Source organism: Helianthus annuus, chromosome 13 (assembly GCF_002127325.2).
Source record: "Helianthus annuus cultivar XRQ/B chromosome 13, HanXRQr2.0-SUNRISE, whole genome shotgun sequence".
Classification (NCBI taxonomy): Eukaryota; Viridiplantae; Streptophyta; class Magnoliopsida; order Asterales; family Asteraceae; genus Helianthus; species Helianthus annuus.
The window spans coordinates 92,564,910-92,636,998 of record NC_035445.2 but is presented as its reverse complement, the minus strand read 5'-3'; the positions used below and the strand labels follow the sequence as shown (position 1 = coordinate 92,636,998).

The 72,089-nt window shown below is 36.7% G+C and overlaps 3 protein-coding genes and 2 long non-coding RNA genes across 5 annotated transcripts; 2 read left to right on the top strand and 3 right to left on the bottom strand.

Moving 5' to 3' along the window:
* Window positions 1-3,671: 3,671 nt before the first annotated feature.
* LOC110926789 (transcription factor MYB46) lies at window positions 3,672-6,902 on the bottom strand. Its single transcript, XM_022170481.2, has 2 exons — window positions 6,466-6,902; window positions 3,672-4,567 (listed from the first exon to the last, which is right to left on the bottom strand). The coding sequence occupies exons 1-2, from the start codon at window positions 6,771-6,773 to the stop codon at window positions 3,892-3,894; spliced, it is 984 nt and encodes a 327-aa protein (XP_022026173.1). The 5' UTR covers window positions 6,774-6,902; the 3' UTR covers window positions 3,672-3,891.
* Window positions 6,903-29,647: 22,745 nt separating this feature from the next.
* LOC110867240 (uncharacterized mitochondrial protein AtMg00810-like) lies at window positions 29,648-36,876 on the top strand. Its single transcript, XM_035982286.1, has 3 exons — window positions 29,648-30,022; window positions 30,094-30,501; window positions 36,652-36,876. The coding sequence occupies exons 1-3, from the start codon at window positions 29,648-29,650 to the stop codon at window positions 36,874-36,876; spliced, it is 1,008 nt and encodes a 335-aa protein (XP_035838179.1).
* Window positions 36,877-39,320: 2,444 nt separating this feature from the next.
* LOC118485688 lies at window positions 39,321-40,048 on the top strand. The gene is made up of 2 exons (XR_004877525.1): window positions 39,321-39,661; window positions 39,818-40,048. It is a non-coding gene; the product is annotated as an uncharacterized LOC118485688 (long non-coding RNA).
* Window positions 40,049-45,303: 5,255 nt separating this feature from the next.
* LOC110867504 (solute carrier family 40 member 2, chloroplastic-like) lies at window positions 45,304-46,536 on the bottom strand. Its single transcript, XM_035982067.1, has 3 exons — window positions 46,444-46,536; window positions 46,034-46,146; window positions 45,304-45,579 (listed from the first exon to the last, which is right to left on the bottom strand). The coding sequence occupies exons 1-3, from the start codon at window positions 46,511-46,513 to the stop codon at window positions 45,334-45,336; spliced, it is 429 nt and encodes a 142-aa protein (XP_035837960.1). The 5' UTR covers window positions 46,514-46,536; the 3' UTR covers window positions 45,304-45,333.
* A 1,029-nt stretch (window positions 46,537-47,565) lies between these two features.
* Window positions 47,566-49,495, bottom strand: LOC118485687. The gene is made up of 4 exons (XR_004877524.1): window positions 49,442-49,495; window positions 49,169-49,264; window positions 47,824-48,548; window positions 47,566-47,699 (listed from the first exon to the last, which is right to left on the bottom strand). It is a non-coding gene; the product is annotated as an uncharacterized LOC118485687 (long non-coding RNA).
* Between the last annotated feature and the right edge of the window lie 22,594 nt (window positions 49,496-72,089).

Genomic DNA, 72,089 nt, shown 5'->3' with positions numbered 1-72,089 from the left:
ACACAGAAATCAGAGAGCAGTTAAATGATTCAGCACAATCATCAAGCACTTTAATTATCATTAATAAATTGTACGGATACATGGAATTTTGAGGGTTGTCACATTCTCCCCCTGTTAAGAAAATTTCGTCCCGAAATTTAGCATGTGGTTACTGAGGAAGCTAGTTATGTTGCGTTGGTTTCCTGGTTTTCCTGGGGTGTCACAATAAATGTTGCAGAAGTCTACACAAAATATGATGTATTGATTTGCAGCGTAGAGAGTAGTGTGAATTTTTGGGTTATGGATTGGGGTGCATCGTTTAATGCCACCCACAACATGGAGACGATGAAGAATCTCGTGTGTAGAAAAGGGTTAACTTTAAAAAGGGGACACCCAAAGCAAAAGTGAAGATTCAATATGAATGTATAACATGAAAAGGTTCAATAAAACAATAAAATTGTGGGGGATTTCTCAAGAGTGAAAGCTTTCAACTGTATTTCCGGTTCAACGGTGGGTTACGAGAACCAGTATTGTCACACCCTGCTCGTAGCGGAAGCGCATTCGTGTGACTTTGAAAGGTAATCATTACATTTGACAAGTAAACAGTAATATATCAACGATGCCATTTATAGATAGTTTAGAAACATAATACAAAGTGTTTAGAACAAGTTCACGACGTTTTCCCAAAATAACTTTACTAAAGCAATTGTGAGAATAGTAAACCATGTGATGTGTTCTAGATCATCTATGTGTTATGTATAATGATAATTGAGTTGCAAGGATGTGAAACAAAGTGACTATCAACCTATATCTTATGTATGTGGTAATTGATCTATGAAAGTCAAGTTATATATGAATAAAAAGAAATGAACGATTGTATAAATGGACGTGTGTACTAACTATAATGCGAATGTGAAAACTTGAAAGGATAGGAGTCATGTCGAGATGGACTCAAACACGGAAGGTCAACGAGTCATGAGAAGCAAGGAAGCACACACGAATACGGACGCTCAAGGTAAGTGATTTCCGCACTCACTTCGTATTTAGTTAAATGAAGATATATATGTTTGAATAATTGAAATCAAGGTGGAACTCACAAGTAATTGGAAATGCTAAGGTAAGATTTGTTGTAATAGTTGGCTTGATGTCAACCGATAAAACCTCAACATAGGGGTAAACGGGTCATAACTTTTTGGTAAAAAGATTTTAAGACGAAGAGTATGGGGATTGGGTATGGGAAAGTTTATAGATGAAATTGGGAGTTGTATAGTGTTATTTCACATCTCGGAACTCCCGGGATACGCGACTGAGAAGATGAAAGAGACAAAAACAAAGACTCAGCATCTGCGTTACAGTCTACAGAAGCCGCGTCGCCGACGGGGCATCTCTGCGTCGCCGACCCGATGCCCAGTCACGACGGTTTAAATCGTTGCCGACGACATTTTATCTCCGATGTGGAAATCCCGGCTGCGTCGCCGCCAAGGGTTTAGCCCATTGACGACGCGATGTCTGATGCTGGCTTCTAGTTTCTTCGTTTCGCATGTCTGGTTGATTCCAAATCCGTCCTAGTACTTAGTAAGGTGCTCACAAGGCTCTTTAAACTTTGTTAGACTTGTAAAAACTCAAGTCCATATAAAAATATAAGCCTTAAATACGGATAATGATTTCAGGCTCGTACGTGTTATATATATGTGTGTGTATACATATAAGTATGTGATTAAAACTTTGATATTCAAATATGTTAAAACGTGTTATACGTGCGAATGGTCGGAACTTGTTTATAAGTATGTCTATTGTTGGATAATCATACGCATGACGGGTATGGTATGTCTAATGCGTTTAATTGAACGAGATTATATGTATGTATGTTTGGGATCATAGTAGGTATAAGTAGTATGAACTAGTATGTGTGATGTATGTAGGAGACATGTATGTATGTACATGAATATGTGAAAGGGTACACTTGTGTTATAGTTCAATGAATGCATACCAATGGTCGGTGGTTTTTGTGGAGATGTTGTGTTCGAATATGTTGAGGTTACGACTTACGGGTTTGCTAACCATGTTATTATTGAGTATGTTTGGAAGTGCAGGTATATGAACGTCAGTCTTTTGAAGAGTCAATACCAAATTGAAATTAATTAAGAGTTGGAAGGATAATCGATTGAAGTAATTTACGCAGTTAGAATGTGTTATGGTCATTTTAGAATATACATTACTTTATGTTTGATTGTCACCATTTACTAACGGGTTGGTTGTATATGGTGATTACAGGTTACACAATCATCATTTTCATCATATAGGACACACGGGTGAAGGTTGAGTTCGAAGACATGGATTGTACGGAGAGGTGGTCACAAAGTTTGTGTTTGTACGTTTTAATTGATAAGTGTTTAAGAACAAATTGTGTAAGCCCTTAATATGAGTTGTTTAAAACGTGTAACTTGAATAATGGAATTAATGTAAAGAAATAAATTTTATGGTTCATATTTTTAGCTGCGTCTTTCCGGTTAAAACGTGTTAGGATGTTACAACAATGCATTTAACATGTTAAAAATCAATTTAAAAAAAAAATTGAATCTTTTGTATTTAAATACATGTAGAAGTATTTTTAATAATAAAAATTAAAAACTATTTAAAAAACTTGAAAACAGTAAAAAAAGGGTAAAATTGTTTTTTTAAAAAATAATTTTTATATTGTAATAGCTTCTACACATCTTTATATATAAAAGCTCCGAAATTATTTTTTGAAAAAAAAAAATTTTTGAAAGGGTGTTTATGGATATGTAAGGAATACATGGCCAGTTAACCGAAAATACACAAATTTTTTTTAAATAAATGAAATGCAAAATATGGTTAAATCGTAGGACCATTAATTAAATGATACATCATCCCTCTTCTTAATTGATGATGGTTCCTATGGATTAAACCACGATTACCACGACCCTCCCATTTGATAATTTTAAGACAAAAATAAATTAAAAAAATAAAGGGGATAGTGGTTTGTGTCATGACCACGTACACCCTTAGGGTAGTGGTTTTGAATGGTGGATTAAAAAAAAGGGCGGCGGCGCAACTTGTTACGCGACTACCTACCATTGCTTTGTAATTGCCCTTTTTCGTGTGGAATGATATTGATTGTTGAAAAAAAAAATTAAAGATAGATGACATGGTGTCTATGTGAAGGGTAATGGTGGTCATGAGACTAGAAGGTATGGGGGCCGGCTGAGGCCCGGCTAGGACCGGCGCCGGTCCCCCACACCGCCCCCCTCCCTCCTGTCCCGTCCTCACCAGCAGCCCACAGCCGAACTCGCTGGGCCTCCTTCTCGTTCCTTCTCTCACATATACCTATACATACATACATATATATACACAAAGGGGTTCATCCCCCAACCCTCTAGGTCCATCCACTCCAAGCCACTCCTACGTGATGGTGACGTGACGGCCCATCCTTGGAGGACTTGCCTCCTTCATACTTTCCAGTCTGAGAGTCATGACCACACCCTATAGCCTAACATATAGCCTAACAGAGAGAACAATAACGAGACGAGACATATCAGGGATCTTTTCCATCTGTCAAGCATTTCAATGACAATATATAATCCACTAACATAAGCATTATAATTAAAAGAGTTAATAACATATATATTACCACTATTCACATATAGTTATTGGGTTACTGTAAAAAAGTATTTCTTGCATGATGAGGTATTGAGGTACATGTACACTTTGATATCTATACAATAGAGTTTGTACAATGGCCCCATTACACGTACCTATATCCGATGCCATTTTATTCTACAATCTTGAACATATAGCTATAAAATATGAAAATTAAAAGATGTCCACTTTCCGTAAATGGCAAAAGAAATTTGAGGAAAATTTATAAAAAAAAACTACTTTCTGTAAGATTTAATCAAACGAAGGGAACATGGAAGATTCTCTCATGAGTTCTTCAAAGTCCCATTCTTCAACTTTTAGTTCATCTTCACCCTCCCAACAGTTTTCGAACCCTTCTGTTATAGCTTGTACCTTGTTGTAACATTGGTTCATGTTGTTGGTTATGATCATTGAGTTGTTTGTGTCATCAAGATTTTCCCTTTTTATACCTTGAGTACTATTATTATTTGTCATGTTTTCTAATGGTGGGATGTTAAACATCTCATCCTCTAACCCTAAATTCCCCCCAAAGATTTGATAACATCCTTGGTAACTAATTTCATTATCATCCATACCAACTTGTGGTGTACCATAGCATGATGCATTCAAGATGGGCATGTTGGGGCCATGGTCTCCGGTATGTGGAAATCGTTCCATCGTTTGATTCATGTATATGGCTTGCAAGGACGACGAAGTAGATGACCGTTGTGATGAATCCATGTACATAGCCGCGAAGGTGCTAGAATCTTGCATTGACATGAGTCCCCCCATGATGTCCTTGTGGTCAGAAGATGATGAATCAAGACTTGTGTTAGGTGACGACGAGTTTGATGATGATTTTTTAAGTCTCTTTTTCACTGTTGAGTTCCAGAAATTCTTGATTTCGTTATCGGTACGACCAGGCAATCTTGTTGCAATTTGGGACCACCTACAAAATAATTGAATAGGCAAAATAAATTTAATTAGTACAAATTTGATTATAGTATACGTAAAATACTGTATGAATGCATGAAATGCATGGAGGATGGCTTCATTTGTAAACAAACTACTGAAATAGATAGTGGAGTGTCTTCAACTCAAAGGTTATATGTGGACACACACACCCCTCAATCATCGCTTTCACTTTTAGCCTTCTACCAAATACATAATAAAATTAAAACACTAACATATAAAAGAAGTTAATACGAATATTGCTTGTGTATCCCATTAACAAACCTTACCTCGTAATGTTGTATTATGTATTATTTTATTGTCATATTATATATTATGACATATGCATGTGTATTTAGTTGTTATTCCACTAGCAAGTCATACTAAAAATGAAGGTTTTAGTAATTGTGTGGTGTTGATTAAATTGTACAAGTGTATGATACATGATATCTGTGATAATTATGTCAAGTTACTCTTTCTTTGGTCCAATTATGAAATATAATTACTGTTATCTCCAATTCTCCATTAATGATTTGTGAACCGGTTGAAGTCAAAAGCACAAAGATTAAATTTGAATCATAAGTTGCATATATAATCATGTGACCATGACTTAGACATTTTACTTGCTAAATTATATATGTTAACAAGGGTATTATAGTCCATGCATCTACGTATATAAATTTTTTTACAGAAATGAAAGCCTGAGGTACAAGTTAGTTATACAAGCCGTACTAATTCATTACTTCTATTATGTTTCATCTCAAAACGAATATATAATTAAATAAGTCAATTTTGAATTATAGGTGTCACTAGGTTGAGAGATGTCTTGCCTTTTATTTTACATTCACTGTTGGATAATATTTTATGATATAATATTACACGTTACATATATATGTTATTATAATACAAATATTCAGTGCAAGATATAAAGAAACATGGCACAAAGTATATCAAAACTAATTTGCAAGGTTTCTTAATTAGTTAGACTAGTGTTTGATCACATGCTAGCTTCTAGATCATCTTGCTTATTTATCAATCCTTTGTTGATATATAAAATATTTAATACAAATATATCATGTCTTGATTGACATCATGCAAGAAATTTTAACTTAGCTTCAACATGAAAATTAACTCAATGATTAAATTGTGATTTGTAATTAAGATATATGTATAAAAGCTCACATTTTCTGTTAATACATAATTACATACACACACCTATATTTATTTGTTAGTTTCGTCCATTGAAATTATTAGAAGGTATGCCGTAAATTTAACAAAGAAATCCTACTTTTTGAACAAATTTATACATCAAAATTCTCAATTTCTCTATTCACTTAATTAGGGTTTAAAATATCTTTTTTATATTATATTTACCCGGATATAATTTGAATTATGGTAAACAATTAAACAACCCCTAATTTCTTAACCCAATGTTGTTTATAGTGGAGAATAGATAGACGTATAATTAAGTTGTTGAATTTGTTATTAAGATGAATAACACAAAAACATAATAAATTCAACTTTTGAAAATTAACCTATAACACAAAATGAATACTGTAACTTATAACAAAATTGGAAATAGTTAAATGTACTTACATAAAGTCACAAACCTGGATTAAACTAATATTAAACCAAAATCACAATACAAAATATTAAGATTAATGTCTTAAATACTATACAACTTCTAATTAGTCTTGTTTGTACGTAGTATATTGATAATCATACTTTTGATTAGTCTTGTTCAATTAAGGTTGGAAGTGCATCGCTGGTAGAAGGGACGAGTAAACCAATTAAGTGCACGTACACCTTAAGGTGTACTGGCCGACCCAACCCAAAATCCAACCGACACATACAAAAAAAGTTAAAAAAAAATTGGGGAATGAAAATTAATCATGCCTGTTGCCAAGAAGGGAATGAAGATGAACGATGAGTTCTTCTTCTTGAGGCGAGAAGGCGCCACGTTTAACGTCCGGCCTCAGGTAATTGATCCACCTGAGCCGGCAGCTTTTACCGCATCTTTGCAAACCGGCATTACGAGCTATGTCACTCCAGCAGCCTTGGCCGTTGGTAATCATGTAGTTCATCAACTTCTCATCTTCTTCTGGTGACCACAACCCTTTTCTCATCTTCATCGTCGCTGTCGTAACATTCGCATTCGACATCATGCTATTCAGCTCGTTTGCACCTCCTATAGGTTTCCTCATTTCCTTTATATATATACACACACACAATGTGTATGTATGTGTAATGTGTGTGAGGGCTAGAGAGAGATGAAAGAGGGTTCTCTCTCTCTCTCACTGAATCTTACAAGCTTCGAAAGTAGTTCTGATTTGGAGAAGTTGATTACTTTATAAACAGCCAAATGTACTGTGTTTGTTTGTTTATCAAAGAGAGAGAGAGAGAGAGAGAGAGAGAGAGATGGGGATCATTGAATGGGATTGTTGATGATGATGATGACGGCAGTGGGGTTTTGCTTAGAAATGGGGTCATGAAATATAGAAAACTAGAGAGAGAGGATTAGGGTTTATGAAGAAAAAAAAAACAAAGTGGAAAAAGAAATGCTTAAACTTTTGATCAATATTTTAAAATCCGGTTTTTATACCATATCGGATTTGACTTAAAAACAGTTTAATCAGATGTATCGGGTAGTTTTACCAGATGTACTGACGATTTAACCGGTTTTATCAAATGATTTAACCGGTACAAGCGACCAGTTTAAACCGGTATTAAAACATTGTTTTTGGTAGAATATTCATGAATAAGTTTATTTAATTAGTGGCATACATACATGGTATCATAATTAAGCCAATAAAATATCGACAGGCTGGTTCGTTTCTTTCTAATGAATATATGTAATAAAGATTCATTGCTTTAATTTTGACTTTAGCTATTTAATTATAAGCTTAAATGAAATATTAGTTTTTCATACATACATCGGGTGGTTACAAGTGATGGAATTTCATCACTCACAAACATCCAATCATGTTTCGCAATGTCAGCAACCACTATTCTATCACTCACAAGCATTTTTTAGTGGCGGTGGTCATCACTAGTGATGGAATTCCAACGTACAAGTATTAATACACAACGTACAAGTCATACATATATAATCAATTTTGACAACGCGTGAAGATTTCCACACGTTATAAGTTTCACGCGTGGAAGTAATAGGTGGCGGCGGTGTTCTAAGGTTCATCACTGTTGGTGCACTTGTGTCTGTACTTTGTCTGTATTCGGTCTGTATGTAAACGATGTCCTTGGTAGTCTGTAAGTTGACCAAGTCAACCATCCTCCGGATTGACTTGGCCAACAGTTAGAATATGTTTGTTGTTTGTCTGTCTCGAAGGATGAGTGATCGAAGGATAATGTAGATCCTTCGATCACCTCGAAAGATATGCTTCGATTGATGGACCTCGAAAGACCATCCTTCGAGGTCCTTGCTGATCCTTCGAAAGCATTGTATTCGAAAGATGATCCTTCGGACCATCTATCGGATCCTTCGGACATGACAACCTGGGCTGGGTATATATATACCCATGCAGTGTATGTGAGAAGATAGATGCACACAGATAGAAAGATAGAGTTCTTGAGAGCATTCTGTCCGAAACACACACACACATAGTGAGAGTTTGCAAGATAGATTTGTAAACATTGTGCTTGTAACCGAAACTTTCATACGTATTAATACATTGGTGTTAATAGGTGAACCTTGTGTGTTGTGTTTATACTTGCTCCATCCCGGTTTGCTTGCTAGCTTGGATTCCGCACTCGCTAGTAGGTTTGTATAACAAGGTTTAGGTTTGTCATCCTTCGGAAAGGGACCTACAAGTGGTATCAGAGTCAAGGCTCTTTACCTTGTTTAAAACCGGGTTGTTCGAGTTCTTGGTGTGTTTGGACACTTGGCTTAGCACCCGTTTTGGTGGTTTTTCTTGCATCTCTAAACTGAAAAACGGTTTCTAAACCTTCGGGAGTGTTCAAGGTTGGGTTGGGTAACTTGAAAACTTGTTTTTAAGTAATTTGGTATTTTCCGGCGAAAATTCCGGTCATATCTCCGGTAACTGGATCTGGATAAGATCTTTCCTTTTTGGGCATATTTTTTGAAAAGTCAACAAGTTTGGTGAAAAGTTGGTGCCTGCACATCCCTTCTGCCGAAAGTTGTGCACCAACCCATCACCTTTCCCACCTACCTGTCAACTTTTTGTCAGTGTGTCAGAGCATTCGAAAGACATCCTTCGACATCGAAAGATAATCTTTCGATCAAGGAGGCTCGACAGATACCCATCCTTCGAATATCCTTCGAAGCCTGTGTTCTATCTTTCGAGCCAAGGAATCTGTCGTAGGATACATCTTTCGAGGTACTGTTACTCTACGAAAGATAAGGATCCTTCGTATTGGTGAATCTTTCGAGATCAGTATTCGAGAGATAAAGATCTTTCGAATTGTGAATCTTTCGTGATAATTGCTCGAAAGATAAGGATCTTTCATTGTGAATCTTTCGAAAACTTTGCTCGAAACTCAACAGTAATCTTTCGATCACTGTTGATCCTTCGAACAAGTCTCGATCTTTCGAACAAGTCAGTATCTTTCAATTCTTGTCTGTTTAAACTTAACAGTTTGTGCTTGTGAAGGTTCTCAATTATTATTTCATCAAAATGAGTTGTACAAGTCCTTGGGATTGGAGTTTGAACTCACAATCTAATCAAGAACTAACTTCTGCTGATGCTTGGGCAAAAAGTATGTTTCCTCCGCCATCAATTAGTCCAAGTCAATGGGCTTTGGTATCCAATCAAAGTCAAAGCATTCAAAACCTTTTGATTAGTGAAAGTGAAACGGGCAGCAACAATCGTCCACCGAAGTTGAACCATATGAACGATTTTCCATCATGGAAAAACCGTTTTCACACGTATGTTCAAGGGCAAAGCACCGATCTTTGGACGTGTTTCATCAATGCGTTCAATACTAATCTTGAAACTGCTGCGTCCACTTCAGAAGGTTATGCCAACATGCTGGAAAATGACAAGAAGGCTTATGAATTGGAGAAAAAGGCCTTTGCTACACTTACACAAGCACTCAACAAAGATATCTATCATCAGTTCTCCTACTGCAAGACCACGAAAACGTTGTGGGATGCCTTAGTAGCTAGAGGAGAAGGCAATGCAGCTGCTCGAAAGTCTCGTCATGATTTGTTGAAGAAAGAGTTTGAATCGTTTCAGTTTTTGGAAAACGAAACTCTAAATGATATGACAACCCGTTTCTATCATCTGATCAGTGAAATGTGTGCTTATGGGGTTGTTTCTACTCAACAAGACATGGTGAATAGGTTTGCTGACGCTTTGCCTCCAAAATGGAGTTCATTTATTGAGTTGTTGAAGCACACTGGAACTCTAGACACGGTTAACATCTACGAGTTCATTCAGAAGCTGGAACATAAAAATGATGAAGAAATCAGGAAAGCAAGGCGTGCTCCCGCTCCTCAGAATATAGAAATGTACCTTCCAGGCTTCGATGCTTTGGCAAGATCAGCTGCAGCTCAGCAACAGCAACCTAAACTGCAGACTGCTTTTGTGTCCAACACAAGTTCCTTTCCGTTTCCTCAGTCAACGGCTGCTCCACCACAACCTCAATTCGATCCGAGGTCGTACATTCCTGTCCCAACACAGCCACAAGTCCAACCTCCACAACAACAACAGCAGGCTCATTATACAAACAATCCTCAACCTCAAAATCCTCACACAATCCGAGTCGATAATTCAAACCTTTCACACCTCAGCATTGAAGTTGCTAAGGAGCACATGGAAATTATTAATACAATGGTCAGTGCTTACTGTGGATTGGTAGCAGGTCAGCTTGGAAACATCAACATGACCAATGAAGATTATCAGCAGATCGACAAGGAAGAAATGGAGTTGATGGATATTAAGTGGGCTTTTGCAAGTGCGGTTAGAAGGGCCAAAGACTTTATGGCTCGTACTGGTAGAACTTCGTTGGAAGGAAAGAAAGATACGAAGTATGGGTTTGATGTCAACGCCGTGACATGCTTCAACTGTGGTAACAAAGGGCACTTCAAACGTGAGTGCACTCTACCAACAAAACATGGCAATCACAACCCTTTCAGAAACCAGACGAGTAATACAAATGTGAATGCCCAGCAAGAGAACCGTGAGAGGAGGATGGTGGCAGTTAATAACAATCAGGGCCAGCCTGGAACTTCAAATCCCAATCGGGCTCTGGCTGTTCAAGCAGATGAGGGATGTGACTGGTCAGTTCAGTTTGGTGATGATGATCAGAGAAGTGGAACAGCTTGTTATGCAAAGATCATCGAGCATGTTCATAAAGAAGAGTCTTCTAGAAGTGACGACAGTTCTGGTTATTCTGGAAGTTCTGATGAAGAAGGCTCTGTTTCTGGGGATAATCACTCAGAGCCTGATGAGAAGGAGGAAGGAGATGATGATATTCAGGACCTTCTGAATGAAGCTGATGAGCTTAAGTGTCAGAAATCAATTCTGATTAGGAAGGCTGCTACTGCATCAAAGGAAATGGAGAAGCTATTTTCTGAAGATGGAGCTTTTTCTTCTCAAACTGCCTTTATGGCAAATGGTTCAGCCTCTTCTAGTCAGGTATATTCTGAACCTCCTGCTCCTAGTGTTTGTAAATCATGTGCTGATATGAAGCTTGAATCAGAAAAGCTTCATAGTCATAATCAGAATTTGGTTATTGAACTGTCGAAATGCAAAGAGGCGAACATGGCTTTAACTCGGAATGAAAAAGAATTTAAATCTGTAATAGAAACATTAAAGAAGAATGTGTCCGAGGTTAACAAAGTAGTTTACCACAAGCAAGTGAGTATAAATGAATATATTAACATTGTGGAAGAAACTAAAAAGCAATTAGCCATTGCCCAATGCGAGCATGATGCGATCAAACAGAAATTGGATAGTTATTCTAACTCCCAATTTGTGCTTGATCACATCATCGAGGTTCAACAACCGAAAGGAAATCAGAAAGGCATAGGGTATAAGAAATGTTCGCCCCCTTTGATGAACAATTATACCAAGATGCCTGATGAGGAGGAAATGCCACGGTATGAACCCAGTGTGCCTCTAGATGTTGAGGAATTTGCTGTTGGCCTAGGGTTCAAACCGGACAATTCTTCAAACACGTCTTCTGAGCAACCGGAAACTTCATCATCCGTGAAGCAAAGTCCTCCAATTATCGAGGACTATGAGACATCGGATGATGAGTCAGAAGTGGATGTAGGTGAACAGAACAAATCACTTAACAAGATGAAAGGAGTAGTTATTCCACGAGAGAATCACATCCTTTGTGATCCTGATACTCCTGATGTTCCATCTGTTAAGAAGCAAGTGATTGATTCTGTTAAAGTTGATGAGACATGTGTGTCTACTGTTAAAAGCAGTAATGTGTTGTATACACTGGTTGGAGATAATAAAATCTACTCAGATCAAGTTTTTCCAATTAAAAATGTAAATCAATCTTTGATTAATAAAGTCTTTGAAGACAACACAAACAAGTTTTTGGGAAAAACACTTCCGGGAATTGTTGTAACACAATGTGATCCAATTCCTAAGGCTGAGATTAGAAAACAGTTTGGTAATCAAAAATCTCCAACCACTCAACAACCTACTGCTTCTAAGGGTAAACAACAACAACGAGCTCCAAAGACAAAGGCTAAGGTTGAATCAAAAGGAGCTCGTTACAAGAAGAAAGCAAAAGATGTTAAATTTGTAGCATCAAAAGGTACAGATAAAATTGAGACTTTTGAAAACAAATCAAACACTGATTTTGTACAACAAGTCAAGATTTTGAAACGTAACAGTGATAACAATTACACCCAACACACAAACAGGTGTGATGAAAGAGCAAGTACCTCAGGTTCTACAGGTTCAACATCTGCTAGTCGATCAAGTTCTCCTAAGTCTGTTGAAAGGAGAACTTGTTTCAAATGTGGAGAAATTGGGCACATCATCAGAAACTGCCCAAATGCTCCAAAGAAGAAATTTGTTGAGAAAGCTCCACCTGAAACAGTTCACCCTCAACGTCGGTCAGTTTCACTTAAACATGATAAACGAACTGTAAAAGAACAAGAAACTAAACAACGACGTAAGAACATGAAAACTGTTGAAAAAGCTTTAAAATCTGAAGTTAAAACAGTTCAAAAGGAACCAAGTGTGTCACAACCTGTAAAACCAGAATCTTCAAAAACTGGTAGGCAAAAACGAACTTGGTTACCTAAGTCGGGTGACAATTCAGGGGGAGCAGTTGTTCTTGAAAACCATCAAGAGATCGAGCTCACGTTTCGTGATGCTAAGGGACGACCCAAGACCACTAAGGCTTGGGTCCCCATTCTCAACTGATGTTTTTATGACATGTGCAGGATGTTCTAGGAGGAACTATTAATAGTCATTGGATTGTTGATAGTGGAGCATCCAGGCACATGACTGGCGAGTTACGGCTCCTATACGACGTGAGAAATATTAGAGGAGGGTATGTTGCTTTTGCGGGTGACAAAGGCGGATTTATCACAGGAGAGGGAAGTATCTCCAATGGCATCGTGTGTTTTGATAAGATCAATTATGTTAAGCAAATTGATCACAATCTTCTCAATGTGTCGCAAATCTGCGATAAAAAATTCACCGTGCATTTTGATGATGCCGGCTGCTATGTGCTGAAACCTGGATTCAAAATTCCACAAGAATGGATTCTCTTATCGGCTCCGAGAGTTAATGATCTTTATATTCTCGACATGAGCCAGGCGATTACAACATCTGCACAAGTCACTTGCTTTGTCTCAAGAGCCACAGAAAAGGAGTCTATATCTTGGCACAGAAGAATGGGACACATTCACTTGAGGAAGATGAACCATTTGGTGAAAAATAATCTTGTGAATGGTGTGCCTGTGAGAAGTTTTCATTTGCAAGATATCTGTGTCTCGTGCCAAAAAGGGAAGCAAACAAAGAAGTCTCACCCTTTGAAGAAAATCAACACTGTCAGCATGCCTCTCGAACGTCTTCATATGGACCTGTTTGGACCTATGAAGCACAAGACAACGTTCGGTGATGCTTATTGTCTAGTTGTTACTGATGACTATTCTAGATTTTCTTGGGTATCCTTCATGGCACACAAAAGTGCAACTCCTGGCATCCTCAAGGATCTTCTTACAATGTTGGAGAATCTCTATTCGTTGAAAGTGAAGAGGATCCGAAGCGACAATGGAACCGAATTCAAGAATCAAGTTATGGATGAGTTTTGTACTACTAAAGGCATTCTTCATGAGTACAGTTCTCGTTATACCCCACAACAAAATGGTGTCGCGGAGAGGAAGAATCGAACGATTATAGAAACTGCAAGAACAATGTTAGTAGAGTCGGGACTCCCTATTCAATTCTGGGGGGGGCTGTATCGGCTGCATGCTACACGTTGAACAGAGTTCTTACAGTAAAGAGACATGGCAAGACTTGCTTCGAACTCCTTCAGAAAAGGAAACCGGATCTTTCTTACCTAGAACCGTTTGGTGCTCCATGTACTATGATTGAGCCGGATGGAAAGTTTGGAGCAAGAGCTATCGAGGGTTTCTTCCTTGGATATGCTACTCCGAATTTTCGCGTTTGGAATCTAGCTACCAAAAAGATTGAGCTTTGGAGTGAAGTCAGGGTTCAAAGGTACACGAGTCCTGTTAGGGCTCCGGGTGATCCGTGGATGTTCGATTATGATGGGCTATTTGACTCCTTCAATCTGCCAACCTTTGACGAAGAATCAGCAGCGGCTAGGATGTTGTTGGAAAGTGACAACGCTGCTGTCTCGCCTTTGGTTAGACCTATTGTTGTTGACCCTCAAGCTTCTTCGTCTGTCAACAATATGGTTCAAAATGAGGTTTATGAAGATGCTGCTGATTATAATGACTCTTCTGAAGATGATGAATATCATGATGCAGCTGAAGGATCTTCGGCTCCAGCTGCTCCTGTTCAAGGTGCCTCTGGTGATACACCTCATATGCAGAATGTAGACACTGCTGAAGGGAATGCATCCACCTCTACCCACATTCCTGGTGTGGAGTTGGTTGTTGATCTTAATCTTACCAATTTGGGTATTAATGCTCGTGTGCCAGATAATCCTGAAATGAGGATTCATGATACCCATCCCCAGCAGAACATAATAGGAGATGTCCATCGCGGTGTGCAGACGCGTAATCAGCTGAGAAACAACCGGAATGCTGGTTTGTATTCAGCTATAAGAGAATCTGGTCAACAAAATGACTGGTCCTTCGCGTGTTACGTATCACAAGAAGAACCAAAGTCGTGGAAAGAAGCATTGAAAGACAGTGCTTGGGTTGAAGCCATGCAGGAAGAATTGCAGCAATTTCACAAGCTTGGTGTTTGGAAGCTTGTTGAAAGACCTGAGAACTACAAGAAGATTGGCACTCGATGGGTCTTCAAATGCAAGAAAGACGACCGTGGAGTGGTTATTCGGAACAAAGCTCGTTTAGTCGTTCAAGGTTTTCGTCAGATAGAAGGGATCGACTACAACGAAGTCTATGCACCAGTTGCACGTCTGGAAGCTATTCGGATCTTTCTGGCTTATGCCTCATTCAAAGGATTCAAGGTTTACCAGATGGACGTCAAAAGTGCATTTCTACATGGTGTGGTTGAAGAAGAGGTATATGTCGAACAGCCTCCAGGTTTTGAAGATCCTGTCCATCCCGATCGGGTTTGGTTGCTCAACAAAGCTCTCTATGGTCTTCATCAAGCGCCACGAGCTTGGTATGCAACCTTATCTACCTATCTGCTGGAGAATGGTTTTCGAAGAGGTCTTATCGATTGTACTCTCTTCATCAAAGAACAAGATGGAGATCTTCTTCTGGTTCAGGTATACGTTGATGATATTATTTTTGGTTCTACTAATGATGTTTTGTGTAGGAATTTCGAGCGTATTATGCAGGATAAATTCGAGATGAGTGCTATGGGGGAAATGAATTTCTTCTTGGGCCTACAAGTGCAACAAATGGAGTCTGGGATATTCATCCATCAGACTAAATATGTTGGTGACATCTTGAGCCGGTTCCAGATGTCCGATGCAACGCCCATTGGTACCCCATTGCCAACTAATCACGGAATAACTCCTGACTTGAAGGGTGAACCTGTTAGCCCTTCATACTATCGCGCGATGATCGGATCCCTTATGTACCTCACAGCATCAAGGCCAGACATAATGTACCCAACGTGCCTGCTTGCCAGATATCAAGTTAATCCGAAGGCCTCACATCTTGCAGCTGTAAAAAGGATTTTTCGTTATTTGAAGGCTTACCCCGACACCGGTCTGTGGTATCCTAGGGATAATAACTTTGACTTGGTCGCATTCAGTGATTCTGATTTTGGCGGATGCAAAATCGACGGCAAATCCACAACGGCTGGATGTCAGTTTTTAGGAAATCGCCTAGTCACATGGCAGTGCAAGAAGCAGACGTGCGTAGCTACATCAACATGCGAAGCTGAATACATTGCTGCCTCAAGTTGTTGCTCCCAAGTTCTTTGGATCCAACAACAATTGCGGGACTACGGTTTTGAATTCCTAACTACTCCTATTTACGTTGATAATTCTGCTGCTTTAGATATCACTAAAAATCCTGTGCAGCATTCAAAGACCAAACACATCGAAATCAAATATCACTTCATACGTGATTGCTTTGAGAAAAGGCTAATCGATGTTGTTAATGTCCACACCGATGACCAACGCGCCGACTTATTTACCAAAGCTTTTGACAAATCTAGATTTGACTTCTTATTATTGGTAAACGGCATTAAGGTCAAGCAAGAGTAAAACCAACATCGGAAAATCATTTTTGTAAATATCTTTGTGTTTTTTTTTTTTTTTTTAATTTGTCTCAGTTTATTGATTTTAGGGGGAGTAAATCTGAAAATCTGAAAATCCAAAAACATCGAAAAATTTCAAAAACACAAAAACAATAGAAAATCAAAAATGAGTTTCCTGGCGCGCAAAAGAGAAAATGATAGTACATCAGTGGTCTATCCAAACCTCTTTAAACCTTAAATGTAAAACGATAAGCAGCTCTATATAAGATGTATCGGTAGGCTCACAATCATTTTAAAGTGTGCAGGGTGAAATAAATCTTAATCGACTGAAGACCAGGTGGGAACCACTCATTGGCATATGGTCTTAGTACCGAAATTTCGTTTGATAGATTGCCGAGGTTCTGAGATATTCGGTCTTTATGCTGCTTATCATCTGGGTATCATGGTTGTATCTTTTACCGAAAAATAACGAGGACGCAAGTCTAGATCTTCCATGATACTATACATACGTGTACATATTACATACTGCATTCGACCTCAATAAGTGATAAACAATCACATGTCCAAACAAATAAGTGATAAAATATCACATTTTTCCGGGTGTCAAGTTCGTCTCTCTGCTGTACGGAAGTACTGACCTGTTCACGGACTTGCACCTGTGCCCTCATGCATAAGAAAATCAAGTTCCTCATCAATAAGTGATTATATCACACAGGGCTTGTTTTCAAATCAAAATAAGTGAGTATCTCACATCATATACGGTCAAACAGATGATAATCAGTATACTCACCGGTAAGATGAACTCTCGTGCATACCTTGATATGGGAATGTGTCGTGATGTGGATGAACACCGGTCGGTAAGTATAAATCATACCTTAACGTATCCCCTCGCCATGATTACATCTGATAAGTTGAGCTTAAGTGGACAACCATACCGATAATTGTTATAGGATGCTTATCTTAATGTTAACTAACTGAACAACAAGAGTGTTTTGGCATGACCGTACACTGATATGATTCTCTTACCCTCGAAACTCGCAAAAAGAATGTTTGTATATATTTATCTATTTACTGCTTAACTTTTATTGTTTTCTTTTAAACAGTTTCGTCGTTTGGTGCATATCAGCACGACATTAGCGGTGATGTCGTTTGATAACACTCAAAGGATTTTAAATTGTTGTCTTTTAAATTCAAAAATACCAAAAAGATTTTAGGCGTGTTTTAATATAAACTTTATAAAAGCCAAAAAGATTTTATTTCTACTTTATTTTCGATCGTACGATGTTGGAGCTCTAGTCTTCGTTACCTGAAACCTGAACGAAAACCGAATTGACTAAATCTTCATAAACGGTCGAAATTTGCATGTTTTGAAAGTTAAGTTTAAAATTGACAAATTTATTAAACTTTCAAACTGTCGGACGGTGTTTGATTGTGACATGGTCATCCGTGTGTCATTTGTTTATGTTAACTATTCCAAGCAGTTATTCTCATTACGCGTTTAGATTTCTTGCATGTGCAGATTCTAAAGGCTAGGAGAACATGGTCGATGACAAGCTTTGGAATGAAGACACGACGTGAAGGCACTCAAACGATGAAGATGATCGAGTTGCCGCTGGCCATCATCAACACCATAAGGATCTCACTTTATAAAGATCAAGTTTTTTTACGAGCATAACTCAAGGGGGAGCTTATGTTAAGGGGGAGTTTGTCAACACACTTCCTACATGATAACGGGTAGTTTGTTGATACACTCTCTGCTTTCAAGACGTGAAGACTTTGAAGATTCTCCGACATTGAAGACTTGAAAGGACATCAGAGTTTTGAGAACTCGAAGACCAAAGACCATCGAAGTTCGAGACGAGTCTACAACTATAGAAGATAAAGACAAAGCTACAGCCAAGGGGGAGTTTGTTGGTGCACTTGTATCTGTACTTTGTCTGTATTCGGTCTGTATGTAAACGATGTCCTTGGTAGTCTGTAAGTTGACCAAGTCAACCATCCTCCGGATTGACTTGGCCAACAGTTAGAATATGTTTGTTGTTTGTCTGTCTCGAAGGATGAGTGATCGAAGGATAATGTAGATCCTTCGATCACCTCGAAAGATATGCTTCGATTGATGGACCTCGAAAGACCATCCTTCGAGGTCCTTGCTGATCCTTCGAAAGCATTGTATTCGAAAGATGATCCTTCGGACCATCTATCGGATCCTTCGGACATGACAACCTGGGCTGGGTATATATATACCCATGCAGTGTATGTGAGAAGATAGATGCACACAGATAGAAAGATAGAGTTCTTGAGAGCATTCTGTCCGAAACACACACACACATAGTGAGAGTTTGCAAGATAGATTTGTAAACATTGTGCTTGTAACCGAAACTTTCATACGTATTAATACATTGGTGTTAATCGGTGAACCTTGTGTGTTGTGTTTATACTTGCTCCATCCCGGTTTGCTTGCTAGCTTGGATTCCGCACTCGCTAGTAGGTTTGTATAACAAGGTTTAGGTTTGTCATCCTTCGGAAAGGGACCTACAATCACTCGTGATATATGGTCCATCACGGACCACCCCGCCTTCCCTTATGATATTGTCTCAAAACGAATAGCTCGTAAAGTGGTGTATTCGATAATTAAGTGGTTGTGGGTTCGAATCCTGTAAAAAGCGAGTGTGTTGATATTTTAGCCGTTCAAAAAAAATTACTTATGATATTTGAAATTAGATAAAATTAAGCTAATGCTACTGAGTATTTTGTTGACAAAAAATAATTATCAGTTTTTAGCATTTCCTTCAAACATTTAAATATCAAAACATATAGATTAAATACTTAAATATCAACATTTTATTAAGTTTGTCATTTAAACTGATCGATACTTAATAAAGAGTTCTAGAAAAGTTTTCAAAAAATAAACTAGTATTTAATGCAATTTACTTTTTATGCTCTTTAGTTTAAAATTAAAATAAAATCTAATTCCTTATATTAGTCAATGAAAGTAGTAAATCTAATCATTTTGGCATCTACATTCTATTTACTATACATAGTTAACCTCGGTATACATCTAAGAAGATTCAAAATTCTGAAATTTTAATCGTATCAAATTGGTAAAACCATTAGAGATAAGGTGTTACTTCTCTTGAAGTGAAGGGTTTGAATCCTCTCAGACAGATTTGATTTAATTGAAGCCATTAAAAAACTCAAACTAAAAATTAGTATTACTAAACAATTTACATTTTTACTCATTTATTATTTTATTATATTATTATTTTCTTCACATATATAGATGTACATAGAGATGTATATATAGGAGAAGGTTCATTTGAGAAGAAAATTTAATTGAGAAGAAAAAAAACAAATGGTACAATTGTAAAACATTAAATACTTTTTCACTTATCTCATTTATTATCATCTTTGAGTAATTAATTAGTCATAAAAACTATAATCTTTCACACTAATGTTTTTTTGACTACACACATCAAAAATTACCCTACACCTTTCGAAATTTACCCTACATATGTTGAAATTTATCCTACACAACCCGTAATTTATCATATACACATTGTAATTTATCCTACCCTCTAAATTATTTTATTTTAATTTTTTGAAAAAAATATATATTTTGAAGATAAGTTACAAATTTTAATGTAGTTAGCTATTAAAAAGAAATATAACTAATTAATGATCTTTGTAGGTTTATCATATTACCTTTATATTAACATTAAATACTTATATTAAATAAAGTAAAATAAAACATTCTTATTGGTTAAAATTTTTTTTTTTCTTCTTACAAAAAGTTTCTTCTCATTTGAACTCCCCATTGTATATATGTATGCATATACACGTATAAACAAAAGGGTGACGTGAGAAAATAGGCTTGGAGTAAGAGGCGGTGGTCGTTAGATAAACATATATAAAGAAACGGTCGGGAGAAAGAGGGGTTGTTGTTTTGTCTTTTGACTCCATACGTTGTGTTTTCCCTTTTACATCATTCCTTCACTATTAATCAATATATGTATTTGTTTTAATTTGAAATATGTGATAAAATAAATCAGATAGAGCCTGTAAACTTATTGTCATGGCCAACCAGCACATCAACTGATAGCCTTATCTCAAAATGCGATGTATAAAAAAACACTAAAGCTTTGAATTTTAATATCTGTTTATTTCATATATTTATATTCTCAGGTTGATGATTTACATCCTCATGTAAAATTTTATATTTCTTAAGGTTACGTATAGCCATAAAGCCCATTTGAATGCATTATGCGATAAGTGCACGCTACGTCATAGAGGGGTTTTATAGGACGTTATATCACTAGAGTGTGTAGTCATAAAACCCCTACCCATCGTTATCTAATCATTAATTTTAATTTTTATTAATTATTTAAAAAACACTTTTCTATCTTTTTTCATTTAATCTCTAAATTATATAAAAAAAACACTTTTATTAAATTTAAAAAAAATGCACCGATTATCAAAATTCCTAAATAAAGTCAGAACATTGACTTTAAATGTCAAAATTGCCACAATACCCATATGAATTAAAGCAATTAGAATTAGGTTTTACCCTGTTGTTTTTACCATAGAAGCTTTGGTGGACCGATCTTCTCCGATAACCACCGGTGTTCACCTCAGTTACTTTCTTCACCGTTAACCACCTCCGATAACCACCGCTACGCCGGTCATCATCTTCATCATCTTTTAATCACCACAACAGCCCCTCGTCTCCTCCAACCACCCTCCTCATCTCCGGCAGACCAGTCATAATCACCATCTCCGGTCACCAAATCACCATCTCCGTTCACCATATCACTAAATCACCCAACTCCAGCTGCCCTCACCGTCAATCGTCAACCCTCACAGAATGAAAATGGGAGCTCCGATTTGTGGGGTAAAACCTTCTTCCTCGCGCCGCTATGCTCATCACGGGATCTCCAAGTTTCTCCCCCATAGCGCCCCCTGTATTGGTGTTGGGCGGCGCTATGGGGCGCCATAGCCCATTTCCCCGTGATATACCGCCCCATTACACATGCTCTAATAGATAGAATACATGTTTTTCGTTAGAGTTAATTACACTGTTAGTCCCTGTGGTTTATGGAAAAAAACAAGCTCGGACTAATAGTTCAAAGTAACAATCTAAGGTTTTAACTTTTGATTTTGTAACATCCTAGGGCCTTAAGGCTAACGACCGTTAAAAACTAACTGAAAACTTAGTACCCAACCTTGAACCTTGGAGAAACCACATGGACTAACCACAAAATGAACTCTAGTAATATATAAAACGCAATTTTTCGTTTTCTCTTATTATTTAATTAAACCTTTTTAATTATGTAAGTAAACCACTTTTTAAATAATTATACGTAAGTTAATTTGAAGCCACTTCCGTAATTAGCTTACAAGGCAGGACTTTTACAACCATGATGAGAGGCAGGACTTTTACAAGGCAGGACTTTTTCATCTTTGGTCCCCACCTTTTCAAAATAGCATGTTTGTTTCTTGTGGTTTGCTTACTTGTTACTCGGATAGTCCCTAAAGTAGATGGAGGTTAGTTTAATCAGTTAAGTCAATGTTAAATGACTAAATTGTCCTTAATGATAAAACAAATTAAATAATATAAACAAATTTAATTAAAACCTATCTATTCGGCAAGCTCTACCATCGCCGGTGAACGATACCATACGCCGGTGAACTACCATACTCACAATCGTCGCCAGAATCAAGACTTAGTACCACTCGCTGTTGAACTATATATCATACGTCACAATCGATATACGACTCACCGCCTGTAACACCTCGGATTTTTGTGTCCAATAAATAAATGACACGTGTCGAATACGACAAAAATAATATAAAACCCAGATTTAATTAAGATGTGCGGTAGGATTTTCGAATATGTCGACATGTTAATTTTATACCTCTGAGCGACTTCGACATTATGAATCCCGAGACCCCAAGCAAATTTATAAGCACCTAATATATCTTAATCGGGTCATTAATAATAATCATAAGTATCCAAGTTACTAACCTTGGATATTTAAGAAAATAACACAATCCAAATAATTGTTCTTTTTAAACCCCAATGTGCAAGCCCATGTTACATGACAATATCTGGCCAAGCATGGGTTAAATAGGGCCTCATACTGACGTATCCCATACCCAAAATTATATAATGCAAGTTGATCGTTCAATGCATGAAAGGTTAATTGTTTTTGCCACTGATGAGCGTTTACGGACCGTAAGGGTCATTCCTTACGAACCGTAAGGGGGTGAAAGGGTAAAACATTTTCCGCCATAGGCTTACGGACCGCAAGGACCAAGCCACACGGTCCGTAAGCGATGCCCAGCGACAGCAGCTTGGCTGTTGGCTGTTGTAAACGGTAAAACAATTAATGAAAGATTTTCCAAGGATATGGGCGACCCCTAATCACCTCCTAGACATCAGGGGACACTTGTTGATCATTTAGAACCCATTTTAGGCCTTGTTGTCATGATCACAATGGATCAAAGTGCCTATAAAAGGCCTCATTGTGCAACAAGTTTCCTCACACCTTGTTCTGCCTTCATTGATCACTTCTGGAGCTCAACATTCCTCCCAAGTGTTCTCTAATCAAGCTTAGGACTTCAGTAAGTATTCAAGTCCTTTCTAAATTGAATTTAGCTTAGTTATTTAGCTAGAAATCAAACCGTCGTAATTACGGTTTGACTTCGAGATTAGTCTACAATGGCTCAGTCATATCTTGAATTGAAAGTAGTTATAAGTTGGTATCTATGTGGGTAATAAACCCTTAAAAGGGTTCCCCCTGATCACCACTCTAACTAGTTCAAATGGCGAGTCAAACATGCTTAGAAAAAGTCAACAGAAAGCTATTTTGCGATTTTACACGTAATCTGTAATGTAGATGGTATGTAACCTATTTAAACACTCATAAAACATGATAAAAAGTATATTAACAAGTCTAAGCTTGTTTGATCCGGCAATTTATTGTTTTGACCCGGTTCGGAGCCGAATGTCGCAAAAGTTGACTTTTGCATTGACTTCAGTTCTGACCCGTTAAAGTTCGATTTAGACATGCCTTAGGACTCTCTTAGAACCAGGTTACATGATAGTATAAACCTCTGTGACCGGTTCGTTGTTTGTCCGAGTCTTTTACACCTTTCCGTTAAATGCTTAAAAGTTGACCGTAACGCCCTTTTTAAATTAAAACGAGGATTTCGGACATATGAAGGGATCATAACCATGGTTACTGATTTCTAAGCATGTCCCTAAAATTTCGTGTCAATCCGAGGTCCAGAATAGGAGTTATGCTAAATAGCGCAAATTGCGAAACTTTAGTAATTTAATAGCGCCATTAGCATAACGCCTATCTAAACCCGGATTTCGACATCAAACCTTTTACTCACTGATGTGAAATAATATTTTGGGATTTCTAAAGATTTTTAATAATTTTTAACCTGCTCATAACCTGCGGTTATGGCAACGGTTCGGTAAATAGCGAATATACCCTTTTCGGCCATAACTTGAGTTCTATAAGGTCTTTTGACCCGATTCCAGTTGCTACTGATTTTAAATAATAAATAAAGTATTTTAGACTTGTTAAACTGATCGGGAAACTCAGATTCCCTGTAGAACTCTAAAACCTCTTTTATAATCTTTAAAAAGACCGAAATACCCCTATGGGGCATATTATGAACTTAAACTCGTTACGGGCATTATGGAAGGTATCCTACTGATACCACAACCTCTTTAAGGCATATTGACTTAGGGAAAACAGTGTAAGACTCTTGCGGTTACCATTGCGCCTCTTGCGCGCACGGTTCGGCTTATGTAACTAGTTTACATAAATTAGTCGATACGGGTCAAACCATATTGTTTTGACCCCGAAATCTAGAATGTGATTATTAAACCCTTATGAAACAAGTCCTCAAACTTGTTGGGTCCAAATCACATTCCATTCCCGGTTTTCGTCTTTTACGCGATTAACCCGTATCTATCCTTTGAAACTGACCGGTCTAGGCTACGGCCAATATAAAGACCTGTTAGGATTCTAATAGGTTATTTTAAAACCTTCGTCCCAGAATAGGAGACCAGTAAAAGCTATCTGTGATTTATTCAATTAAGGATTATACTTGCAAAGGTAAATACTTTTAACTTATTTTCCGTTATACGGGCTTGGGTTACGGTATCTAAAATACCGCTTGGTCGGGCAATTGACCCCAATTCATTTGTAATTGGGTATTATCAATGTGACCCGTTTAAAAACTTGTTTTGTTGGCTTAACGCCTTTGGGGGCTTAATGACCATGTCCCGGATATCCTTGGCATCATTATATAAAATGGCCACGACCTCGACACCCCGGTGTAGGCGTACACCCGGCATTATGTCTATAATTATAAAAGTGTAGCCGTTGGTTACCCTCCACGGTTTATGCTATGTGGTGTGTCTATTAAACTTTAACCCGGCACGACCCGGGCGACCGAACGCATAGTAAACATGTAATTCTTTACAAGATTTATTTATAAATTATCCCAAGTTATAAAAGAGTTTGTGCCTTGTGCATTCAAATCAATTTTTATAAACATTTTACAAAAGTGTCGGTTGAATGTATTTACCAGTGTAAACTGACGTATTTTCCCCAAAAAGACTGAATGCAAGTACTAGGCGTAATTGGCTGGGATTTCTCCTTAGCATCTTAAAGAGTCTCGCAAGCTTTTGATGCCTTGTCTGTTAAACAATATTTTTATGTATTATTTTGATCCCCTGTGGATTTTAATTTCAACAAACAGTGATACTTTGATATTACGGTAAAGGTTGAAATATATTTATCTTTATGCTTCCGCTGTGCATTCATATAATTGTGTGGTTTGACTATATTGTTGCCAACTACGTCACGGTACTCCCCCACCGGGCCCACCGGTGAGACACGTGGAAATCGGGGTGTGACACCGCCGTCGCTGAACTACCACCCTCCACCATCGGCAACCTCCTCCACCTTGCACCAAACTGTTGGAATCCCAAACCTCGGACAACGGCAACGAACCTACACCCACACCTCCAAGCACCTGCTCCTTTTCCTGTTTTTGATTAAAACCGTTCACCACCACCAATACTATGGTACCCGTCCTTTCACTAGCTTTTCAGCTTCATCACTCGTAACCCTAGTTAGCTAATCAATTCCCACTTCTCTAATTCCACAATAAATGTAACAATAATAATCATTGAGAAATGAGTACAGATCCAAAGTTTAAAATGGGTAACTTTCCTCTGTTTTTTGTTCTCTTTTTTAAAGGATTTGTTGGGTAATGATGAGTTTGCTTTGCTTTGAAGATCTTGTACATAACTTGAGCATAAGAAATCGACACCCAACTGTACGATTGACGACATTGACGGATCATACGATTTGAGTGGCGGAACTTCGCAGATGTAAGACCACCAATGTTATCTTGTGGGGTCATATGATTTAAGTGGCGGATCATACGATTTAAGTGACAGGTTAAACGCAGATGTATGATTGAAGGTGCCAGAACTTCGCAGACGACGGTCGGAGAAAGGGCTCCTTACCGAAGAAGAAAGCAGGGTGGGGGTGGGCTGGAATTGGATTTAATTAATAAAAGGTGGGTCCATTTACTGTTATTAAATAATAAAAAATATATTTGTTTTAATGTTTTAATTGTCATTTATTATAGCAAGGGTTACACCAACTTAACTGGAAAAACTAACGACCATCCATTCACGGGACTATACGAATAACAAGTGAGCAAACCACATGGAGCAAACATGCTATTTTGAAAAGGTGGGGACTAGAAGTGAAAAAAAGGCAAACCACATGGACCATCCAGACAATTAACTCTAATTTATTTAATAAAAGAGAAAAATAAAGTTAATCAAATTAAAAATAGATACACATTATGATCATTTAGTACTGTCGCACCACCACCTAACCGTTGAACCACCACTGTGCCATCGAACCATCCAACCATTTTTTGGTGACCACCATGCACATGAGAATTTTTATTGATTCTAAAAGTCCTTCACATTCATTCTAAAGAATTTTTATTGATTCTAAAAGTCCTTCACATTCATTCTAAAGTCTTACTCAGTTGCCAATCAAAGTAAGCTTTCTTTTGACAAAGAATTTTTATTAATTCTAAAAGTCCTTCACATTCATTCTAAATATCTATTAATCACATATCTTTTGGATTGAACCTAGTCACCTTAGAAATTATATCATTTCAACTCATTCGTTTGTCATCAATTTCTTGAACTAATTCAGTTGAATCTTTGAATCCTACTTATGGTACAACTCGTATTCACAAAATTAGATATTTTGATTCTGTGACATCTATCTTAATATTGTTTTATTGACTAAAATATAATATAAGTCTAAAAGAAATATCATAAACCAAATCTCGAGGACGAGATTTTTATTAACGTGGGGAGAATGTAACAACCCTCATCAAAATTATTATTTATTGTATTATTTCATCCAATAGGAAACCCTAATTGAGACACCCAAGTGATTCTGCACAAACCCTACAAATTTCAGAACAATCAGGATCAGGGCCCCTAAAACTCAGGGGGGGGGGGGGTATTCCCTACTCAACGATTATCCTTATAAGTTACTATAAAAATCGAATTTAATCATTTCGTCGACTCAGCTTGCATACACACACACGCGGCAAGACTATAGTGATTTCGTGTCCCTTACGGACCGTAAGGAAAAAAATGCTTACGGCCCGTAAGCATGTCAATTTTCGTGTATAAATAGCAGACATTGGGACTTGAATTCTGGCGATTGAACGACGATAAAATTCAAATCGTACACAGAGATATCGTCCAAATACTCTAAAAAACACACACGAATCACTAATTAGTATAGCGGGGTGCTGCTGCGATACCGGGTATTAACTCGATCGCTGCTATGATTCAATGTCCGATCGATGGAAACTATCCAATGGATGTTTTAGTACTATCCTTTGTCATTTGTTGTGATTCCGACAGGATGTTTGAGTACCACCCGAATTCGGGGAATACTTTGTCATTCGTTGTGAATCCGATGGATGTTTAAGTGATTGCACTTTGTCATTCGTTGTGAGGGTTTTAATCTCGTGAGTTATCGTAATTGCTGTATTAAGTTACCTACATAGTTCGTATGCACTAGGTTACAAGGTTAAATCAATAGGCTAAGCTCTGCCTGTATAAATCTGCAATATATCAAGGATTATCTGTAGACTAAACTTTGGCCATATGAACCTGCATGCTTATAATGTGAGTCATTCTCTTTTTATCAACTGTTTTACAAAACTCCAAATTATTTTCAAAGTTATAATTACAGGGATTAAGTCTTTGTAATCACCAAATTATAGCCGATATGTGGGGTTTTCTATACATTACTTGATAATCTTCACCATTGGGGCAGCCAATGGGTGATATGACCATAATCACAGACACCATTGGACAATTAGAGGGCCAATGGGTCGAGTGACAAAGTACCGTGGATAGTTGGTTTGATATCAGAAACATTGTAATCGCTCTTAATACTGTAAATTATAACAAATGTGTCGTTTTCAGTAAACTGAATGATTCACTCAGTATTTTCCGCTGACAAAACCTTTTTAAAACACGTTTCAGGTAATTACAGTAGATTGGAGTAAAAGATGGATACGGCACTGAAAGGCATCAAGAAGTGGCTTATTTTATTAATTAAAATCAAATTAAGAAATATTGTTTTATGTAATAAAATTTATCTTTATTAAAGCTACCTTTGTAAAACATGGATTTATTCCATCTATTTAATAAATAAAAATCCGGTGTTTCTAAACTCTGATATTTTTCCTAACTCACGGTCCTGATTAAATTTCCGCTGCAATATTTTTCAAAATAATCACCGGTACCACTGGGCTGTTCGCGACTCCCGATTCCGTCCAGGGTGGGTCGGGGGTCGTGACAGCAAGGCCGAACGGATGCTACGATGTCTAAATAACATTATCCGGGCTCTCCTAATTCACACCCGCCTTCCTCCCTCCGTTTGGGTTGAAGCTCTTCACACCGCCGCCTACCTTCATAACATCCTTCCTACCCCCAAGCTAAACCACCACACTCCAGCCTTTGCCCTTTATCAACGCCATCCAACTTATGACCACTTGCGCGTCTTCGGTTGCGCATGTTACCCAAATGCTTCCACTACCCAACCACATAAACTCTTTCCCCGATCCTCTCGATGTATTTTCCTAGGCTACCCGCCTAATTTTCGAGGTTATCGTTGCCTCGATCCCACTACCGGTCGGGTCCATATCTCCCGTCACGTCATTTTTGACGAGAATGATTTTCCCTTTCCCGACTCCACCCCACCCACCGGTTATCATTTTTTGGACGTTGAACCTTACCCATTTCCCCTCAACCCACCGTCCACCTCATCGCCTACAGCCCCACACTCACCTCATCCCTCCCCTCCCACGGCCCAACCCCCTCTTCCTCCTGGCCCATCTCAGCCCGTGGCCACTCCACCTCAGCCGATACCTCATCAGCCCTTCCCACCCACTACACCACCCACTACACCACCGACTTTTCCCTCTTCATTCGATCAACCAAACAACCACCCCATGCTCACCCGATCCAAGGCTGGTATCACCAAGCCCAACCCCAAGTTCAACCTTACTATCCCATCGACTGCCTCTCATATTTCTCCTCTCCCTACTTCACACCATAAAGCCCTTCTGGATCCTAATTGGCAAAAATCCATGCTAAATGAGTATAGTGCTCTGCAAGAAAATAAGACATGGGAATTAGTACCTAGACCAAAGAGGGTACCGATTATTCACTGCACGTGGTTGTACAGCCACAAATTCAAATCAGATGGGACTTTAGAGCGTTACAAAGCAAGGTTAGTGGTTAATGGCAAATCACAAACTATCGGTGTCGACTGTCATGATACGTTCAGCCCGGTGGTTAAACCCGCCTCTCCATCCGCACTGTTTTAAGTTTAGCGGTCTCTAGACAGTGGCCCATTCACCAATTGGACGTTAAAAACGCTTCCCTACACGGGAACTTGGAAGAAACAGTATTCATGCACCAGCCTCCAGGTTTTGTTGATAGCACTCTTCCGGGTCATGTTTGCCAGCTAAAGAATTCGTTGTATGGCCTGAAACAAGCCCCTCGCGCGTGGTATACGCGTTTTTCCACCCACTTACTTTCGCATGGTTTTCGTAGCAGTATATGTGATTCGTCACTCTTTATTTATCAGCGGGGCACCTCCATGGCATATCTACTTCTATACGTAGATGATATCATCCTCACAGCCTCGGATGCCACTCTATTGACTTCGATCATTACCATGTTATCCCGCGAGTTTGCCATGAGTGATTTGGGTCCTCTACATCATTTTTTGGGCATTACAGTTACCCGACACTCACACGGTTTGTTTTTATCTCAGTCCCAATACGCTCGTGATATTCTTCATCGAGCAAACATGACAGGGTGTAAACCATGTGCCACGCCCTGTGATACGGCTTCCAAATTAAGTGCAACAGATGGGGCTCCAATTGAGGATGGCTCGTTATATCGCAGTCTCGCTGGTGCCCTTCAATATTTAACATTCACGAGACCTGACATTACTTATGCAGTTCAGCAGGTCTGCTTGTTTATGCATGCCCCCGTGAGCCACACTTCGCCTTTCTCAACCGGATCCTTCGATACCTTCAGGGTACCCTCGAGTACGGTATACACATCTCGACTTCATCCTCCACGGCTCTCACCGCTTACTCGGATGCGGATTGGGGAGGTTGTCCTGATTCACGCAGATCCACGTCCGGGTACTGCATTTTTACGGGTGATAATCTCATCTCCTGGTCTTCGAAGCGCCAACCAACCATTTCTTGGTCCAGTGCCGAGGCGGAATACCGGGGCGTTGCTAACGCCGTTGCCGAAACCAGCTGGCTCCGCAACCTTCTCCTTGAACTACGGGTACCGGTCTTAAAAGCCACCATCGTTTACTGTGATAATGTGTCAGCAGTGTACCTATCCGCAAACCCGGTTCAGCATCAGCGTACTAAGCATGTTGAAATGGACATCCATTTTGTTCGGGAAAAGGTGCAAATCGGTCATATCAAGGTTCTTCACGTGCCTTCCTCATCACAATATGCAGATATTTTCACCAAAGGTCTTCCTCGGACGCTGTTTAAAGAATTTCGATCCAGTTTGAGAGTTCATACATATGCCCTCAAACTGCGGGGGACTATTAGAGGATATAAATATTCAGTAAATATTACAACCGACATGTTAGGAGATATTTTTGTATTTTGTATGGTTTCCTTTATCTTGTATTATCTCCTCCCTTTATATAAGGCTGTTACCAATGAAGGCTGACACGAAAACATTACAGCAACCATATTCACTATTAGTTTGGTTTTCTCCTGATGATGTGGTGAAGCCTATATTTTTATTTAACCCTAAAAAAAGAGCAAAAAAATCGAACTGATATGGGTCTTGCTATTAAAAAAGAGAACAAAAAATCAAAATGATGCGTGATGCAGGAATCGAACCTGGCATGTTGAGGATGGAAACGGCGCGCTTTAACAGTTGGACACAAGACAGTTTTGTTTATGGGTTCACCCATAATTTATTTATGGGTTCCTACTCAGTTTTCTATATAGGTTTTCACTAAAAACTACAAATCGAATGGGTTCATGGGAACCCGATGTTCCAACGTAGATCCGCCCCTGGTGGTGGGGTGGGAGTGGGTGTTTAGGTTTTGGGTGGTGCTGTAGTGGGTTTAGGTTTTAGGTTATTGGACACTTATCATTCTATAAATCCTTACTACACTTTTTACAATTAGAAGCTTTTGTAGAATAACTTAACCCTAGATTTATGATATTATTTGTGGGTTTTGATAATTTACCCCTAAAAGTTTGGATGCAAGTCAACATAGAACAACTTGGAATGGTTGACATCTTGATTTATGATATTACTTGTGGGTCAACATCGACTTACCTCTTCGGAATGGTTGACTTTTTTATTTGTATACTTTCTTTTATCACTTGTAATTGTTAAATTAGGTGAAATGGTCAAATATCACAACTGTATGTTGTCACTGATTAATCTGAGGGTTGTTTATGATGGTGGTGGAGGAGTGGTGGTGGGAACAAGTTAGAGAGAGTTATGATAAAGGGTATCTGATTTATTTTTAAATAAATTAGTGAAAATACTAATATACCCTTACTTAACATTAAAATTTAAATGAGTTTAGGCTAAAGGACAGATTATGTAAGGCTTTGTAAATATAAAGTAAGAATCTCATCAACTTTAAAGAGAAGGGACACACTTTGCAATCCGATATAAACATAAAGGATGATTTTTGTAATTTACACTAATACAAATAAAACAATTGCCAACATAGCTAATTGAAAAAGTGAATGCTAGCTATTTAGTGACACCAATGGGTGGTGGTCCATTGGCAAAGACAAAACTTTTAAAACATCTAGGTTGGGAGTCCCACAGACGACAAGAGATTAAAAAAATTAGCCATTAAAAAAAAGCTATTTAGTGACATTTATTGAATTGATTTACACATAAAATATTTGTCATCTAAACATCTAACTTTTATCATCTAAAAATCACCTCTTGTTAAAATTAAATAGGATTTTATCATACTAATCCTGTGACCTAATACTTTTTTTGTTCTGTAAAAACCATAAGATTCTAATATCGTTATGAAAAGCATGTCACGTACAAATAGATTATTTAAATATGTGTGTATGTATTAAGATAATAATATAGAATTAAATGGATGAATGATATAATAGTATGTTATGAGAAGGTAATTAATGGAAAACTAAGAAACCTTTGATGGTTTCTTTTGTCAGGAAGCTAAGATATTTGCTTCCACTACACATAACCTATCTTTACATATAACTATAATATTTAATACACGTGTAGTTGAAGACAAGAAGTAGTTATATAGTTATATTATATATAATAATCTATACACGTGGAAAAGTAATTTAGAAGAAAAACGAAAATAATCCGATATTGGGTTCAAACTTTTAAGCCATCCATTGTAAAGAAATAAAAAGTTAGAAAAAAACTCGAATATGTGGGGAATGCATATCATACCATGTGGAAACAAGACAAATAATAAAAAGAAAAAAAAAAGTTACCTGATGATAAAATTCATCATAATAGAACTTACATAAAGGTTTATGGCAAAAGAGAAAAATGGTCGGAATGTACTATAACATCAATTGTTTGTTTTATTTATAACGTATCTATTACATTCGTTGTTTGAAAATTATCTAACAAGTGTTTTCATTGCAGATTATAGATTATGGGCGTAACTTACTAAGGGCCGAAAGAGGTTCAGATTCCCCTGTTGTTTTTAGGCTTATAAGTGTAAGTTTAGCCTATTACCTTAGAAAAATAGTATCTCTATTTGGTTAGATCCTTTCTAATCCGAAAACCCAAATTAAATATATGTTTTCGGTCTCCCCAATTATTATGTTTAGGTTCTGCCACTATTATAGATCTTTGGGCATCTCTTTAAGAGAAAATGGAAACTAGGGTAGTGTTTGGTATGTAGGAATGAGAGATGGAATGGAATTAACTATTGCGAGTGAATGAAAAAAAGTGTGTTTGGTTGGTCAACGTAATGGAATCACCCATTACATAGTCATTCCATTCCCTCAAATTCATTCCATCCACTCCCCCTGTTTTTTTTCCATTCCATTCACTCTCTTGGCCTACGTCACAAACACTGCCCATCACCTCCACCATCTGCCACCACCACCACCACCTGCCGTCGTCACCACAAACCTCCGCCGACCACCACCACCGTCCTCTACCACCGCCGCCGCCGCCATCGATTACCATCGCTGCCACCCGCCATCGCAAACCACCGCCACCCGACCACTATCGCCACCCTCTGCCGACCACCACCACCACTCGTCGCCACCACCATCGACCACCATCACCGCCACCTGCCACCACCGACCACCGCCACCTCGACCACTACCGCCACCCTCCGCATACCACCACCACCATCCTCTGCTGCTACCTCCCGCTACCGTCGACCACCACCACCCACCGTCGTCATCGCCACCACCATCACCGCCACCACCGACCACCGCCACTCTGACCACTACCGCCACCCTCCGCCGACCACCACCACCATCCTCCGCGGCCACCACCTGCTATCGTCGTCCACCACCACCCACCGTCGTCGCCACCACCATCGACTACCATCACCGCCACCTGCCACCGCAGATCACCGCCAACCCCGACCATCATCGCCGCCACCGCTAACAACCGTCACCCACCCACCACCGCTACCACTGACCACCGCCACCCATCGTTGCCACCGCCACTAGCCGCCACCAATCACCGCCACCACCCAATGCCGATTTAATTCATTCCTCTTTTCTTACCTACCAAACAACACAAGGTAATGATTTATTCCTTTCTGCATGGTAACCAAACAAGACTATGGAATGTAATGATCAATTTCATTCCTTTGTCCATTCCATTACCTCATTCATTCCATTCCTTCATCTATTTCATTACGCAATACCAAACAGACCCTAGGGGTTTTCGTAGGATGACACATCTCATACTCTTTGCAAGCTAGTCAATGGTGAAGCACAACCCATTGATTCTGATATGGTGAACAAGACTCATAATATATGTGACTCGTTACTTTTCATTCAAAGAGGATACTTTCGCATTGAGTAATTTCAAATGATCTTTCGAGACGTGGCTTTTTTTATCCGATCCTGATTCTCAGAAACATACACGCGATGAGATTATTATGTGGTTGATTACACTATATATGTTCCAAACGATGACTTTTAATTGATATGATGTTAGGGGATCTCTTTCATGCATACCTAAATGGATATGCATGTATTTTTCCTGGGTGTGTGTCATGTCTATAAGACTATAACATCAAGAGATAAGGTTTATTCTGGTTTATAGTAGTTACTAGTCTAAGTCCCCGTGTAATACACGGGTGGCTAAACAACAAAACATGTATACTTTAATACGTAAATACTTTATCAGGTTTGTTCGAATATTAAGATAAATAATCTATATATATTCTAAAGTTTAGTTATATGTTCTATTTTAAAACCAAAATTTATGGTTGTTTTAAATGAGGTCATTTACATATATCCCCCTCCTAAGATCATTTATTACATATATACCCAACCCATAAAATCAATTACATATTTCCCCCTTTTAAACCATACATATTACATATTTACCCATTTTATTAAAATCACTCCTATTGAATTACTATTTTACCCTTAATGAACTTATTAAATGATTATTACATTTTTCCCCTTTCTAATACCATTACTTACATATTTTATGATTTAATGTGTAATATAATTGTTTACAAATAAGATATTAACCTAATGATATGAATTCATTTTTTTATAAGCCCTGCCTATTTTTTTATAAGCTTCTGCCTCTGTAATGTGAAAATTGAAAGTTTTGCTTATATATAATACGTCATAGCTCTTAAGCATTATTTTTTTTAAAGAAAACAGTCATGCGACCATGGTTTAAAAATTACTTTTGCTGTAAAACAGTTTTTTCAATATTATTTTGAATGTTTAAAACATGACAATTAGATTTCTGAAATAGCATTACACAAAAAAAAATGGAAATTTAGCTCCTGCTTCAAAACAATTAAAATGTTGATGATCGAACTAAGATTTAGGCTAAAGAAAAATTGATTACGACTTGAAAAAAACAAACGTATATTGTATAACAATATGTTTTTTATATAAGATATTTTAGATAATCAATATTTTAACGTCTATATATATATTCTAAAGTTTAGTTATATGTTCTATTTTAAAACCAAAATTTATGGTTGTTTTAAATGAGGTCATTTACATATATCCCCCCTCCTAAGATCATTTATTACATATATACCCAACCCATAAAATCAATTACATATTTCCCCCTTTTAAACCATACATATTACATATTTACCCATTTTATTAAAATCACTCCTATTGAATTACTATTTTACCCTTAATGAACTTATTAAATGATTATTACATTTTCCCCCTTTCTAATACCATTACTTACATATTTTATGATTTAATGTGTAATATAATTGTTTACAAATAAGATATTAACCTAATGATATGAATTCATTTTTTTTTATAAGCCCTGCCTATTTTTTTATAAGCTTCTGCCTCTGTTATGTGAAAATTGAAAGTTTTGCTTATATATAATACGTCATAGCTCTTAAGCATTATTTTTTTTAAAGAAAACAGTTATGCGACCATGGTTTAAAAATTTACTTTTGCTGTAAAACAGTTTTTTCAATATTATTTTGAATGTTTAAAACATGACAATTAGATTTCTGAAATAGCATTACACAGAAAAATAGAAATTTAGCTCCTGCTTCAAAACAATTAAAATGTTGATGATCGAACTAAGATTTAGGCTAAAGAAAAATTGATTACGACTTGAAAAAAATAAACGTATATTGTATAACAATATGTTTTTTTATATAAGATATTTTAGATAATCAATATTTTAGCGTAAATTGTTAGTGTAGTTAACTAAAATTTAAATGTATAATGGGTCGGTTGTAAAAAATATGTAAACTTAAACTTAACCAGTAACTAGATATGTAAAAAGGTCACTTGTTTTATAAAATGGGTATGACCGTTTTTTTTTTTCAAAGAAATATTTTAAAGATTTTATCACAACATATAGAGTATTGACTAGATTGATTTTGAAGTTAAGAGATAAGAAATTAAGAAAAAGGGTAAAAGGGTAATTTCATAAAGAAAGGGGGAAATATGTAATTGATTTTAAAGATTGGACAAATATGTAATAAGGGCTTTTAATAAGGGGATATATGTAAAAATTCCTTTTAAATGCACCAGCCTATAAGAATCCTATTAATTTCATTTAATTTACTTAATAATCACAAGTTACATTACTTTAGTCATTTGGGTCAAAAACAATTCCAGTTTAATAATCACAAGTTACATTACTTTAATCATTTGTGTCAAAAATAATTCCACAAACCCTAGATCATCTGATAATAACAATAAGAAGAAAGCTCCGGCCGCACACAAATCTCCGGTATTCGACTGCGATTGCTTCGATTATTACACGAACTACTGGTTCCGGTAGGACACGTCTGTTAACCGAGAGCTAATTCATCAAGTAATTGAAGCTATTGAAGAAAACTTTACCAGTAGTGAATAGGTTAACTGTCGCGGCCGTAAACCTAACCAGAAGAAAGAGAAGGCGAGTCATCGGAGGTTCGCCGGAAAAGCTTTAAACCCTCCGCCAGAGGTTTCGGTTTCGCCTCCGTACGACATCTCATTAGTTGAAGAATGTGCAAAGGAAGAACATGAGGTAGTGGAGGAGTCGCCGGAGACGGATGCAACGGCGAGAAGAGGACTTCCGGAAGTGAAAGGGTTGTTTAACTGGCGTTTGTGGGGACTTTGGAGTCCGTGATACTCATCCTTCGCCTCTCAATATATGCTCTCCAATCCATAATTAGCTTCTCCCTAATTGAAGATCTTCATCGATTATGTAACGCTCCGCGTTTTCATAACTTTCCTATTTAGAAATCGAAAATAAAAAAAAATCTATTTTTAGAAGTTTGGCACTTTTAAAATTATAACCTGTTTAGTCGTCAAAAAAAAAAAAGAACCTTTTATCTTTAATTTAATTAATTATAAGTATGATTACTTATTCCTTTTAAAATTAATTACACTAACTACCTTTGGTAAAATTAAAACTTTTGTTTTAATCTAGTTAGCCTCGCTAGAATTTAAAGTTAGAAAAATATATATATATACAACTAATCAAGTTAATCTAGTTACTTAATTAACTACTCAAAGCTTAGGGACTAATCCTGTATTTACTTGAAAGTATAATATGGTACAAACCCTAGCTATAAACTCACACATCACACCTGCACACACACACACGGGCTCTCTCTCTACTCTATTAGCTTCGGCGACCGGAGCCGCTTTTCCGGCTGGTTCTCCGACCAGACACCCCCCATTCGACGAGCACTCCACCGCAACCCCCCCCTGTTCGATTGAATCTCCGGCCACCACCATTGGACTGGTGGCGTGCGGCGGCCTCGACAGCAGAGAAAGAGAGAGCGAGATCGAGGGTGTGTGAGTGGAATCGGAGATCCGACTTCACCGGCAAAGTCAACAGCGACGTCGCCGACGGCGGCGACGGGCCGGCGACAGTGCCTCCGTAAGCGGCGGCGGTCCTGGCCTCTCTCCGACGAGCTTCACGGTAAGAAACGACCTCCATTTCTGTCATTTTTTGTGCTTTCTGAAAATTGTAGAAGATAACATGCTGTTTTGACTTCTGATGTTTCGGGTTAGCTTTGGTTCGCGATGCAGTTTAGTTCAGGTTAGTCTCGGTTCAGGCTTTGGTCTTTGTTTCTATTCAAGTCTCGTTGATTCCTTCGTTTTATTCAGCAGGTTCGGGTTCTGTACAATCGGATTCGGTTCGGTGTTCGGGTCAAATCTGGTCAAAGCGGGTCAACCGTGGTCTCGGTGCCGTCTGGTTACGGGTTCGGGTCATTGGGTTAAACATGAGACGTGATATTTTAACGATGCTAATATCTCTTTATATTGTTTAATATCTTCGTTATCACAAAACCGCATCTTATATAATTTGTGAACATAATAGAAATATATGTATATATATGTTGTATTGTTTTGTTTATTGTTCATTGAATTCTGAAGATTTTGACGACAATTTGCATTGTCGGGATCGTCCAAAAACAAAGGAAACTCTGCCCGATTTTCGTAAAATTTCGTAAAATGAAACGCGTTAGTTTATAAAGCGAAATCTATCAAATTCGACTATTTTTTTTTATAAAATAGATATAAATATATAATTATTTTATCTTATTATTGTTATTATTTATTTATTCAGTTATTATTATTATTTTTTTTAAACATTTCATCAATACTTTTGAAAGAATTAATTTAGAAATATTACTTAAACTATATAAATTTTATATACATATTTTTTTTATATATATTTACATTTATATCAACTAGATATACTTTAATTTCCAATTCAAATCCTCGGTCGTAAATTCGTTACTCATACGCCATCGTTTGCCCATATAGGGTGACCACGGTGTTCCATCCTCCTAATCTCATACACTTGTCAACAATTGGATAATCGGAAGAAATTGCAATATTGTGAGTATACTCGTATTCCCCCTTTTTTACTTTTATCACTTTTGGGGTGTAACATGTTTACCTATTGAAACTTACACATGAACTTTTGTCTAAACACATGAACATTCCTATAACATGCTTGTATATGTGATGGCTTGATACTTTAAATTTGGGTGATTCTTATGTGTAGAACTTATCATTAACTTCGTACGAGCCAAACCTTGACATATGTAGCGCTATAGGATTAACGACCCGCCTCCACTGAAACTTTGGTTATGTCATGAGCAAGTTGCGTTTTCTTGGTTTGATATGTTAGACACATGCCATATTTAATGTTTATCTTGAATCGCATGCTTGCTATGAGGCATTGTTCACACTTTTATCTTATGCTATGTATGTACCAAACTTGTATACTCGCCTTTGCTTTTGCATTGAATTGTATTTTAAACATGTTACAGGTTGATGATGACGATGCTATGAAAAGAAGTAGTGTTGATGCCTAGAAACACATATAGACGTTTAGGTTTAATATGTTGTATCAATTTTGATTATGTTGTTACGTATTTCCTTTGAACATGTTGTTATTTGAATTTCCTTGTATGTTTGACAATTTATCTATGAAATGAAATCGGTTTATTAAATATTGTCACAAATAGCGTTATGATGTCTCTAGCAATCTTCACACTTCGTCTCATCCCGATGTTTCCGCCATTGGTTGGGGTGTGACAGATTAGGCACACAACTCTCAGACATATATCTTCGATTGATCTCCTGCACAGGCTCGCCATCAGGCTCTCCATCAGTCGGCAACTCAATTGGAATCGTAATTAACTTCTCCCCAGTTGAAGATCTTCATAGATTTGGCACACAATTCTCAGACATATATCTTCGATTGATCTCCTGCACAGGCTCTCCATCAGGCTCTCCATCAGTCGGCAACTTCAGTTGGAATCAAAATGAGTCATTTACTTGCTCCTTTAATTACACATCATCCTCCGACTCTCCAGCAACCTTTAAGTGCAATATATATTTCTAAGATGAAGATAATGTATGGTAATGAAGATTTGGAGCAGCAAGAGGTAAAAACAGCCCGAATTTTTCCTTTTATAAATTCGATTCGTGAGTGTTAGTGTGTGTGTTTATATTGATTAGGGTTCATCAAATGCAATGTGAGGATTTCCAATCGGTGTTTATACAAATAATATTGAACCCAATTTTTATGTATGTGTATGCAGTGTGTAGTATGGGGTCTTGCTTACCTCATTCAAGGAATAACAATGAAAGACAGGGGTCATTGATTTCGAAAAACTCCGCCTCTTTGTTCGCCTTCTTCCTGATTTTAAGTTACAGTGAGTCAATTTCCTTTTTCTGATTCTAATCGATTAAGAACTATACGTGATTAACCAACGAATTGTGGTAGATTTTATGTTTCTATTGCAGTATTTGGATTGAATTGACTGTTGCAATTTAATGATCGTCAGTTATAGTTCGTTTTTTGAATATAGAGAAACACTGACTTATTTAAGGTGCTTGATTTGGGTGAATAGTAGCAATATAAACTGCTATTGTAATTTGGTGTGATATTCAATTCAGTATCAACAACCTAATCAAATTGTGCCCTAAACATAGAGTAAATGTGTTCACCAGCAAGGTAATAATATGTACTAATTTTCAATTATCATTGACTTCTAATAAGGAAATATAGCTATTAGGTTATGTCAAGGTAAGCATAGTTTATAAAGAATATGTAGCAGAATAAAGTTAATACAACATTTTAGTAATAAATAATTAGCTGATAGTCAATAATAATTTTAGTATGCTAATGTTGTTAGAGTTAATAATAAGGACTATCAATTGTTATTTAACAATTTTAGTAGAACTGGTGCAACATTTTTGGTTAATAGAGCTGTTAGTGACTCGGTTATTTATTACTAACTGCTTAATAGCCCATTAGCATACTAACTGTTGATTCAAAGTAATCTCCGAACAATTGATAGTCACTACCGTTGTTAAGGTACCTGCATTTTTGTTGTTCGTTAACTATTTGATTGTTTTGCTACGACATACTAATCACCCCTGCCAGGTGTGAAGGTGAATACTTTATTAACTGACCGTTTTTATTGTCGGGTCGATTTTGAATCAATTTTGTTTACTTTTATCAATTTTTGGTTTCGGTTTGGTTTTAGGTTGTTTTATTTTTTTGCATCGTTTTGGTTTTGATTTTTCCCAGCAATTGTTTTGTTTCGATCTAAGTTTTTTGAGTTCGTTTCGGTAAGATCTTTTACGTTTTTTGTTCCGTTTTCAGTTTTTTTTAGTTTTGTGTAAATTTAGTTTCCTTTCCGGTTAGATTCGCTTTATTTGTTTTTGGTTCAGGTTCGGTTTTCATTTCAGCAACATTATTTGTCTCAGCTTATTTGTTTCGGTAAAATTATTCAGTTTGTATAGGTTCATTTCGGTCTGGTTTTGTTTTTTGGTTTGTTTAGGTTTGGTTTCAGTTTCCTCGGTTTTCGCTTTTAGCTGGGTTCCATTTTTTATTTAGTCCCCGGTTCGCTTTCTATTGGCTCAAAACTATTTATGCGGATCAAGTTAAAAACATATATTCTCATACGCACACACGCGTGGTTAAGGTACGTTGCATAATCTATACATCTTGCTTTAAACAGAAGTAGGTGCAACCCGTAAACGAATTGGAGGTTCAATGTTATGTTCGTTTATTTTCGTTCATTTATGTTCGATGATTGACTTTCGCTTATGTCTGTCCTCTCTCTTATTTGCGTTCGTTTGTAACCATTCTTTATTTTCATTTGAATGTTCGTTTAAATTTATACATTACTAATATTCATTTGAAATAGTTTTCATATTATCAAACCATTTGTTTACTTTTAAAAAGTTGGATGTAATGATACTGGTAGAATATTGACTTCCACCATGCTGGTAAAACTAACACAGTTTTACAACCCATCAACCCGATTACTACTCGCCTGCCCATTTAAATAAATGGGTTAAATAAGTAATGAACCGCATTCAGGTTACATGAATTTAAGCGTGACGGAGTTAGACTTGCATGGAGTTTTCCTACATATTTTGATAGGTCTGTTTGAATTTGCATATAAAAAATAATTATCTGAATATGATTTATTTCAACTTCAACTTTCAGTAAACAATTTCTAAGTTTAGCTATATTTTATATTTAAAATCAAAATTTATGGTTGCTTTAAATGCATTACAATTAACTTTAATGAAATAGTACCAGCCTTTATGACCATGTTTAATCAATGAGCCTCTTCCTTTTCTCCATATATTAATGTTTAAGTTAGGGTTTATAGACTTTTCATAACAATTCACCTTAAAGGATTGATTGGTTATTAGATAACTAATACTTAATATTACAATTAACTTTAATGAAATAGTACGAGCCTTTATGACCATGTTTAATCAATGCGGCTCTTCCTTTTCTCCATATATTAATTGAAATAGCTCTAGCACGGGATTTCTGGACTCTGAGATACACTACCAGTTTAGCAAATGGTAGTCTTGAGGTAAGTTTATTGTACCATTGACGGTTCACCATTATCTTTATAAATTTACTTCTCATGTATATGTTGCTTCTTTAAATAACTGCGAAATAGAGGCGAAACGAGTTGGTTAACGGGTATTAAAACAACATCACATGACTATAAGCACAATGACAATTGTCACAAATAGAGGACTACATTGTACCTATGCGTCAACTAAAAATAAAATTTAATTAAATGGACTAAACAACTACATTAAGTTATAACCAGATGTGTTGCAGGCATCTGAAAATGTTACCCTGGAGTCGGTACACAAGATTGGCAAGCTGGAGTGACATACGTGTCCAGATAACACTTTTTAAGTCCTGCATACCCTATTTATTAAGTATTGGGTTAATTGTAATAAATTTTAGTAAATAAATATATAGATTATATAACTAAACACTTGAAGAACTGTTAGGATTTGTTAATTTTGTTGGTTTATAAACTGCTTTCTGATCTAGAAAAGGGAACAAAACCTGCAATTTGACTTTTAGATGTTAAAACTAAATTTATATGTATATGTGTATGTAGTATAATATGTGTATATATATATATATAACATCTATTTTACACCATTTAAAACACAATGAAAAAGAAAAAATAAAAAAATTTGAAAACTGTGACGTCTTTTGAAGAGGATTGAGAAACCACACGTCCATAGATTTGAAGTTTTGTGAGACCACATGTGGTGGGGCGCAAACCTCTCTGAAAGCGTCTTAAAAAGGTGGGGGAACACTGTACCCTCGGGTGTTTTGGGCCTTTTTTGACTGGTGGTGCTACCACAAAGCGCCGAATGAGGAGTGGACTTTGGTCAAAATAACCATGGTCAAACGGCTAACTTTAAAAAAACCCGGTTTTTGTTTTAAAAATCTATACTATATTCGCACTTTCGTACCGTGTCACGCACTATCTATATCAGTCGTCGTTCCAGGAAAAAACAATAACTATTATGCATGTCGTGCATCGCACGGGTATTCCCCCTAGTATGTTATAAAAATTAATTAACGACTACATTTCATATTAATTATCATGTGTACGTCTATAAATAATTTTTTGAAATGAATGAAATGTTGTAACTTACTACTCGTTAAAGAAATTTAGAAGTTATTAGTCAGCCATATAATATATGGTTTTTTTTAAATGCTAACAAATCTATTAGTCATCAAAACTGGGAAACAACAGTTAACCCAACATTCATACAAAGTACACAAAAAAAAAACCACACAATATTACACCAAAAACAACATTACATCAAACCCCCATCAGATATACTAATTAGAGTTAACTGCCATTTTCGTCTCTGTGGTTTGGTCACTTTGGCTTTTTCAGTCCATTTTTCAAAAATGCGCCATTTTCCTCCCCGACGTTCTGGAAAGGTGCCATTTCAGTCCAAAAATCATAACCCAGTTAAGTCGGTTAGTAAATAAGGACTAATTGTGTAAATTTGTAACATAAAGGACTGATTGTGTAAATTTGTAACACCACCACCACTAGCCCTGCCACCACCACCACTCCGCTGCCACCACCGCCACCACCGCCACCACAGCCACTGCCACCACCGCCACCACCGCCACCACAGCCACTGCCACCATAGCCACCACAGCCACTGCCACCACCACCACTCCGCTGCCACCACCGCCACCACCGCCACCACCACCACTCCTTCTCTCTCTCTCGTCGTTATCTCTCTATCTCTCTCTCCGACTGTGATGATGATTGATGAAGATGAGTTGCAGGTTGTCGGTTTTACAGCGGTGAACGGAGGTGATGACAGAGGTGAACGGTGGTTTACGGTGAAGTGGTGGTGGGTTATGGTGATGGTGCAGCGGTGAGGAGACGATGGAACGTGGTGGTGGGTTATGGTGATGGTGCAGCGGTGAAGTGGTGGTGGGTTATGGTGATGGTGCAGCGGTGAAGTGGCAGTGGCTGTGGTGGCGGTGGTGTCTGTGGTGGTGGTGGCAGTGGCTGTGGTGGCGGTGGTGGCAGCGGAGTGGTGGTGGTGGCAGGGCTAGTGGTGGTGGTGTTACAAATTTACACAATCAGTCCTTTATGTTACAAATTTACACAGTCAGTCCTTATTTACTAACCGACTTAACTGGGCTATGATTTTTGGACTGAAATGGCACCTTTCCAGAACGTCGGGGAGGAAAATGGCGCATTTTTGAAAAATGGACTGAAATGGCCAAAGTAACCAAACCATAGGGACGAAAATGGCAGTTAACTCTACTAATTATGACACGGGTTTTATCCCACAATGGGACTCTTGTGCAATTGGCGTTGACGTGACGTGCTAAAGCCCATAGGGGCTTTATTCCACACCACCCATCCTAAATGAAAGACGCTACTGAATGGCACAACAGTTGACAAATGTAGCGGCAATTAACTAACTAAAAATAGTTATTTATAGTTGAACTAATAAATTATATTATCAAACAATGTTGACATAGTCTTTGGAATGAAAGACACATCCCGCTACTTATGTTAATATAAAATCACAATGAAGAGTAAAGAAAGAACAACAAAACATCACAAGTCGTTAAAAATTTCTTTATACACCATATTTGTAATCTCGTATTTTATATACGTGTCAACTTCGATAAGTTCATCATGAGTAAACGGGCCGATATGTTATATATGTGTAGCTTCTTGCTAATTTGAATATAAAATTAAAGAATAAAAACTACATATCTAGTATTGGAAAGGGACTTATTCCATCAATAATCAGAATGTGTCTTCTATTCCAAAAACCATGTACACTTTGAACTTTTTAGGTCAAACTTCTTACCTATTCTGATATAAGAAAACTGGATTTCTTCATGAAACTAAAATTAGAGATCTAGATTTTGTAGTGCTTACTCATGTATAATTCAACCTAGTTGTCAACCACTTCAAAATTTTAAAAATAATTATCCCAAATTTGTATTAGAATATTAATATGTTTGACCTTAAAAAGTCAGCCTATAAGAATTTCAATACTCTTGCCAATTGAAATGAATGGAACAACAACCAAAGCCAATACTAAAAAAACAAAAATGCAAGTTATAAGAAACATGTTGGAACGCCTAGAATCCTGAAAGTTTATTTTTTAAATTGCAATGCCTGTATTACATGTTAGCTTCCACGATGTAGCAAATATGAACCCGAGACCGATAAACGCAGTAGAAAGATTCCAAAATGTGATACGTCGTTAGCAATTATAACAACCACTGGCAAAACAGCCATGCTGCACCCACCACCGATATAAGGGAAAGTGTGGCCAAAAATCCAAAATGTGATACATCGTTTGCAATTATAACAACACCCAATATTGTTGACTCTGCTAAGCTGGCAATTGAAACCTCGGTTGCCCCGATAAGATTTGCTTTAGAAGGCGGGATCTCGGTTTGTAGAATCTGTGACCCGATTACTTCATACGACATGTATCCCAGTCTTGATAACACCTGTATATTAGTTGTTTTTTTATATATAACCATTTTAGAGATTTGATAATGGTAGCTTATTAAAATGCCAATGTCACACAGTGATAGCATAATTAATGGGCTTTTTTCTGATGCGAAAAAGATCACAACTTTCATTAGAGATGGCAATTTTAAGGTCTTCATATGAAACTGGCCAAGGATATAAATTACTAATAACAGGTCAAACGGGTCAATAGCCGATGGAAAGGTGTTTACAATCTCCTATATTGAAATGTTTAAGAGCTAGATCACAATTTCATTAGTATTATATTTAATGTATTAATACCAGTTATTAGAAAAAGTACAAAAACAATGTTGGTAGGTCAATCTAATGTGTTTTGACACATTACCCAGCACACAACCAACTTGTCTTTTATGCTAGCTGTAAATTCCATATGTTTTTGTGTGTGTGTAGATATAAGAAAAGTAGACTTACAATAAAACCAACAAAAACAGAAGTGCGGTCTGATTTGTAAGAGCTCCACTCCAATAGACGCCGACCGCCTTTGTAAGAACTGAAGCTTGCAATATGAATCCAGCTGCTCCAGCCTACAACTTGAAATTCATTACAACTTCGTAGCATTTTCATCTTTCACAATTATATTGTTTTAAGGAAATGATTCAATAAATGGATCAATTTTAGTTATGTTTTTATCTCTAAAGGGTAAAATGGGTTAATAAAAAAGAGCCAGCAAGTCAGCCCAATGGCCCCAACCTGACCCAACCCATTTTGATGAACCTATACAAAACCCACCCGTTTTGCTAACTCTAGTTTAGAATTTGGGATGTCCTCAGCAATGTACGACCTGGGAATATAAGTATACAATAAGTAAAAAAGAAGCCTACCTTTAAAATACCAAGGTGCTTTACCATTTGAGCAGACATGAATGTTGCTCCAACACCCATAAAAGCACATAAGCAACTAAAGCCTACAATAAGAGACAGACTTAAACCTTAAAAAAAAACATATCGTGTTAAAACCGCCATTTGGCATGATTTCAGTTTTTTATTCGTTTTAGATTCTGCTTCCAATTGCATAACATACCATGCGTGATGAGTTTAATATAAAAGATAGATATCTTTAACCCTGAATAATCAGATAACCATAAGCATGATGAGTTTAATAACCTTCATTATCGCTGATAACCAACGTCTGTGCCTCCGTCTTCCGTCGGTCTTCCTCCGACAATTGTCATTGCATCTTACAGAAACAAAAATCCACAAAAAAAAAAAAAAAACAAATCAGTTAAATTAAACACAAACCATAGAATACCAAATCATCCAAATTAGTTTCAAACTCTCTTACCAAAGTTTGCTACATATTACTTATCATAAATCGATTAATCATTGGAGATGAACCTGCGATGCTACTCGATTCCTACTTTTGATAAGAAAATGAATGTTAGTCGATCGGATTTGCGAAAAGAAAAAAAAAACACAAATAAAAATAAAAGCGCGTATAAATGATCATAACAGTTAATGAACAATTTATTTTCTTTTCTTTCGTTTGATTGAAAAGTACATGTAAATGAATCATAGGCAAATACATAATTTGAGAAAACCCTAAAGCAAAACAGCAAACCCATCTTCAGAAAAAACAACGACCAAACTTACCTCAGCGACAACCTATTCGAGAACGGCGACCAGGTACACACCTCTGTTGCCGGAACATTATGTTTGAAACCACTGCCACCGCTAGGACTTAGCCACATTGCCATCATACATCAGCTCTGATCCACACTAAAAACCATCGCTGGAATAGTCGTGATTTCTTCCGGCGAAAGCAATAGAGAAAGAGACTAAAGCCGATGCCCTGCATGGTCAAACATCATCATCACTATCGTTCTCCCACATTACCTTAAATTATGGATCTAGTGAAAAGCTTGCGTTGATGCACACATTCAGTCAACTAAAACCACATAAAGCTTGATCCAATAAACATAAGTATATGTGACAACTTGCCTTGTTGGAAAAAAAATACCCAAAATGCCTTCAAATAGTGGATCGAACAAAAGGTTGCCTTGTTGGATTCATAAATTCAATGGCTTAAAAGATCCTTCTACATCCCAGTTGTCCACAGTTGTCCACAAACAATTTGTATGCTGTTATACATTAGCATTCTAAATAAATAAAAATCAAAAGAATTTAAGAAACATAAATAATAATAATAATAATAATAATAATAATAATAATAATATGAATGAAAAAAAGGGATAAAGGACATACATCCATAGTAGTGGCTATGCAGTTAATCTCGGCGTTGTAGCGGTGCTATAGCGTCGATATCTCGGTTATCGGTGGTAGCCCAAAAAATCGTTTTGTAATATCAGCATTATCTCGGCCAGTGACAATATCGGCGAAATCGCCGATATTTAGTAAAATCTGTAGCGGCTGTTTTTTATACAAAAGTGAAAAGTGCATTAAAAGGTCAAAATTTCACATTTTTTATACAAAAGTGCATTTCACAGCAAAAAAAAAAAAACTGCCTTTAAATGGTGCAAAAACTCCTCACGCAGGCCCGGTTATTTCGGAGTTGCATTCGTGTCCGCAGGACATGCGGAGCTGCATTGGGAGCCTGTAGAAAGTTGGATGATAACATGTATAATGTATCAAGGTAGAATTACTTCTTTGGCCTTTAGAAATAGCTTCTCCAATACAAGTATAGCTTTGACTTTATATCATGCCAATCAACTCCTTAAAAGAACGATGATTCTTTAGTGACTCATAACCACCAGGTCCTGCACCCGGTCTTTTAGCAGGATCAATATTCTGCATCATAGTTTTTCATAATTTAAGTTAGTCTAAACTCAGCTAAAGTTGTTAGTCTAAAAAAGTCAGGAGTTATATAACATATTGAAGAAATCAAATGCAAAAAGTTGCTATGGTTTAAGCGCATCAATCATCGACTTTTTCGACAACCGGTCTGCATTCAATAAAAGCTTCTCCATTTTCTGTAAACAAAAAACCATAACACACAATCAAACAAAACTAAACACAAGCAAACAAACATCAGACATTCACTCAGACATTTCATCAAACACCTTGTCTACATTCAACCAGTAATCAAATTCTCAATCCCCACTGTTTGTAATTAGATTTCTTATAAAAATACTTGATCTATATATATATATATATATTAAAGTATATAGATGCAAACAAATCATAAATTACTCAATTAAAACTCTACCATATCATACATCACTATAATGTATAACAACTATAACGATTACTTGAAACGACTGATGGGATAATTGTTTCGAATGATAATTGAGACATACATAATCCACGAAATCATCAACTGATAACACACCGAAAACAAAAAACATGAATAGAATAAACAAAATACCTAAATCAATTTAGGAAAACGATATATAAATTTCGAAACAAAGAACACTTTCTCCCGAAAGTTTTAGGGCTTTTGATTATTACAAAGAAAAACATATAGAATACATGAGATTAATGGAATAAACTATACTAATAAGTAGAATATATGATGGATTATGTTGAAAGATGTACCGATTGAAGAATTAATTGTAGAAATGAAACGACAGAGAGGAATCCGGTGAGTTACCTTGTTACATTTTCTCTGACGAAATCAACTTCTTGACTCCTTCCCCTTCATAATCTTCTTTGTTTTCGTCTTCATAATCATAATATTCGATTGAACCTACCAAACGCCCAATTAATAACCAGAACTTCAAATCAAACTTGTTGGCAGTTACTTGCCGACTCAAAACTGATTTGAAAATCGATCTAGGGTTTCAAACTGACTCAATTCTCGTTTAACCCTTGAAAATTAGACACATAACCCATTTGAAAATCGAATCTCTTTCAGAAATATTACCTTGTTCGATTGAGCGACAAAATCAAAACCGATTCGACAACTCTATATCTATATCAATATCAATGATTAACATATTAAACATTGATTAAAGCTAAAAAATCAAACGTTATCAAATTACATCATAAAAATAAAAGAAAACATACAAAGATAAGAGTTTGAATGCTTGAGATTTAGGGATTTCTAGGGCCTGGAACAATCGCTGCTAGAGATGAAGCCGTAGATGAGATTTAGGGTTTGTAAAATTGAATGTGTGATGTTTTGAGAAGCTGTGTGAATGTGAAGAGAAATCAATTTGGCAAATTGGAGAATGATTTCAACTAATTGATTGAGAGAATTTATTAGGTTTCCAAATTGAAGAGGCGGTTTCAAAAAAGTGAGCGTAGGAAGGAAGGATGAGAGATAGATGAGAGAATGGCGCCCATTTTTCACAATTATCTGGCCAAAGAGAGTTGTCACATCATAGTCAAATAGTCAACCTTTATTTTGCTTTAGTATAATAGATAGATTGGATCATTTATTATGGTTCTCATTTCATATATATATATATATGATATTACCTTTCCTTTCTCTAAAGAAGTCGTATATCATCTAGTCTTGTATTTCTAATTTCACATGGGACCATCTTTTTATAACTTTGAACTATCTGTTTGGTATGGGGTAATGGAATGGACGAAGGAATGGAATGAACGAGGTAATGGAATGGACGAGGGAATGCAATGGATCATTACCATTCCATGTCTTGTTTGGTTACCATGTGTGAATTGAATGAATTATTATCGTATATTGTTCGGTAGGCAAGAAAAACGAAGTAACAAAATCAGCGATGAGTGGTGGTGGTGGTGGTCGGTGGTAGTGATTGTGGGTGGTTATAGGTGGCGGTGGTGGGTGTCGGCGACGGCGATGGGTGGTGGGGGCGGCGGCGAGTGGCGGTGCAGCGGTGACGACGAGTGGTGGTGGCGGCAAGGTGGCCGTTGGTGGTAGGTGGCAGTAGAGGTGGCGGTGAGCGGTGTCGGCGGTTAGTGGTGGCGGTGGCTGTGGTGGTGGCGTTGACGATGTTGGTGGACGGCGACAACGAGTGGCGTTGGCGGTTGGTCGCGGTTGTGCTGATAACGTTGGCGAGTGGGTGGCGGCGGCGACGGTGGCTGTCGGGGTGAGGTGGTGGCGGGTGGCGGCGATTGCGGCGGTGGTGGGTGGTGGTGGTGGTGGGTTGTGGCGAAGGTGGTGGGTTTTGGTGTTGTTGATGAATGGTGCAAGAGGGAATGGAATGGAAAAAAAAACATGAGGGGTGGAAGGAATGATTTTGAGGGAATGGAATGCCTTTTGGAATGGGTGATTCCATTCCATTGACCAACCAAACATCTTTTTCTTCATTCCCTCGTAATCATCCATTCCATTACACCTCCCATTCCTTCATACCAAACACTACCTACTCTTTGCTTTATTCATTGTAATAGCACTTATTAGAAGAAAGTGTTAAAGCATGTTTCTTTTCATTCTTCGTCGTCTTCAATTCCATCTCTTCGTATTGTATCCCTATAAATGTTGACTATATATCTATCTATCTACATGTGTTATAACTTCTTTTTTAATTTTTCCTTTTTGTAGGTTCAATATATATTCATATCCAATCATGACGAAAGAGGGTATTGATGTTATTAAGTCAGCTTTAATTAAGATCAATGTTAAGATAATTGGGGTGAATACTACATATTTGGGCCTATACAATGTTTATCTTAAATCCATAATAGAGTCACTTATTTCTTTAGGAACACGGGGGAGGGGGGGGGGGGTTGGTTTGAAAAGGCTTCGTTCCTAAGGTTCGAGCATAGCAACTAGTTAAGCTCAAAAACCATTTGTTAACATATCATGTCCTGACGTTCCAAATCTTTAACCATTTTCGTCATTTTTTTCCAAATCTAGTTAAATTTGTTTGTTAAATATGCCATTTTCTTCTCTGGCAGCCAACAATCTCATCACTCACTTTATCGTCTATGATTTTCAATTTTGTATACAAAGGGTACCCCCCCCCCCCTCTTAGTTCATCGTCTCTGCATCGCTGCCTAGAAGACCGTCAATCCTCACCTGGAACCCCCTTAGTTTATTCTTTCAATAGAATTGACAACCAAATCTAGGAATCAATGACCACACTCGTGTTCCACTACTAGTCTTTCACCCATTTTTATAAAGAAATAATGGATTTTATATCCGAACTATTATTCATTGGTCAGCAACGGTCTCAACTTAAAAAATAACCAGTGGTGGTCCCACTTTTTTACATATTGGAAACCAATGAACCTTTACTAACAGAACCTTAATTTCTTTTTGTCAATTTTTTTTTTCTAATAGCAAATGTCCATTGGTTTACCATATGTGAAAAGGTGGGACCACCACTGGTTTTTTTAAGTTGAGACCGTGGTCTTCCAAGGGTTAATAGTTGGGGTTATTAAAATCCATTATTTCTTTTATAAAACACTCCACAATTATTATAAGAATTTGTCTTGTTATATATATACATATATATATATATTTATATATATATATATATATAATAGTTATTCAAACATCATTTAAATTTTTTGGAGTGAGGAAAAACTGTCTATGGCAAAATGAGTGTATACTTTGCAGTTTGGACAAAGTGAGCAGACAATTGCTCATGGTTGAGACTTGATATTGTCATGATAAGTGAACCTTCCATCCCTATTTTTTTTCTCTATACTTAAGTGCTTTCATTCTTCTTGTAGAATTGGTTTATATATATTTTAAAAGGGAGTTCATATTACTTTTTAGAAGATAAAGAGAAACATTTTAAGCATGCTATAATATGCATCTAATGTAGCATTCATATTATGTGTTTTAGGAGATTCATTGAATAATATTGCTGAATATCATGCAGGAAATTAATGCAAATGAGAGGGACAAATTGAGAAATAGAAAGATTTGGGATCAAGGAAGCGTGACCCTTCAACTACAAGCTATTGATTTCTAATGATATTGTTGGAATATTAAATTTACTAATTGAATAAAAGCTCCATGAGATAAATGTGCATAGTTTCTCTCGACTTTTTCTAGAAGTTTTTTGTTTGAGAAAAATGTCTGAATAGTCCATGTGGTTTTCTTCATTTTCATCTTTAGTCTCTAACTTTTTTTAAAATTTCAGCTATAGTTCTCTGATAGTCTCTAACGTAAATGGGGATTTGTTTTTTTGTGTTAAATGGGTGTCAAATGACATAAATGCTCTTGCTAATATAAAACTAATAAAGAAAATATTAAAATAAACCAATTATAATATTTACAAAAAAAGTGGGGCCCACCTTTTTCCTACCCCACACCCACCTCCTCTGCCCTTTCTCTCTTCCTCTTTCTTTGTCTGCATAAACTATACACCACCACCACAATCAAACCACCACCACCATTGTCATCAATTACCACCACCAGCAGCCATCACCACTCACTATCACCACCACTTTCTCTCCCATAAATATTCAATCAAAGTAGTTACCGGAGCTTGTAAAAGCCTAATTATCGGAAACGGAGACGACGACGGTGAAGAAAACCACGTTGTTCTCGGTGATTTCTAACTTCTGATTTCTACTTTTCAGGCGGATGAAACAAAGGTGTCGTTAATAGAGCCCGGAAAACGGAACCTCATGACTTTTCAGTTCAACGACGTTTGCTGGAAACTCAACGGTTTCCAGATTTGTTCACTCTGCACCTGCTGCAACTCCGGAGGCGGTAAATACTGCTTCAGATCTCTCACTCGATTGTCAATTTCCACCATTGTTATCGCCATCTTGCTTTCTTCATTCAGTTTCACTTGCACATGTTTGAATACTATCTGCATTTGTATAATCAATTTGGTTTCTGCTTTTGTTTAATTTCATTGATTTTGACTTTTGGTAATCAAGATTTGTACTTCAATGGTTCGTTCAGTTGACTAATGGGTGTAGAAGATTTCATCATATTTGTGACAAAGCTGATTACTTGATTAGTGGATCACCAGATTGATTTTTTAGGTTTTGCAGAATCAAAAGATTTGCGCTTTATTGATTAATAGATGAATTGGATGATGGATTTTAATGTTATATATGACATTTGCATTTGAAATAATAGGACTTGCAGGTGGCGGCGAAGTGATCAGAGATGGTGGAGGTGTAGCGGCGGAGTGATCGGAGATGGGGGAGGTGCGGTGGTGGAAACTGTAACAACTCTCACTAAAATAATTACTTATTATGTTAATTGTCCAATAAGGAAACCCTAATTGAGAAACCCAAGTAATCCTGCATAAACCCTAAAATTTTCAGAACAATCAGAATCAGGATCAGGGCCCCTAAAACTCAAGGGGGGTAAACCCTAGCTTACGATTATCCATATAACTCGCTGTAGAAAACGAATTTATCAATTTCATCAACTCAGCCAAGCTAGTTAGGGACGTGGCTACCCTATGGAGTAGGGTGACCCCTCGCGTCACGCGACGCCCCCACGTAGACCCCTCGCGTCACGCGAGGGGGGTCAAATTTTCAGTATAAATAGAGGGCTTTGATACTTGATTTCTGGAGTTGAAACGACGTAAAAACTCAATTCGTGCACTGAGTTATAATCTGAATACTTCAAACACACACAAATCACGAAACGTTGCCGCGATAACATGGTAATAACTCGATCGCTATTACGATTCAACGTCCGATCGATTGAAACTATCCAACGAATGTTTAAGTGCCGCTCAAATTGAGTTTATACTTTGTCATTCGTCGTTAATTCGATGGATGTTTAAGTATTGCACTTTGTCATTCATTGTGAGGGTTTAATCTCGTGAATTGTCGTAAATGTTGTATTAGTTACTAACCCAGTTCGTGTGCATTGTTATTTAAATTAGGTTAAACAAGCTAATCAGTAGATTAAACTCCGCCCGCATAAATCTGCAATGTGAGTCATTCTCTTTTTACCAAACTTGCTTTCAAAATCATGTTTATTTTCAAAATTATAATTACAGGGATTAAGTCTTTGTAGTCTTCATTACAGCCGATATGTGGGGTTTTGTATACATTACTTGTTAATCCATCACCATTGGACAACGAGATAGCCAAGGGGTGATATGACCATAGTCACAGACACCATTGGACAACGAGATAGCCAATGGGTGGTCGAGTGACAAATACCGTGGGTATATGGTTGACATATAGAAACATTGTAATCACTCTTAATACTGTAAATTATAACAATAATACCGTTTTAGACAAAATGAAGATTCACTCAGTATTTCCCCGCTGACAAAACCTTTTTCAAACATGTTTCAGGTGATTTGTTGTGATCCAGGAAAAAGTGCCGTGAAGCACTACAAACTTAAGGAAGTGGCTCAATATAAATAAATAAAGAAACATGTTTTGTAAAATAAAGATTTCCCAGTGAATTCACTTTATTGTAAATTACAGGGTTTATCCCTAAAATATGTAATAAAGTAAACGAGCATTTTTAGTATTAAAAGATCCTGTATTAAAGACTTCCGATGTCACTTAAATTAAATACCACGGGGTTCCTGTCCCGCGGCTCTGGACCAGGTCAAACCGGGGCTAGGGCCGTGACAGGAAAAGGTTGTATCAGAGCCACTGATTTTAAGCTAATTAAGTATTCAGCAAAATACTTAATTTTACTGATTGCCATTCTGTGATTATGTGTTTTATTAACTGACTATTTGTTAGTTACAGTATGGGTAAGCAAAGACTTTCGGCTATCTATCATGAATTAGATACTTCACCTAAAGAAAAAGGAACTTCCTCAAAATACCCAGCAGACATGGATGAAGGAATATTTGTCCGTAAAGCCCAGTTTGAAAAGCCACTTTCTCTCAATAGAAGAAGTTTGATTATTAGAAAAAGTCAGGAGAAAGGAAAGAAATCACAACCAAAGAAAGTGAGGTTTAATCTGGAAACCTAGGAAATAGGCAATAATCCACCTTGGGAAGACAAATTAGATGAAAAATGGGCAGATCTTTATATGTTAGCAACGATAGCAGTAAATACCAACCTTTAAAACTATCAGGACCCTGAATCAGTATTAGCACCTATATTACCTACAAGCCAGAAGCTCTAAAGAAAAGTTATTCCGTAAATAAATAAATTACGATAAACCCTAGTGTGTTTCAAATTTCAGTTGTCCTTTGTATTAAATTGATCATACGGTATGCAATAATACTTAAATATTTATTTGTGAAATTTTGTTATAAAAATTTTAACTTAGCATTTTTGTGCATTTTGCATATATGCTAATCAGCATGAATGAGTTATCTGAAGCCCTTCAGAATGTCTATCTCTATCCTGTACCAATAGAAGTTTCCAACGACTTCACTGGTTACATTGCTGATTTGGAGGAACCTATGGAATTTCAAGCTACACCTCCGGAGAAAGCAAAGCCTAAGAAAAGAAGAAGATATGTAGGATGGAGGAAAGTACGCAGGAGGAAACCAGCAACTAGGAAAATTCCCAAAATAGAAAATCCTATGGATAAAGGAAAATGGATCGAGACCGGAGAGAGTTCTAGGCCAGCAGGGATAGAAATCAGGGAAACTTCTAGGCAAACGAGAATAGAAATCGGAGAAAGTTCCAAGCAAACTGAAGAATTTACATTCCAGGAGGAATTAGATCATCTACTGGCAAGCTGTGATGTCATTAGACCTATATCAACAATCTCTACCCTTATCCTGCTGAAACCCAACTTCCAATCAATTTGGAACCAGCTATTCCAAACCCTCTAATCCACACCCGACCTTTAGGAGAAATGGATGAGTGGTGGACTAACGACTGGGAGTTTCAAAACCTTCTTAATAATCCTTATGACTTTTTCCCTCAGTTCGACCCAGAACATATACCAAACCCACCGATGAGTAATAAGAACCTAGCCGAACTCCGCCATTTTGGCGAGGAGCTGATAGGTACAGGGAATAGGATCCGGGAAATGGGAGAACAAATCTCCTGGAAATACGACGAGAGAGAACGTCGCTACTAAAATACCAGTTGACAAAAGAATAGTGGGGATGGGAGGCTATGTTTGTATAATAACAGTAGTAACAAAAATATAACTCTGTAAAATAGCTCAGGAATAAAACGTTGTAAGATAAACAGTGTGTACGGATGCCTAATATAATCTATAAAAAATGGAAGTCGAGAAATCGACAATTTTGGCTATACATGTGTTGTAAAAGTTGTGTGATTATGTGCAATTATTTTATTATGTTTAATTATCGATTATTTGACACTAATAAATTATATCTATAATAATTACCAGATGGAAAACGCTGGTAATGAACCAGTTAATCAAGTGAATCAATCTGAGCAAAATCAGGAAAAATCAATTTATGACTAGACAAGATATCGAGAATATCGTTGCTCAAGGGATAGCCAATGTTATTCCAACAATTCTGGCTGCTGCCCAGAAACCTGCTGAACCTCAACAAATCATTCCTAGTAAACGTACTCAGGAACATAATTTCGATAATAGCGTAAATGGAGGCGGCAATCATGATAATCATAACAATGATCCACGGCAGACCCCACTCCCTAAGAAAATGAAAGCTGCAACGCCTGGTTGCACTTTCAAAGTATTTCTTGCTTGTAAACCAGCTGAATTTGCAGGCAATGAAGGGGCGACTGCGACACTGCGTTGGTTAGAAAAAACCGAAGCAGTAATTATGATAAGTAAATGTGCTGAAGAAGACAAGGTTATGTATGCTTCGCATCTTTTTAAAGAAGGGGCGCTAGAATGGCGGAATACGGTACTTCAAGCCAAAGGAAGAAATATGGCCTATGCCATGAATTGGGAAGAATTTAAGCAGCTAATGGAAAGAAAATTTTGTCCCGAGTATGAAAAGGAACAAATGGTAAATAAGTTCCTGAGCCATTGTATGGTGGGTGTAGACTGTCGAGGATATACTTCGACATTCTTCGAATATGCGAGAGTGGTACCAACCCTGGCTTCGCCAGAACCGGTGCTTCTTTCCCGTTATATTTGGGGATTGATTGGCGAAATCCGTAATATCGTTAAAGCTGCGAGACCTCGCACTATGGACGATGCAGTAGAATTAGCTAACACCCTAACTGACGAACTGGTACGTACAAGAGAAGAAAACCGGAAGAAGGATTTGGCTCAGAAAATTACCCAAGGATTTCGTATGGGTAATAATAACAACCAGTTTAAGAAGAGGGGAATCGGGCAATCTTCTACTCCGCCTTTCTGCAGGAATTGCAGAAAGAAACATTTTGGAAAATGTAATGAAACCTGTAACTTTTGCAAAGCTATAGGACATCGTGAGGAAGATTGTAGGAAAAAGACCAGGATCTGCTATAACTGTAGAGAAACCTGACATTTCAGAACCGAATGTCCCAAACTGGTCAAACCAGCAGACAACAAAGCTAAGACAACCGACGGAACTACTAAAAAGAATGCCAGAGCATTCCAGCTGACCACTCAAGAAGCAGAACTCATTCCCGATGTGATAGCTGGTACGTTCCTAGTACACGACGTGTTTGCAAAAGTATTATTCGACTCTGGTGCAAACCAAAGTTTTATTAATACCTCATTCTGCCAAGCTCTTAATTTATCATTGACCAATCTTAGGCAGATTTTTACAGTCGAAACGGCAGATGGAAATTCTGTTAACATAGATAAGGTATTGCAAGAAGGAAAAATAGAACTCTTAGGCCATAAGTTTTCTGCAAACCTGTTACCTATGAAGTTAGCCGGGTTCGATGTGGTATTAGGAATGGATTGGTTAGTAGCCAACCATTCTATAATTTTCTGTGATAAAAATTCCGTAGAAATCCAGACACCTACAGGAGAAGTAATTTCAATCACAGGAGATAAATGTCGAAAGCCACTGAAATTAATTTCAGTAATAAAGTTGGCTAGTTACTCAAGAAAACAAGAAGTAGTGTATATGATTTTAGTAATCATTAACACAAAAAGTAAGGAACTTAAGGATATACCAATAGTATCAGAATACCCAGATGTCTTTCCAGAAGAATTACCCGGGTTACCACCTGATAGAGAAGTAGAGTTTAGGATTCATCTAATTCCTGGAACTACACCAATAGCCAAAACACCTTACCGGCTAGCACCCACTGAAATGCTAGAACTGAAAAAGCAGTTAGATGAATTACTAAGCAAAGGATTTATACAACCTAGTTCATCCCCTGGGGGAGCACCAGTGTTGTTTGTGAAAAAGAAAGATGGATAGATGAGAATGTGTATCGATTATAGGGAACTGAATAAAGTTACAATTAAGAATCGATACCCATTACCTAGGATTGACGATCTTTTTGATCAACTTCAGGGAGCTAGGTATTTTTCTAAGATAGACTTACGCTCCGGATATCATCAGTTGAAAGTACAAGAAGACGACATACCTAAAACTGCTTTCAGAACTAGGTATGGTCATTATGAGTTTACAGTCATGCCCTTCGGACTAACAAATGCTCCTGCAGCATTCATGGACATGATGAATCGGATTTGTAAACCATACTTGGATAAATTCGTGATTGTCTTCATTGACGATATACTTATTTATTCCAGAAGTCAGGAAGAACATTGTGAGCACCTGCATGCACTCTTAACTTTGTTAAGGAAGGAAAAGCTTTACGCCAAATTCTCGAAGTGTGAATTCTGGCTGCAAGAAGTGCAATTCTTAGGACATATGGTAAATCACAAAGGTATTCACGTAGATCCTTCTAAAATAGAAGCAATTACCAAATGGAAGGTTCCGCAAACAGCTATGGAAATTAGAAGCTTTCTAGGTTTAGCTGGATACTATAGACGATTTATTAAGGGTTTTTCTAAGATAGTTGTACCCTTGACTAAGCTAACCTGTAAAGCAGTTAAGTTTGAATAAGGACCTAGACAAGAAGAAGCTTTTAAGATATTAAAACAAAGGTTGACAAATGCTCCAATTTTAGCCTTGCCAGAAGGAACTGAAGATTTTGAAGTATATTGTGATGCTTCAAAATTAGGATTTGGATGTGTGTTGATGCAACGCAAGAAAGTAATTGCGTATGCCTCCAGGCAATTGAAGAAGCACGAGGAAAATTATACGACTCATGACTTAGAATTAGGAGCTATAATTTTTGCCCTTAAGATTTGGAGACATTATCTGTATGGAAGTAAGTTTACTGTTTATACAGATCATAAAAGTTTAAGGTACATATTTGGGCAAAAAGGATTAAACATGAGGCAAAGAAGATGGATGGAAATCCTAAGTGACTACGACTATGATATTCAATATCATGAAGGGAAAGCAAATGTAGTAGCTGATGCTCTAAGTCGTAAGTATCATGAAAAGCAAAAGCAAGTCCGTGCTCTTAGATTAAATCTGCAAATTGATTTAATGGAACAATTAAAGAAAATTCAAGAAACAGCAATCGAAGACGATGCTGAAGGAATGAAAGGACGAATAAAAGAGTTAGAGCAAGGAAATGATGGAATTTGGAGATTCCACAAAAAAGGAATTTGGGTACCTAAGCAGGGAGATTTAAGAAATAATATTCTAGAAGAAGCTCATAAATCTAGGTATACCATGCATCCAGGAAACAATAAGATGTACCAAGATTTAAGAAACAATTTTTGGTGGATAGGAATGAAAAAGGATATAGTTGAATATGTATCTAAATGTCTTACTTGTTCGCAAGTAAAAGCAGAACATCAGAAACCTTCGGGACTACTACAACAGTTAGAAATGCCTGTATGGAAATGGGAACTCATAACAATGGATTTTGTTACTAAGTTACCCAAAACCAGAAAAGGTAATGATGCAATTTGGGTAATTGTAGATCGATTAACCAAATCAGCTCATTTTCTACCCATGAAAGAAACCTTTAGCATGGAAAGGTTAGCCAAGTTGTACGTAGACGAAGTAGTATCCTTACATGGAGTTCTGCTCTCCATTGTATCAGATAGGGATAGTCGTTTCACTTCCCATTTCTGGACTAGTTTTCAGGAAGCAATGGGAACCCGACTAAATATAAGTACTGCATATCATCCTCAAACAGACAGACAAAGTGAAAGGACGATACAAACCCTGGAAGACATGCTCAGAGCATGTGTAATTGATTTTGGTGGTAACTGGGATAACCACCTACCCTTAATTGAATTCTACTATAACAATAGTTATCATTCAAGCATTGAAGCTGCCCCATTCGAAGCACTGTATGGACGTAAATGTAGAACTCCAGTTTGTTGGGCAGAAATAGGAGAAAGTCAATTATCAGGTCCTGAAATTGTGCAAGAAACCACTGACAAGATAACTCAAATCAAGGAAAGATTGAAAACAGCTCGAGATCGTCAGAAAAGCTATGCAGACAATCGCCGCAAGCCGCTAGAGTTTCAAGTCGGAGACAAGATACTTTTGAAAGTTTCTCCCCGGAAAGGAGTAGTATGATTCGGTAAGAAAGGAAAACTGAGTCCAAGGTACGTAGGACCATTTCCAGTAATTCAACAAATAGGACCAGTTGCTTATCGTTTACAACTACCAGAAGAATTAGCTGGAGTACATGACGTATTTCATGTATCCAACCTCAAGAAATGTCTATCGGACGAATCCCTGGTAGTACCTCTTCAAGATATCGAGGTAAATGAAAAGTTGAAATTTGTGGAGAATCCACTGCAAATAGAAGATAGAAAGATCAAGTTTCTTAAGCACAAACGACTAGTATTAGTCAAAGTCAAGTGGGATTCAAAAAGAGGACCAGAATACACTTGGGAGCTGGAATCAGAAATGAAGCGAAAATATCCTCATCTACTCTAATAAATCTCGAGGACGAGATTTTTATTAAGGTGGGGAGGATGTAACAACTCTCACTAAAATAATTACTTATTATGTTAATTGTCCAATAAGGAAACCCTAATTGAGAAACCCAAGTAATCCTGCATAAACCCTAAAATTTTCAGAACAATCAGAATCAGGATCAGGGCCCCTAAAACTCAAGGGGGGTAAACCCTAGCTTACGATTATCCATATAACTCGCTGTAGAAAACGAATTTATCAATTTCATCAACTCAACCAAGACAGTTAGGGACGTGGCTACCCTATGGAGTAGGGTGACCCCTCGCGTCACGCGACGCCCCCACGTAGACCCCTCGCGTCACGCGAGGGGGGTCAAATTTTCAGTATAAATAGAGGGCTTTGGGACTTGATTTCTGGAGTTGAAACGACGTAAAAACTCAATTCGTGCACTGAGTTATAGTCCGAATACTTCAAACACACACAAATCACAAAACGCTTCCGCGATAACAGGGTAATAACTCGATCGCTATTACGATTCAACGTCCGATCGATTGAAACTACCCAACGAATGTTTAAGTGCCGCTCAAATTGAGTTTATACTTTGTCATTCGTCGTTAATTCGATGGATGTTTAAGTATTGCACTTTGTCATTCATTGTGAGGGTTTAATCTCGTGAATTGTCGTAAATGCTGTATTAGTTACTAACCCAGTTTGTGTGCATTGTTATTTAAATTAGGTTAAACAAGCTAATCAGTAGATTAAACTCCGCCCGCATAAATCTGCAATGTGAGTCATTCTCTTTTTACCAAACTTGCTTTCAAAATCATGTTTATTTTCAAAATTATAATTACAGGGATTAAGTCTTTGTAGTCTTCATTACAGCCGGTATGTGGGGTTTTGTATACATTACTTGTTAATCCATCACCATTGGACAACGGGATAGCCAAGGGGTGATATGACCATAGTCACAGACACCATTGGACAACGAGATAGCCAATGGGTGGTCGAGTGACAAATACCGTGGGTATATGGTTGACATGTAGAAACATTGTAATCGCTCTTAATACTGTAAATTATAACAATAATATCGTTTTAGACAAAATGAATGATTCACTCAGTATTTCCCCGCTGACAAAACCTTTTTCAAACATGTTTCAGGTGATCTGTTGTGATCCAGGAAAAAGTGCCGTGAAGCACTACAAGCTTAAGGAAGTGGCTCAATATAAATAAATAAAGAAACATGTTTTGTAAAATAAAGATTTCCCAGTGAATTCACTTTATTGTAAATTACAGGGTTTATCCCTAAAATATGTAATAAAGTAAACGGGCATTTTTAGTATTAAAAGATCTTGTATTAAAGACTTCCGCTGTCACTTAAATTAAATACCACGGGGTTCCTGTCCCGCGGCTCTGGACCAGGTCAAACCGGGGCTAGGGCCGTGACAGAAACGAAACTGTACGATGGTGTAATTGGTTGAAGAAGGACGAGACTCTGCTATGTTTTTCTGTTTTTTTTAAATGTGGGTCCCACTTATTTTAAGATATCTTTTAATGTTTATTTTGTTCTTTTATTTAAATAAAGGGCAATTTTGTCATTTCACACTCACCTAACACAAAAAACTAACTTTCATCCACGCCAGAGACTATCTAAGAACGAAATTACAAAAGTTAGAGACTATAGCTGTTATTTTAGAAAGTTAAGGACTAAAGGTGAAAAATAGACAAACCACAAAGGCTATCCGGACATTTTTCTCTTTTTCTTTTGATTTTCTAAACTCAAAATTGATTTCATAACTTCTTTCTTATATAAAAGTGTAAGAAATTACATAACTTCTTTCTTATATCAACGTGTAAGAAATTTCGAAAAGTATGTTAGGTAAAACTTCTAATATTTGTTACAAACTACTATTTTCACACGCCGTGCGAGTAATTTTACTAGTTTAAAGTCATAAACCGTAAGCGATTGATTTCTAATCCATGAATGAGGTAAATGTGTCTAGATTGTATTCTCGCCTTTTTCTAGAAGCTTTTTCTTTTGTTTTTTATGCAACTCAACTACTCAAAATACTTTCACTCCGTTTTCTTATATAACTTTTATGAATGTTCGGAAATCATTTTCGGTAAAACTTTCGATATCTTTTACTCATTAGATGATATATATAGGGCGGTTATTGTACAAATTGTCTTAACGTACACTGCGTACGAGATGCAGTATCAACATGTGATTTATTTTTGAACATGCAATTTTGTTTTTTTAACATGCGCTTTTTATTTTTTTTAACATGCGAATTTCTTTTAACATGCAAACTTTTTTTATAACATGCGATCTTTGGTTTTTTATAACATGCGAGATTTCCTTTCAGGGGTTATAACGTGCGAACTTGTAATAGTGTACGCTCGTACGTTAAAGCATTTTGTATGATACATTTTTTCTGTATATAAATATATATGTGTGTGGTAGAAAATAGGCTGTGATCAACAAAATATAGCACTACAAGAAAATTGTCGATAGAGATGTTAGTAGCATGTAAAATAGTGTTACTTGTAGGGATGGTAATGGGTTGGGTATTGGTAATCTCATACCTATACACAGTTATAAAATCGTGTCCCATACCCGACTCAATACCCGTCGGGTATTTGTCGCGTAATTACCCGTCGGGTATCGGGTATACCCATTAGTTTGTTAAAAGATATACATTGGGATTTCTAAATACATTCTTTTACTATTATAATTATTATATAATTTTATTTATACAACAACTATTATAAATTAAAAATGTACATTACATACATAATAACTTTTATAATAAATTAATAGTAACTTTATAATACTTATACACTTACAGGGTAGGGATCTTGTACATTAATCCAGAAGTGTGAGAAATGTATTATAACACCATATATAACACCATATAAACACCGTATAACAATATGTAACACTATATGACACTATATAACACTATACATCTATCATAGACATGCCATCAGACAAACTATAGTGTTATATTTGTTATATAGTGTTACATAGTGTTATATGGTGTTACATATTGTTATACGGTGTTTATATGGTGTTATATAGTGTTATATATAATGTTATAATACACTTCTCACACTTTTGGATTAATGTACAGGATCCTCAATCTACACTTACATATATATACTTTACAACATATAAAATATAAATATTATCATCAAATACATATACTAAAAGAAAATTTATATTTTTACATTATGAACATACTAAAATAAATCAACAATAGACAACTGTTAATGGAAAATAAAAATATAAATTAAAAAATCGGGTATATGATAGGGTATATCATTCGAGTAAACGGGTATGTGGTTTCGGGTAATTGGGTTCGGTATCACCTAATCCCATACCCGACCTATACCCGCGAAATTTTTTAAAACTAATCCCATACCTGGCCCAATACCCGTCGGGTATCGGATATACCCGTCCCATTTGTGTCGGATTTCGGGTGTACCCATCGGGCTCGAATATTTTTGTTATCCCTAGTTAGTTGTTAAGTTTTTAATGATACTTTAAAAAAAACAAGAAAACTATGACGTTGTAGTTTCCGGTTTATATTATTGTTTAAGAAAATAATTGTTTTAGAAAAGTAAAAAGTATATTTTGAAACTCTTTTTGTGTCACTGTATAGGTTCTATAACAATATATATGTATATAGGTTTTTACTTTGATCATTGTAATATTATAGAAAGGGGGATATGATTAAATACAAAGGATCGTAAGAAGTGTAAGAAAGATTTATAAAGTGACAAGTGTCCAATAACCTAAAAAAATCCACTACACAAAAAAAAAAAAAACAAATTAAACATCTACCACCACCAAAAAAAAACCTAAACCCCCACCCCCTCCCCCATCACCCACCCCCAAAAAAAAATTTTTTTTTTTTACCGGGGGTGAGTGTTTAGTTTTTTTTAGATTTTTTTTTTAGGTTTTTTTTTGAGAGAGGGGGGGGGGGTTAGTTTTTTTAGGTTTTTGGGGGGTGGGGGAGGGGGGTTTAGTTTTTTTTTAGGTTTTTGGGGGGATGGGGGTGGGGTTAGGTTTTTTGGGGTTTTTTTTTTGGTGAGGTAAAATCGTGTCAAATAGCACCAATGCCACATTACCACTAACGACCACCAACATGAAAGTTGTGGCGTGGTAAAGCGAATAAATTAAACCGAGACGTAAAACATATAAAATAATAACTAAGTCAATTTAGGATCCACACATTGTGACGATCCTGTCAAACGAGAAAAATATACGTAAAAACTTTGAACCACACACGCAAGTTGCACCATGTGAACTCAAAAAATTTAGGACGAAATGTAAAACGAAGAGTAAAAATGTTGAACCACACACACATGTTATGCCGTGTTAACTCGGAAAATTTAGAACGAAATTTTGCAAAAAGAAAAGTATGGGGTGACTAAAGTTAAAAAAAATTATAAGGTTAAATTGCAAAAGAAATGAAAAGCTTTAAGTTTTTAGGTTAAAAGTAAAAAATCAAACTTTTATGAGGTTAAATTACAAAAAATGAAAAGTTTTTGGTTAAAAGTAAAATATTCATTTTTTAAGAACACCATAAGCACAAAGTACAACACCATCATATGTAGAAAAGTTACTAATTAATATTATCTAGTGGAGGGTTCAAATAAGAAGAAATTCTTTGTAAGAAGAAAAAAGAAGAAATTTCAACCAATAGGAATGCTTCATTAGACTTCATTTAATATTTGTACTTAATGTAACTATAAGGGTATATTAGTAAACTTACATATATCATTAATTGGTAGTTTCATCTTTAATAACTAACTATATTAAATTTGTAACTTATTTTTATGATATATATTTTTCACAAAAAATAAAAATAAAAATTCATTTATAGTGTAGTATAAATACGAGGCGTGTAGAATAAATTACGAGTTGTGTAGGATAAATTTCAATATGTGTAGGATAAATTTCGAAATGTGTTGGATAACTTTTGACGTGTGTAGGCAAAAATATTTAGTGTTGAGGATTATAGTCTTAATGACTAATTAATTAGTCAAACATAATAATAAATAAGATGAGAAAAAAACTATTTAATGTTTTACAATTGTACCCTTTTATTCTTTTTCTTCTCAATAAAATTTTCTTCTCAGATGAACCTTCCCCATATTATCTAAATATAAATGTAAATAGGGGAATGTTAAAATGAGAATGCATATATTTCGTAAGAACCGCGAGAACCTAGACAAAAACAATTCAATTTCAATTTTTTTATAATACTAATAATAATTATTATAATTATTATTATTATTATTTGTAAGACCCTAATACGTATTTGACTAAAAGTCGCAGCGGAAGTTCAAGCCATAAACTTTCTTTCATTATAAACACCTTAACTTGTTTAAAAATTAACTTTAACATAACTCTTTCACATAAATCCATCAATCGACTTATTTACTAAGTAAAAACATAGCTTATGTTTACTACATTATATACATCAACGTTCCCGTACAATCTCACTAGTGACTCGATCCTCGATCTCTATTCCTTGATGATCCTCATGACTCGTACTACCTGCGCTCACCACATAAAATTCATAACATTAGTACGCATTATAAACATACAAGATTTATTCACGTTTACTTTCTGTTCCGTTAACTCTTTACATCCCAGCTTCCCATCTGATCGTACAATCCGTGGTGAGACTTTCTCATTGTACCTGCGTTACACTTCGTTCACAAGGCACACTATTATTATCGTCAATACTCAATTTCATTGAATACATGCGTATATACTTTCATACGTACTTACATATATGCATCCGTTCACACATAACTACTTACAAACCTACGTACCTACATTCTTACGTACGTTCCTACATACGTGCATACCTACATACATACATGCATACATGTCTACATACGTACCTATTACATGCCTTCTCACAACCCTACATACGTGCACCCATTCGTACATACTCACTTGGATATATATATACACATACACATACTACCTACATACACACCTGCATACATACATACATACATTCATTCATACATACCACTTATATTCACACATACATACATACATACCTTCATTCATACATACCACTTATATTCACACATACATACATACATACCTTCATACGTATCTACTTAAGGAAATTCTTAACTTAGAATCCCACGTTAGGTACCATAGTACTACATATTCTTTAGGATCCCACATTTAGGTACCATATTACTATGTATCCTTTAGAATCCCACTTTTAGGTACCTTTTTGCTACATATTCTTTAGGATCCCACATTTAGGTACCATATTACTATGTATCCTTTAGAATCCCACTTTAGAATCCCACCTTTAGGTACCTTATTGCTACATATTCTTTAGGATCCCACATTTAGGTACCATATTACTATGTATCCTTTAGAATCCCACTTTTAGGTACCTTTTTGCTACATATTCTTTAGGATCCCACATTTAGGTACCATATTACTATGTATCCTTTAGAATCCCACTTTTAGGTACCTTATTGCTACATATTCTTTAGGATCCCACATTTAGGTACCATATTACTATGTATCCTTTAGAATCCCACTTTTAGGTACCTTATTGCTACATATTCTTTAGGATCCCACATTTAGGTACCATATTACTATGTATCCTTTAGAATCCCACTTTTAGGTACCTTATTGCTACATATTCTTTAGGATCCCACATTTAGGTACCATATTACTATTTATTGTGTCTTTTATCTTTGGGGTGTTACACGTCATGGGTATTCGTGCATAAAAAGGTCTACGACATACAAAACCCTATACTTCTCAATTTTCATACTTGACCAAAACATTACACCAATCGATTAGCTTGTTTCTAAACTACTTTTAATATCGTTAGCCCAATTTACCCTTCAAGGGCGTTTTTGTCAACTTTGTTCCATCCTTTACTATAAAGGGCTTCCTTAAACATTTGACTACTCCCATGACTTAACTACAACTCTAATCGCACATACCTGGCTCGGATCAAAGCTATGACCCGTTTTAATACTTCGTGCACTAATTAACTAAGTAATAGCAACATAATCCCTTTCGCTAATCATCCTGTGAATGCATAATACTTGACAAACAATTCATTAGTCAATATTGCCAAATGGTAATGTCTTCACCGATTTCATACAACCAAAACCATATCAAATTTCATTCATCATCATGCTCAATTTACTAACACTACATTACTTAAACAAAATAAGAAGTGATTACGGAAATCACTTACCTCGTGCATCCATGTTCGTAACCGTTTCCTTGCCTCATTTCGACCCGTTAGCCTTTCATGCTTGGTCCATGCTAGTGTGGTTCCTATCCTTTCAGGTCGTCATGCCATAATAATGTTAGTACTCATGCTTATTCATATTAATACACATTTTCCAGCTCTTATCTACATTGACTTTCACTAACACGCATACGACATAAATTGTCAACCACATTGTTCAGTTAGACAACCTAACGTAATTCATAACATCATCCTTTACTAGCATGGTCATATATTATATATTTAGTACACATTCACTTCTTGATTGAAATTAAGTGATTAATAAAAACACATGGGGAGCATCGCCCGTTCAAGCACAACGTACAAGCTTCTAATGCATAATCTTGATCATCACATACATTCAACCCGAATTCTCTTTATGAATTTCCTCTAAGGCACATTATTCAAGTTAGTTTACTACCGACCTCGTCATTCCCCAATTCATTCATAAATGTCAAGCCCTTTGATAAAATTCTCATATCCTAATATCACTTGGGCATTTCATCAAACACTTGGTGTGCATGCCATCACTTAAGCCTATAGTACAAGTATTTTATGCATACTCTTCCTAGTTCATAACATAGATCATCAATTTCAACTAGAATCATATAACTTTTATGCCATTATCTAACAATAATTCATCATACCCACATAATACATCATTCTTTCAACAAGAATTAAACATAAATGGTGATTCAAGTCATCATCCTCACCATAACAAACGGGTTTCGCATCTAAACTTCCAATTAACACAAATCTTACATAACCCATGTTCTATATGATGTTTCTAACCCTTATACATAATCAATTTCATATTATCTCACGGATTAGAGCATAACCCACTTCACCCATGATCACCAATCTTAAATTTAAAACATACCTTATGATCTCCTCATGTTGGTGATCATTAATCCATGCTCGGTTATAGATTTAAGCATCATTTAGCCTTTCAATTTGGATGATCTTTCATGCTTAGGGTTTGGAGTTCTTGAGAGCTCCTGAAGATTCACGAACACACACGTATGTGTGTTTGTGTGTGTGTGTTGATCTTTTAATAGTAAACAACTTTCATTTGTTTCCACTTTAGCCCCTCGGGTTTTCCTTTAAAACATAAATGACACTACCTTTCATTACTTAATACTTTTGACCATACCCTTAACTATGTTAAATAGCCTAGTTATTTATTTCATGACGTGTCATAAAGGAACATCCGACAAATATTAACATTCAGATTTTGGGGCGTTACAAGTCTACCACCCTTAATTGAGGTTTCGTCCCCGAAACCTTTCTTACCTTTATTTAACACTAGTTATTCCTTCTCTACATACACTCGACACAACCACGAGCTCATCACAATGACTATCATTCAATTTCAAAAACATTCCTATTAATGTTTCTTTCATGTTTATTTCATTATTCATATCATTGACTTCTCCCTAACAATTCCATACCTTCCTTATCCTAATTTCGCATATCATTTTCATTTCCTTGGTCTGACAACCACGGTTCAATATACATACTTCTTTGACTTGTAATCACACACACCTATGTACTTAACTCTAACGTGATCATCCTTCTACGTTTTCTACAATTACTTGTACCATGCATACCTTTACGTTACTTTCTAACCATCTTTTTCATTTCACTTTACAATTATTCTCACTTCGTGCAGTATTTAGTTTACATACGTATGTGTATCATGTAGTTCATCTTACGAGAATTTAACCATTACCCGAAATCTATACATACTCATATATGCTTAACTTTAACATTAACCTTATTCTACCTTTTCTACATTTACGTATATCTTGCATACCTTTATAGTATCTTTAAATCATTCCGTTCATTTCACATTACTATCGCTTTCACTTCATGCATTACTTAATTCACGTGTATAGACAGTTCATATCTCTCCAATCATGAGTTAGACATTTTACTAACCTCTTTTTCATTTCCCAACCACGATCCGCAACCCTGATCGATCATCTTCTCCTCGTGCACTAGCCGTACAGGCCAAGTTTCATTCCTTCGTGTTATGAGCTTCCGCTCGTGCACGTCCTTTCACCAATACGATTGGTTTCATCGCATCAATAGTTCTAACATTATCATCAACAACATCGGCGGTTAGCATATGTCATTCAAACATTCATAACACTAGGTGATTACACACCTATAATTCTGTTACATATTTCATGCGTACATGCTATAACATATCTTACATTCCATTTCTTACACGCAATTCTTTCATTTTAGTTACTTATTTCGTCAACCTTTGCAGTTTGACCTTTTAAGGTTAAACTGAATTTTCTTACTTATCATAGATGCATTGAAGTACACATTTGTGCTTCCTTCCATTCATGCTTACTTACAAAGACATTCATTACATCGTTTTAGTATTCTTAACAAACTTACCCTTTTTGTTCATACTTAAACCATTGTCTGGGTCATAGCCCGTCATTCATTCTGACTTCTAAGAGTCGATTTCTAACACATTTAACACATACCTTGTTCAAAACTTCCTTCTTTCGTTTTATAACTTAGCTCTGCATGCTCATTACGATCATTCTTTTGTTTCTTTACTTTACATTTGCCCATATGACTCATTTAACACAATCACGGTCAGACTATCGACACTTCTTATGTAGACTAGTTTCGTCTTTTATACCTTAAATATGTTTCGCGGATTCGAATGCATTATTCATACCTTTCGTACCTTCTATGTTTTGAATCCGTCTTGCGGATTCAAACATTGCATTCGCATCTTTCATTCTTTGAATCCGTCTCGCGGATTCAAACATTTCATTCATACATTGCTGATCCGTACTGTCTTACGGATTCAACATTCTTCATTCTTATCACTCATACTTTTCACTCTTACATAGTACTCTCAATTTCCCGAGAGTCTTACTACCCATTTCACCGCACGCCCACCTGTTACCCAGTTCTACCGGACACACCTGCGATAATTACCACGGTCTCACGAACGTCATATGCTTCTTGCGTACTGGCCAGGTGCGCAATCCACATACTAGTTTCGTGCCTTCGTGTAATCATCGCCTTATGTCCGAGGATTGGGTTTCAGTTTCGTGCACATTTCTAAAATTTCCCCAAGACCACATCATTGCCTTTCGTTTAATAATTACCTTCCCAAGGAGATTTCTTCCTTTTTCTTTCAACATTGATACCCATACATATTAATAGTGTGTACCTGGGGTTCATTAGCTAATTTACACCTTTGCCAGCCTTAGTATTCATCCTATCCTGCATCCACGGACCATCCTCTTCAGACACTTATGTTTACCTTGCACATATAAAACCGTTAGTTTCTTTGTATGAATGTATTCATACATGCTTTCATTCCATTTCTACCTTTAGATCTTGATCGAGTCGTGGATTGTACGGGTTCTTTATCACAAGAGCACACCGGTTTGAGTTCAAGTATTTATCTTCTCGTACTTGATTCGCTCAAACCAGGGCTCTGATACCAACTTGTAAGACCCTAATACGTATTTGACTAAAAGTCGCAGCGGAAGTTCAAGCCATAAACTTTCTTTCATTATAAACACCTTAACTTGTTTAAAAATTA

Coding starts and splice junctions, on each gene's coding strand:
- LOC110926789 (XM_022170481.2), bottom strand. CDS start 6,773: ATGAGGAAACCTATAGGAGGTGCAAACGAGCTGAATAGCATGATGTCG. Junction 4,568..6,465: donor CATTCCCTTCTTGGCAACAG/GCATGATTAATT, acceptor ATTATTTTGTAG/GTGGTCCCAAATTGCAACAA.
- LOC110867240 (XM_035982286.1), top strand. CDS start 29,648: ATGGCATATCTACTTCTATACGTAGATGATATCATCCTCACAGCCTCG. Junction 30,023..30,093: donor TTACTTATGCAGTTCAGCAG/GTCTGCTTGTTT, acceptor CGATACCTTCAG/GGTACCCTCGAGTACGGTAT. Junction 30,502..36,651: donor TGCAAATCGGTCATATCAAG/GTTCTTCACGTG, acceptor AAACCTAACCAG/AAGAAAGAGAAGGCGAGTCA.
- LOC110867504 (XM_035982067.1), bottom strand. CDS start 46,513: ATGTGCTTTTATGGGTGTTGGAGCAACATTCATGTCTGCTCAAATGGT. Junction 46,147..46,443: donor AGCACCTTGGTATTTTAAAG/GTAGGCTTCTTT, acceptor TTCAAGTTGTAG/GCTGGAGCAGCTGGATTCAT. Junction 45,580..46,033: donor CTGTTTTTGTTGGTTTTATT/GTAAGTCTACTT, acceptor ACTAATATACAG/GTGTTATCAAGACTGGGATA.